The 72,089-nt window shown below is 42.1% G+C and overlaps 2 protein-coding genes across 2 annotated transcripts in view; both read right to left on the reverse strand.

The window, feature by feature from the left end:
• Positions 1-14,892: 14,892 nt before the first annotated feature.
• LOC117546865 (zinc finger protein 664-like) lies at positions 14,893-45,171 on the reverse strand. Its single transcript, XM_034217223.1, has 4 exons — positions 45,149-45,171; positions 43,231-43,357; positions 15,728-16,316; positions 14,893-15,559 (listed from the first exon to the last, which is right to left on the reverse strand). The coding sequence occupies exons 1-4, from the start codon at positions 45,169-45,171 to the stop codon at positions 15,087-15,089; spliced, it is 1,212 nt and encodes a 403-aa protein (XP_034073114.1). The 3' UTR covers positions 14,893-15,086.
• Positions 45,172-71,462: 26,291 nt separating this feature from the next.
• LOC117546862 (zinc finger protein 583-like) overlaps positions 71,463-72,089 on the reverse strand; it is a gene marked incomplete at its 5' end in the record, with an annotated part of 871 nt that continues 244 nt past the window's right edge. The window contains one exon of the mRNA XM_034217220.1: positions 71,463-72,089. This exon is cut by the window's right edge and continues 244 nt beyond it. Within this exon, the coding sequence (XP_034073111.1) occupies positions 71,656-72,089 (434 nt within the window).

Consider the following 72,089-nt stretch of genomic DNA (forward strand, 5'->3'; position numbering starts at 1 on the left):
GCGGTCGCGGTACTTTATGTTACGTTAAAATGCTAACTTTTGGTGAATTTAGGAGAAATCTACAGACGCAAATAGACAAACTATAGTAAAATAAACACTTAAATGTGTATTTTGTACGTTTTCCTTCCAAAAGCCTGAAAGAAAACATCTTATGGAATCAAAATAGCACAAAATCTAAAAATTGACCAGTACTTGAAAAACGATGTTTTTGCCTGCCGTGTCTCGCCTTAAAAGCTCCACTACAAATTCTCAGGGCCTGAGCTTGTAGGACATCCAGCTTTTTAAGGTTTGATTCTGCTGCTGCCATGAACGCTATACACCCATAATCAAATACAGGTCTCATGAGTGCCCAATATATATTCAGTAGTGATGACCTACTCGCTCCCCACTCCTGCCCCGCCAAACACCGAAGTACATTGTTGACCTTTTTACATTTATTTTTAACTTTTCCCATATGATTGCTCCATGTTAGCTTTCCGTCAAACCAAACACCAAGAAATCTTATTGTATTAACCTGTTCAAGAGGTTGCTCATACAATTTTAACGATATAGGAGCAATGTTATGCCGTTTAGTAAAACAAATGACCTGCGTCTTAGCTACTGACAGTTTGAATCCCCATTTATTTGTCCATTTCTCCACTTCAACTATTGCAGCTTGTAATTTCTTTCCAACATGTGCTACATTGCGGCCTTTTGCCCACAAAGCCCCATCATCTGCATACAAAGATTTTCCCACACTTGGATTAACTTGATTAAAAATGTCATGTATCATTATATTGAACAGCAACGGACTACACACACTACCTTGCGGAGTACCATTTTCCACAGCATAAACACTTGAATATTCTGCACCTACTCTTACTTGTATTTTTCTGTCCAGTAAAAAAATCATAACCCATTTATATGCCTTACTACCAATTCCCAATGATTTGAACTTGATTAGTAGTCCTTCCTTCCAGAGCATGTCATAAGCCTTTTCAATATGAAAGAAGACTGCAATCACTACTTCCTTGTTGGTCTGTGCTTTCCTGATGTCTGATTCTAAGCACAATATAGAATCCATTGTATTCGACCCCTCTGGAACCCACTTTGATATGGGGACAACAGAGCTTTACTTTCTAAGATATATGTTAACCTTTCTGTAACCATTCTCTCCATGATTTTGCATAAATGAGATGTCAGGGCAATAGGCCTGTAGCTAGATGGATCTGAAGGGTCTTTCCCTGGCTTCAGGATGGGCACTATTATCGCTTGTTTCCACACTGAAGGAAGTTGGCCAGAATCCCACACCCTATTAAACCACCTTAACACAATGACTAGAGAGTTATCTGTCATGTGTTCCAGTATTTTGTAACAAACACCATCTTTCCCAGGAGTGGTTTGACGAGCACTAATAATTGCTCTTCTCAACTCAAACATACTAAAATGCAGGTCCAACTGATCCCCTAACACTTCTACTCAATCCAATATTCTCGTGTTTTCCATTAGTGTATTATTTCTGCACTGCCTGGCTTCCTCTGTAAGGTTATCTGAACTATGAACTTTCCTAAATGTTTGAGCTAGAAGTTCCGCCTTTCCTACATTTGTGACAGCCATTTTGTCCCCTCTGCTCAAAACTTGCAACTCATAATTCCTTTGAATTCCCCCCATTCTCCTAATCATGCCCCAAACATCTGCAAGCTGTACTTCTCTTCCAATACTATTGCAATATTGCCGCCAAAAAGTGCGTTTTTGCATTCTTATTGTTCTCCTTACTATAGCCTGGGCCCTTTTATCCTGATTCAAAGCTTCCTGAGAATGGAGTTGTTTGAGTTGCCTGAATGCTTTATTCCTGTCTTTAATGGATTTGCTACATTCACCATTCCACCAGGGTACACTCTTGGTGCGCCTAACTCCTGCACTTTCCGGGAATTGTTTCTTTAGCTGAATGAATGATAACCTTAACCAGCTCATCATTTCATTTATTTATATCATCATAATTTTCCTCTTGAAGTGTTTCACATCTATTCATACTTACAACTTGTAAGGCATCCCAATTAGCCTTTCCCAATTTCCATCTAGGAATTTTCTTTTCCTTTTCAAACCTTATGTTGGTCCCAACTTTAGTCATTACCGGATAATGATCGCTGCCCACTGTAGTATGCTTTACCACATTCCATGTACTTATACCTGCTATTGCTCTAGATACAAATGTCAGATAGAGTACTGTTTCTATATTCTTCGTGCAATTATATCGTGTTCCTTCTCCAGTGTTAATGCACACTAGCCCGTGGTCATCTATAAATTCCTCAACTACTGCACCATTTGCATCTGTGCTACTGCTTCCCCATAGCGAGCTATGTGAATTAAAATCCCCACACCATATTACTTTGTCTTGCAGTGAACCCCCAGCATCCTCCAATATACTTTGATCTAATTTCCCACATGGATTCTAATAATTTACTATATCTATAGGTCCTCTATCATTCCATACCCTTATAACTATTGCTTCATGATCTGTACTTAAATGCATAACTTTGTAACTTATCCCACTCTGTATGAATGTTGCAACTCCTCCCCCTCTGCCAGAGTCCCTATCTCGTCTAACTGCAGTATATCCCTTCACAATAAAATCCAGTTGTGGTTTCAGCCATGTTTCCTGAATACAAAGAACATTAGGTTTCTCTCCAGGTTGTCAATATATTTGTTGAACTCTTGTCCATTTGCAATTAAACTTCTAGCATTCCACTGCAGTACAATTACCACCATCAGGATGATCCAGTCCATGTCTGAGGTTGTTGGACGTCATCATTTAGGGTATCTTTCACGTTTCCCCAGTGCATCCCTTTCACATCAAGGTACTTTTCAGCTGATTTGACAATTATTTTGATTATTTCATTCCGGCTTGTAGTCTGCGCTGAACAGTTGATAATCTCTGCCATAAACAGTACAAACTCTCTTTTACTCACTATCAGAGTGTCCTCCTTCAACTTAACACAGTTGTGGACTTTTCCTGTTTCTTTGCTTTTATTGTTGTTTCCCATTTTAACCTGCGTTCCTCCAGAAACTGTCTTCGCTGCCTCTGCATAGCTAACTCCCTGCGTCACCCTGACTCGCTGCACCTCTTCTGCTTTCTTGCTAACCTCACATCCACGGTACGCTGAACTATGCTCCCCTCCGCAATTGCAATATTTCAGCTTTGCCCCTTCTTCACATTTTCCGTATTCATGATCTCCACCACATCTACCACACCTTAGTTTTCCCTTGCACACTGCCGCCACATGTCCAAATCTCTGACATTTAAAACATCTTAGCGGTGGTGGAACATACGGTCTCACATCATAACACATATATCCAATAAGTATCTTTTCCGGAAGCCTTTTTTCATCAAAGGTGATCAGAACCGAAAGACTATCTCTTTAATCCCATTGCGGTTTGCTTTCATGCGTTTGACATCACTTATGTTTGTATTTGTTATATTCCCTTTCACATCATCAGCTGATATTCTGACGGGGATTCCTGTCACAACTCCCCTAACTAGCTTTCGACCACTGAACAGTGAACATTCCACTTTCTTACCCTCCACGGCACTCATCTTTATTGCTCTCCCCTGTTGCTCTCTATCCCTACATTTGATCAACATTGATCCATTCCTCAATACTTTAGCACTCATTACCTCCCCGATGTCTTTACCGATGGATTTAGTTAAGTGTATAGGGTTCCACATGCCGAACGAAGCTCCCTCTTGCACAAGTTTCACAACCACCATGAACTCCTGTTGCCTATTTCTGACTACTCTTTCTCTCCATTCACCCTCACTATTGCTCTCATCCGAATGAGTATTTCCTCCCTTTTTACGTTTCTTTCTCCTCACTATATCCCATTTTCCATTTTCACAACTCCCGCCTGCTACGTCCATGTCTCCTAACTCGCTTCCTGCCTCGTCACTTCCCTCTGCCATCTCTCGTCCAGTCACAGTCCAGTGTTGCCACCGCTGACCCTTTGCAATCTCGAGCTGGATAAACCAGCCTGTCCTCCTACAAAAAACGACCATATAGGTCGATTGTTCAGCAGCTAAATACGACCCAGAGTCACGTTTTAAAGTGTAGCACCTCTAGTGGTCGTGTAAGAAACAACATGCTCCTGTCGATTGCAAACGCTCCGGAGGGTTGTTTATTCACAAATAACCCTCTCTGGAAAATCCTAAATTGTGGAATAGTTTGGCCATTAAAATGCTTTTTTATTAGATTTCTAGCGAGAATTGTATGTACTTTTATAATCTACATCCAGTGGAAGTGTAGGATCTACAGTTTGATAGATATACGAAGATGATTTGAGGTCTCGCCAGGAGAACGTGTATATGGGGCAGCTTCCATGTAAAGTTAGCGTGGGTAAAAACAGTATTACCGGTTTCGAAGTTTTCATAATAAAACCGGAAGTATTCCCCACACTGTCAAATGATTACACAGTGATATCTCCATTACTCATCCACTAAAAAACATCAGTTTATCCTTGTTAATTACACAATATTGATTGGTTTAAATTGTGTACAATGCTTTTGTGTTTTTAACCTTCGATTTGGAGAAACAAATAGTTTTTTAGGAGTTTAGACACTCCAGAGTTTCCGAAGACACTGCACTACCCAGAATCCCCAGCTATCGTTTGGGACTACAATATCCGCCTTGCTTTACAAACCCCATGAGTAGCCCTCAAGCTCTGTGATTGGATGTTGGAGTGGCAGTGCGACAAGGTTACGCCGAGTGTCAAACAGCTCTTAGAAATGGAATGGAACCACGGCAGACTTTCCAAAACTGGACTTGGACATTAAAGTATTTCATGAGGCCTTCTAAAATGTTTTTAAATATAATTAGGGTTGTAGTTGAAGAGTTTGTAAATGATTGCGTTGGGCAATCACACAACGGCACGTCCATTAATTCCACAACCACACACATGGATTAACATCGATTTAATACATCAATCAGTGGCGAGCCGTCAGGGCTCTGTGAGGGCCTAAGACATTCTAAAAAATAACATTTGAAAACATTAAAAAAAAAAAAACATTTTTTTTAAATATTATTTTTTAGATTTTTTTGTTGTTACATTTTTCATTAGTTTTACCAAAATAACTTGATTTAATTGTATTTAAAATAATATTTCCAAAGAAATAAATCCTTAAAATCTGCCTGTTCAGTTTCTGTTGGAATGTGAAGGGTTAAATGCCGTCTCTGCGAGTTATGTGAAGACGGGAGGGCTTGTTGGTCCCTCTCTACATTCCCGCTATAGTAACTCAACGAGAGAGTAATGTCAAATGACAGTACAATTGACCAATCATAACTTCCCTCTAAATGGGCGGGCTTTATTTCCGCGGACTTTATGACAAGTTCCGCCCGCTGTGAGGTCTATGCAAGTGGTGCAGTGACGTGTCCTAAAACCCGGAAGTAAGCTGCGCTCGGATTCCCTCGACAGAAAGCAGTGAGATTTCTCCAGAGGATTTTGGAAAATAGCTTGAAATAAGGTCTGTGGAAAACGAACCTGTTAGATAAATGCACGTTTTGTTCAGCCAGATAATATCCACATGTCTACCCTACTTTTATTATTTTCGAATCATAAATATAATCGATAGATTTACGGTCGATAGATTTATGATTAGCATAAGTTCGTTAATGATGGCTCACTTCAGTGATAGTGATGACATCGTTGCGAAATTATTAACTGAGTCATTTTCAAGATTGAGTTACAATGATAAACTGGAGTGGTAAAGGATCAGCTGCATGACCCGCCATCAAGTGCTTCATCCAAAAGGACAGGAGGATGGACTTTGTGTTTCAGTGATTTATCATCAAAGGTAGGCCTAAGTCATTTTCAATGTGGGCCGCCGTGCCGACTTCATTCATTTGTAATTGTTACTTGGCTGTGGGTGCCCTGTCATGATAGGTATTTATATAAATTGTGTTGTTTTGTGTGGTAGAGGGTCGCTGTCATTGATGCGTTTTGCACCCTGGGCCGCTGTTTTGATATTCCGCTGAAGTATACGCTGTGACGTAATATCTCTTCTTTTTTTTCGAGGGAAGGGGGGGTCAGAGGGCCTAGGTATGAAAGTCACGGCTCACCACTGACATTAATGTAGCCTTTGTTTCTGCTAAAAGAGGTGTCGACCAGCTGGGGCAACAAGAATATCGGCGAAATCGAGTGTGACTATTAAAAAATAAATAATTATTATATTAATATAACGATATATCGTGTCATGGCGATAACCGCGATACGCGCATGCGCGATATTCACACCGCAGGGACGTGCGTTTAAAAAAAAAAAAAATGCTGACGCACTTTAGCACAGAATTCAAAATAAAGATACCCTTATTACTTATCGAAACTGCACATACAATATATCCGATTAAAGCTGAGACTCCACAGATTATTTAAGTATAGTATCATCACTAAGCGATCCGATCTCGCGACAGGGGAAGCAAACACAGACATCACAACACACCTTTACGGAGCTTTTACGGGAGATCGTCTCACCGCAGCTGTCAATCTGATCAAAAGACGTGTTCAATGGCATTAAAACGAGAACAAACGCGGCTGAATCGGTTGATCCATAGGTTAATAATGTATCTGTGGCTTTGAAGCAATTGTTTATAATCCATAATTCCATTTTTATGTAAAAATCGGAGCACAAATGTTAGCTGCTAATGGTAGCCACCAGAGTGTATGAAGCTTCCGGTTTTGGATATGCGTCACTCTCACTCCTTATTTGTTGGTGTGTGTTGAACTTCCCCTCGATTCCATTGGCTCTAGCGGTTATAAAGAGATTTCATTCGTCAAAATCGACTAGAGATATGGAAAATCCACCCAAATGGCCCCAGAAGTGTTTATGTTTTGCTAAACCTCTCTTAAAAAGGTCAAATGTCACTTGTTTTGCATCAATCTTGATACAGGGTACTTATTATATGTTGTACTTTGGATTCCTAAAGCTTGTAGTCTACCTTACCATCATCCAAGGTTAGTTTTCACTATAAGTAAAAAAGAATTTTTGGACGGACACTATAATTTACAGTTTTTTACTATGCTCAATCTGAATTTTCTTTAAAATAAAAAACATCTATATTGATTCTGACTTTTCTACATCCAACTCACAGGTTTATCATTACTTTGAGAATAAAGATTATTAATTTAAACCTTTTAGAAGGGAAGATATGGTCATTTGTTCTGGGAATGTCATTTTCGAGCCTGAGACCTGAAAAACAGGCTCAGGGCTTAAGTAGGTGAATTAACTCAAACACGTCATGTTACAATTATTTTGCTGCTTGCTACAAAAGGAAAACTTGCGCGGCTCTCATGTCAGGGGTACTTGAGTGAGTGACATGCAGGCTCTGCATGCACAGCAAACCACCAATCACAATCATTCTTGATCAGATCACAGCAGGCCCCGCCCCGCTAGTTTGCAGACCATCAAAACACCGGTAAAAAATTAGCGAGGCACAGGAGGACAATACCTTCATCCAGTTAAATATAGTTAAAAAAAACGCAATATATACCGCAGGGGGAAAAAAAAAAAATCGCAATTTTATTTTTCGTGCACTCCCATGAATATTGACAATAACAACCGACCGTCGGGCTAGCATTTGCCGGGGAGCGTTCTCATGGCGTTTATTACAGCCTGTCCTCCTACAAAAAACGACCAAATAGGTTGATTGTTTAAGCAGCTTAGATTACGACCCATAGCCACGTTTTAAAGTTTAACACCTCTAGTGGTCGTGTAAGAAACAACATGCTCACGTTTATTCACAAATAACCCTCTCTGGAAAATCCTAAATTGTGGAATAGTTTGGCCATTAAAATGCTTTTTGATTAGATTTCTAGCGAGAAGTGTATATTGTGCTTTTAGAATCCACGTCCAGCCGATGTGTAGGATCTATAGTTTGATAGATATTACAAAGATGATTTGAGGTGTTACAATGAAGGCTCGATAATCAGCTCACGGAATATAGGTGTAAGCAGGGGTCAAGTGATATTTTTTATAGGTGGTGTGTGGACCTCACATAGGGGGGTCCGGGGGCAAGCTCCCCCGGGAAGATTTATTTTTAAATATTGAAGTTAAATGCATCAATCTGGTGCACTTTGAGAGCAACATGAAGAGATCTATGGATACCTCTCAATATCCATTTGAAACAGAACTGTAAAAATATTAACTTTTTCTTTATGGATATTTTACAAATCACCCTTTTAAACTTTATTCTTGTTTTACTGTCATATACAGTTGCAAGAAAACGTATGTGAACCCTTTGGATTCTCCACACATAGCGTTGTGTGTTCCTTCCAAAAAACTCAACTTTGGTTTCATCTGTCCACAGAATATGTTGCCAGTCGTGCTGTGGAACACCCAGGTGCTCTTTTGCAAACTTCAAACGTGCAGCAATGTTTTTTCTGGACAGCAGTGGCTTCCTCCGTAGTTTCCTCCCATGGACTCCATTCTTGTTCAGTGTTTCACGTATCAACAGAGATGTTAGCATATGCCAGAGATTTATTTAAGTCTCTAGCTGACACTCTAGGATTCTTCTTCACCTCATTGAGCATTCTGCGCTGTGCTCTTGCAGTCATCTTTACAGGACGGCCAATCCTAGGGAGAATAGCAACAGTGATGAACGTTCTCCATTTATAGACAATGTGTCTTACCGTGGACTGGTGAACATCAAGGCTTTTAGAGATACGTTTGTAACCCTTTCCAGCTTTATGCAAGTCAACAATTCTTAATCGTAGGTCTTCTGAGAGCTCTTTTGTGCGAGGCATGGTTCACATCTGGCAATGCTTCTTAAGAATAGCAAATTCAAAACTGGTGTGTATTTTTTATAGGGCAGGGCAGCTTTAACCAACACCTCCAATCTCGTCTCATTGATTGGACTCCAGGTTGGCTGACTCCTGACTCCAATTAGCTCTTGAAGAAGTATTTATCCTAGGGCATGGGTCGGCACCAGGCGGCCCGCGGGCCATTGTTGGCCCGCCAGCAATAATATTTGGCCCGTAATTTTGAGAATCAAAAATAAAAAAAGAATTCTTTTTTTTTTTTTTTTTTTTACAACATAGGACCAGAGAGTCGCACATCAGGGTTTCCGTTAGCCGGTAATTACCGGTTTTTATCTGGTAAAATTAATTAAAAACCGGTAAATTCAAAACCTGCTGGTCAAAATTAGGGATGCTCCGATCGATCGGCCGCCGGTCATTATCAGCCGATATTCACTCTTAATAGTTTGATCGGTAATCTCTATAAAGGCCGATCAGGAGAGCTGGATCTGATCGATATGGACATAAACACGAGTGAAGTATAACCGGACCCGAGAGAGAGATCAGATCAGCTGCTGCATAATCACCTGAAGCCCCGCCCACTGTTTAGCACGCTGCATGAGAAACTGACGGGCTGTCAGGAGAGAGAGGGAGGGAGAGAGGAAAAGAGAGGGTCCGTTTCTCCCGTGTTATTATCCAAAGTTAATGTAAACTTTTGAATAATGTACTTCATCTACTACAAGTAGTTTAAATGTAATAATTATGTTGTTTGTGGAATCATTTATTGAAAAATGAATCTGATTCGGCGGTTAATCTGTAACGATTATAAACTGAAGCAATATAAAAATTACTCCCATTAATTGAGTTTTAAACATCAGCATATCCTGTCATAGTCCGGTGATTACCTGCTAACGGAAACTTTGCTACACAATTCTTATTATTATTGAAACATGACCGGTAAGTTTCAAATTGGTCCGGTAAAATAAATTCTGTCCCGACATATCCGCTTACATTCATAATGTCAGCGGAGGGAGGGGAAGCGGCGCTGTGGAAGAGCAGAGTGGCGAGGGAGAGCTGTCATCTTCCCTTTACGAGCTTCAAACATGTATTTATCGTGTGATTTTGGAAATAAAAGTTCCATATTCTGAAAGCCAAGACTTTGTTTATTTAAAATCAAACAAAACACCTGAATCCCGAAAAACTAGTTTTTTTACGCAAATCCACGTTTATTTTGAAATGAGCCGTTGCGACTTCCGACTGATTTCGATAGAGCGGGTCACATATGGCAAATGTGTGGTTGGGGGGAACCAGGTCAATTAAAGTACTTATTTAACTATACATTGAGTTTGAGTAAAATACTTGGTTACTGATTAATTTAGGTTATAATATATTAAATTGCAAAGCAAAACATGCTGTAATTGATTTATTTTGTCCTTTGATATTTTTTTAAGGTTTTCAACCTGAAAGAATCCTAATGTGTCCTTGAAAAGTTTAAATGAAGAAAAGGAAAAAGGATTATCTGTTGCCCCTCAAGCCTCTCAAATGTGGGCAAACACTCAAATAAATGCCAAAAACCCAGAGAACTTGACAATACTTATCAGAATATGTTAAATAACACTGCTACCTAGTTAATAACTATACTTTACTCAGTGGAGGCTCGTCCATTGAGGAAAGGGAGGACCATCCTCCCTAAAATTTCAGAGAAAAATAAACTTTGAAGAGAACAATAACTACACCTCAATTTAAAAGATAAGTCTGTTAAAATACATTTAATAGCCCTGGCTTTGGGACTGAAATGGGGCTAGAGAGGACGAGCCTCCCTTTGGGCGGGTCTAGCCAGAGGCTCTGGATTGGGCGCCTATTGAACCAATCAATCTGACTGCGCATCAGAGTGTTGATGGGGACGGTTATCAGCGATATCAGCATTTTTTCTGAACCGGGGAACAGGGGCTCTTACCAAAATCAATTCCTTGAATTAGGCTTTGATTATGCCATCTTGTGGCTCAGCAAACAATTGGCCCAAGGCCAAACTTACTTGCCTACCCCTGTCCTAGGGGTTCACGTTTTTCCACCCTGCACTGTGAATGTTTACATGGTGTGTTCAATAAAAACATGAAAACATATAATTGTTTGTGTGATATTAGTTTAGGCAGACTGTGTGTGTCTATTGTTGTGACTTAGATGAAGATCAGAACACATTTTAAGACCAACTTATGCAGAAATCCAGGTAATTCCAAAGGGTTCACATACTTGCAACTTGCAAATGTATATGCTGTAAAATGTATTATCTCTTCGATTTACACACGGCATCTATTGCACGTCTGTCCGTCCTGGGAGAGGGATCCCTCCTCTGTTGCTCTCCCTGAGGTTTCTCCCATGCTCCCTTTAAACTGTGGGTTTTCTCTGGAAATGTTTCCTTGTACGATGTGAGGGTCTAAGGACAGAGGGTGTCGTTTTTCTCAAACTGATATTCTGAACAATCTGTGCTGTTGTATTTGCTGTAAAGTGTCTCTACTGTAGGCTATTTTTATTATATTTACAGCACTTTGGCTCGACCAAAAATAGTTTATAAATGTGCTATATAATTAAAACTTGATTTGATTTCATAAACAATCTTTGAGTACAGACACCTTCCTGCAGAGAGCACACAACCCAACAGCGAGTTGTTGGTCTAGCATCACTTTACAAAACGTTTGCATTAAGACACTAAGACTAGCTGGTCCCTTGTAAAGGTGAGTGCGCCTTAAATGAGCAGTGGGTGATCAGCAGGCGAAAGGCAGGACACGGGAACTTGGTCCTGAGGAGGGTTACGACCCCCTCCACTCCACTAGAGGTCTCTGTCTTTGTGTTCTGCTTGCTGGCTCTTGTTTGTGTTTCAGGTGATCAACCTGATGAGCCACACCTGGGCCGTCTACATAGAAGGCCAACACCAACCCATACTGCCCTCTCACTCTTCTGTTGGACACGGCCGCGTCTTTGTTTCTGCACATTTTCACACACCCATACACGCAACCATTACTGATAACTGACTTCCACATTTATTAGGTTTCTTTGAAGACCTTTGGTTTTTGTGGTATTGTAAATAAATATGCTTTTTGTTACACTTAACTTGTCTAGTCTCCCATCTTTGTTGCAGCCTATGAGCCAGGCTGTAACACATGGGGTCTTGTCCGGGGAGTTTTGACATTGTTTCTAGTTCTGTAGTGCAGCCATCTTTGTCGGCTTGTAAATGGATTGAAGGGCTGAGACTGATTACAGGAATCAGATCAGCTGTAACTTGGTAGATAGGTGCACCTCGTTGTGTGCATGCTGGTTGGTTGGGAGACAAGAACAAGTGTGGCGAGTAGATGTTTGTTTTTGTTGGATAATGTAAGCAGTTGTAATGAAATGCATGTGGGTGGTGTTTTTGTTTTTCGTCGCTAAGCTCGTTATAGTGGTGATTTTTGTAGCCGATTTTTGGTGGTCCTGTGAGTGTCTCTCACTTCTGTCCCTGTAGGCTTCAGAACGGATTAGCTCAGGAGCACGTCCAAAGCTGCGGGTGGAGTTGCCAATTGCTGGTTGCTTTACCGGGCTTGTGGGTTTCAGTGCATACATACCCACCATAAGTAGCACCTGAAGACTATGGGGGAGTTTAGGTAGTTTCTGTTTTGTTTGGTAGATAGAGGGACATGACTGCTGTTATCTGTGTATGTGCTATTTGAGATTGGCTGCAAATGTGTTAAGTGAGTTTACAATGTTTACATGAGTGTTTGTTATCTGTCTCGCCGTGGTTAAATAATGTTGGTGTTCTCCTGTTAGTAGTTTGATCCTGGTAAACCGTTTGGCTTTATTAGTTCTAAAACGAGTCTGGGTTTTGGTGATATCTTAGTGCAGGATGCTACAGTGGCTTATGTGGAAGTAAGTAGAGGCAGGAGGGAAGTGCAAAATGGTAATTTGTTGGAAGTGTCTGCAAGTGGTTAGTTAGACCTGTAAGCTTCGGGAACATAAGCTTTGCGTAGTTTGGTTGCCTCTTTGTGCTGTGCTTCTGAGGAAGGCTTGGTTGGCTAGTGAGCCGTTTGTTTCAGAGGAACCTTTGGTTTGACGCTTATGTTGATTCTAGTTTGTGATAGCTGGAATCTTGTTGAAGGCAAAGCTTTAGCAAGCTTTGTCTAGCTGCAGGTAATTTGTCGGGCACTGGTGAATATTTATCTGTTTTTGGACCTCCTGTTAATGCTCTTCTATGCATGGCCCATCATCCATCACTCTTCTCTTCAGTGTGTGTTCTCTCTGTTCTCCATCTTTCCTTTAAACTCTTAAAAAGCTTCCTTAGGCACTGATGTTGCGGGGTTGCATCTCTTAAAAGTCTTTTTCAGGCACTAGAGTTGCTGGGTTGGAAAATGGAGACTGGGTGAACAACGGTATGAAATTCAATCCGGTCAGTATGGAACATGTATATGTCATTTTGAACTTTGCATTTAAATATTATTCTGTGTTGGTTGCTACGTTTGGACGGTGTTCCTAGGGGGAACCCCTTTTTTAAGGGGGGGGGGGGGGGGTGTTACGACCCCCTCCACTCCACTAGAGGTCTCTGTCTTTGTGTTCTGCTGGCTGGCTCTTGTTTGTGTTTCAGATGATCAACCCGATGAGCCACACCTGGGCCGTCTACATAAACGTTTCTGAGGATGAAGACTACCTTGAGGTCAACGATGTAGATTCTGATGAGGAAACTGATATTCGCCCAGATGAGACATTCATGTCCAAAAATTGTGAAATTCAGTGGTCCTCATCCCCTAATGGACGCCAGGCAACACTATCAGCAGCAAACATAATGAAGGCAGTGCCAGGGCCCACCAGGATGGCAGTCTCTCGTGTCACAGACAACAAGTCTGCTTTTGAGCTGGTAATTTCAAACACAGTGCTGAAGATCGTTCTGGATATGACCAATCTGGAAGGGAGACGTGTGTATGGGGAAGAGTGGAAGGAGCTGGACAAAATGCATTTACATGTGTATTTGGGTCTCCTCATCCTGGCTGGGGTCTACAAATCCAAGGATGAATCGACAGACAGCCTGTGGGACGCAGACACAGGCAGGAATATATTTCGAGCCACAATGTCTCTGGGGACTTTCCACATTTTCTCAAGAGTGATCCGATTTGATAATCGTGACACAAGAGCTGGCAGACATGAGAGAGACAAGCTGGCAGCTATAAGGACAGTGTGGGACAAGTGGGTAGAGCGGCTTCCACTTTTCTACAACCCAGGACCTAATGTCACAGTGGATGAAAGGCTGGTGGCATTCAGAGGTCGTTGCCCGTTCAAGCAATACATGCCTTCGAAACCGGCAAAATATGGCTTGAAAATATGGGCAGTATGTGATGCAAACTCCAGCTATGTACTAAACATGCAGGTTTACACTGGAAAGCCAGTTGGAGGAGCCCCAAAGAGGAATCAGGGCATGAGGGTTGTGCTCGACATGGCACAGGGTCTCAGGGGTCACAACATAACATGTCACCATTTCTTCACGTCCTACAACCTGGGTCAGGGGCTCCTGAAGAGAAAGCTAACAATGGTTGGAACTGTACGAAAGAACAGAACGGAACTCCTTGCCGAAATGCTGGTGATAAAGAACAGGGTCCCTCAATCTTCCAAGTTTATGTTCACAGACACCACAACCCTACACACACATACTCTTAATTGCTGTTACAATAAAATACTTATGACTCATTTGGCTTGATTCTAAGTGACCGGGTCAAGTTGACCCTGAACAGAAGAGGTGTCTCGTCTCTATTTATTAACATCAACCAATTGTAAAACAAGTTGGAATATTTTAAAATGTATTTAAAACATGTTATGTTATGCAAAACTAATGTATTTTGTATCAAGGTTTTTCCAATTTAAAAAAGGAAATAGAAAAATGTATTTGAATGTATATGTTTTGAGAAAAACGAGTGACTTATTCTAATGGAATCATGATCTGTGAGGGGTGAATAACACAATTGTACTAAATATTGATTTCATTGATAGTAATAAAAGGTACAAACTATGTAAACCATTTTTGGATAATTAAACATGCACTGGTTCAAATTGACCCACGAATATCATTGCTGTTACAAAAAACGAATATAAAAGGAGAGTTAAACAAGAAATAGTCGAGTCAAGGGGTCGAAGAAATGATTATTTGTGATTAGTAGCGAATCGGTTGCAGGTGGGTGAAAACAGGCTTAGGGAGTAACGTATTACATGTAACGGCATCAGGATACAAAATAGACAAATGTATTCCCTTACCAACACACTTGGTATTTTTAAACGATTACCTCATTTAAATATTTTGTGACAAACTTTGCAGATCTATTTTTCCTCTCCTGTGTGGACTCTCATGTGTGACTTTAAATGTCCACTCCGTGAAAAAGCTTTCTCACAGATTGTACAGGTGAATGGTTTCTCTCCTGTGTGGACTCTCATGTGTGTCTTTAAATATCCACTCTGTGGAAAAGCTTTCTCACAGATTGTACAGGTGAATGGTTTCTCTCCTGTGTGGATTCTCATGTGTGTCTTTAAATGTCCACTATGTGAAAAAGCTTTCTTACAGACTGTACATGTGAATGGTTTATCTCCTGTGTGGACTCTCATGTGTATCTTTAAATATCCACTCTGTGGAAAAGCTTTCTCACAGACTGTACAGGTGAATGGTTTATCTCCTGTGTGGACTCTCATGTGTATCTTTAAATATACGCTATGTGAAAAAGCTTTCTTACAGACTGTACAGCTGAATGGATTCTCTCCTGTGTGGACTCTCATGTGTCTCTTTAAATGTCCACTCAGTGAAAAAGCTTTCTTACAGACTGAGCAGCTGTGTGGTATCTCTCCTGTGTGGATTATCATGTGTTCCTTTAAATTTCCACTCTGTGAAAAAGCTTTCTTACAGACTGAGCAGGTGAATGGTTTCTCTCCTGTGTGGACTCTCATGTGTATCTTTAAACTTCCACTATGTGAAAAAGCTTTCTTACAGACTGTACAGCTGAATGGTTTCTCTCCTGTGTGGACTCTCATGTGTATCTTTAAATATCCACTCTGTGGAAAAGCTTTCTTACAGACTGAGCAGCTGAATGGTTTCTTTTCAGCACTACATTGTGGGTCACTGACAGATTCATGTCTATTTTTCAGTGAGTTTGAGCCTGAGGCAGGTTCTCTGGTCTCTTTCCAATCAGCACTGTCTTCGGTGTCAGGTTCAGAAGAGTCTCCAGTGTGGTCCTCAGTCTTTGGATGCAAACTGCTCTCTGGATCTGAGTTCCTGGCTGGTTCTGGTCCTCGACAGTCTTCTCCATCAGCTTCTGTTTCCATGTGTTCAGTTTGTCTTTGATGAGGCTGAGAGGACTGAGGTTTCTCTTCATCATCTTCACTCTTCACAGGGTCAGGAGTGAAAGTGGACTTGGTGATATCAGCCTCCTCCAGCTCCTGAAGCTGCTCTCCCTCCTGTTCCTGCTTAATGTGTGGGGTGGGCTCTGGGTCCTCCTGGTCCAGACTGGTGCTCCTCTCCTGCTGGTCAGGGAGAAGCTCTTCTTTAACCACCACCAGCTGCTGGACGTCTGCAGGAAACAGGAAACACAATCAGAAGAAACGGTTAAGTGTTAGCATTTAAAAATCTCATCGCCATTACAATGGGAGACATTTTGCAGCCCTAATTAATGCCTTTGTTTTTATATGTTCACATTATCTTTCTTAGTCCCACCTATTGTGTATTTCTGTTGGCTCAAGTCACCTCATGTAGCCCAGCCCCTTTCCACTTCCAGTTAAAAATGTTAAAGGGTTTTTTCTTCTGGCGTAGCACTAGCCGCAATGTAAACAAGGAATTGTATTTGGGATCGTTCACAGATACACTACGCCTACAGTATAGAATGAAAATACTCTGTTACAAATTAAAATCCTGCATTCAAACCTTATTTAAGTAAAAGTATGCAAATATTAACAGAACATTTGACGGTGTTGGGGAATATTTTCCAAGGCCCATAACTTTGACCCAGTTTATCAGTTCAAACTGTCCTGACTGAGCACACGCACCTCGTAACCTTGGCTGCTGTGCTCTCAGTGTTCTGTCTCCCTGTTCCTGCCTGTTGGCGTCAGCTGATAGAGGTGTTATGATTCTATGTTCCTGCCTGTTGACGTCAGCTGATAGAGGTGTTATGATTTTATGTTGTTATGCAGCATGTTGATGATGCTCTCGGAACTAGCTAAATACATGGGTCTGGGGTAGAGTTCTTCAGAATTGACGTGGCAACTCTCCAGTGCAGTCAGATCGTGGCTGCTGTGACTTGTGATGTGAATTCTCCGGCCGAAGCTCCAAATAAACCATCAGTGTTTGACATCAAAGCTCCTGCTCTTCACGTGTCTCTTTCCTGAGTCGGTGACTCCCACTGCATTGCTACACAGAAGTTTCCCTTACAAATTGGCGTCGTAGGCAGGATACCAAAAAATCTTCAGAACTGGTAAGTGTAATTTCAAATCTACATTTGGACATTGCCTTGCCAGAATCTGTGATTGACGGTATCCTGAAATTACCTGTGAAACTGAGCGGCTGTGTTTCGTTTTTGGTTAATGAACATTTGGGGATAATAAACCCAGGGGATCAGTGTCTGGGGACTCAGTCCTGGCTGATTTCCTCTGTGTGTGATGCTCGGGACGGATTAACCATTGTTGTTATACAATTAACCATTGTTGTTCTCTACCGTCCACCAGGCGCCTTGGGGGACTTCTTGGAGGAATTAGATAATCTCCTCTCACACATCCCTGAAACTGGCCATCCCGCTGTACTTCTCGGAGACTTCAACCTCCAGACAGGGAAGATAGACAAACTAACATCTCTGTTAACCGCCTTTGCTTTCTCACTGTCTCCATCCCCACCAACTCATAAAGCTGGCAATGTCCTTGATCTCATATTCTCAAGGAACTGCACTACTTCTAACCTCTCTGTAAACCCGCTCCACACATCCGATCACTTCTTCATTTCATTCTCTCTACCCCTTTCCAAACATAACAGACTAGTCTCTTCTCATCCTGCACCTGTCCGCCGTAACCTTCGTTCCCTCTCCCCCTCTACCTTTGCCTCATCGGTGCTCTCAGCCCTCCCTTCCTCTGACTCGTTCCAAATCCTGCCTCCAAACTCTGCTGCAGAAACTCTCCTCTCTACTCTCTCATCCTCTCTGGACTCTCTCTGTCCTCTCACATCTCGGCAGGCTCGTCATTCCCCTCCTGCTCCCTGGCTAAATGACGCACTGCGTACTAATAGAACCGTCCGTAGGGCAGCAGAGCGGAAACGGTGGAAATCCAAAAACCAAGACGACCTCCTAACCTATCAGGCTCTACTCTCCTCTTTCTCTGCTTTGATCTCTCAGGCAAAAAGCACTTTATTTCAAGATAAGATCCAAACTTCCTATTCCAATCCCAAAAAACTATTATCCATCTTCTCCTCCCTCCTGGACCCCCCCAAAGCCCCTCCCCCCTCCTCACTTCTGTCAAGCGACTTTGTTAACCACTTTGAAAAAAAGGTTGATGATATTCGCTCTTCTTTTTCTGACTCACCTTTACTCACCGCTGGGTCACCAGACCCTCCTTCCACCAACACACTAACCTCCTTTTCCCCTCTCTCTCCAAGTGAGGTTCTTACCCTCATTACCTCTGCCCGCCCTACCACCTTTCCTCTGGACCCTATCCCTTCAAACCTCCTTCAGACTGTCGCTCCTGATATTCTACTGTTTCTCTCCCATTTCATCAACACTTCTCTAACTTCTGGTCACTTTCCAAACAGTCTCAAGGAGGCAAGAGTAAACCCTCTCCTAAAGAAACCCACTCTCAACCCGTCTGATGTTATAAACTACAGGCCTGTCTCTCTCCTCCCGTTCCTGTCTAAAACACTTGAACGCGCTGTCTTTAAACAACTCTCCTTATCTCCATCAGAACAACCTTCTGGATCCGCACCAGTCTGGTTTCAAGGCAGGTCACTCCACAGAAACTGCCCTCCTTGCTGTCACTGAGGAACTGCACACTGCTAAAGCAGCCAAGGCCATGAATGGCCATGAATGGCCAAGGCCATCCTCTGTCATCATGCTTTTGGACCTGTCTGCTGCATTCAACAAGGTGAATAATCAAATCCTCCTTCGCACTCTCCAAGAACTTGGAGTTTCAGGCTCTGCACTTTCCCTCATCACCTCATACCTCAAAGACCGCACCTACAGGGTTACTTGGAGAGGGTCGGATCCCGACCCTTGTCAATTAACTACAGGGGTCCCTCAGGGCTCTGTTCTTGGTCCCCTCCTCTTCTCCTTGTACACAAACTCGCTCGGATCTGTCATTAGCCCGCATGGTTTTTCATACCACTGCTACGATGACGACACCCAATTGATTATGTCCTTTCCCCGCTCAGAGACCCAGGTCGTCGCACGCATCTCTGCTTGTCTAGCTGACATCTCTCAGTGGATGTCTGCTCATCACCTCAAGCTCAACCTTGACAAGACTGAACTGCTTTTCCTTCCAGGAAAATATTGTCCCACTCTTGACCTAACAATCAACATCGGCACCTCTATGGTTTCCCCGACTCAGACTGCAAGGAATCTGGGTGTGATCCTAGATAACAACCTGTCCTTCACTGCAAACATAGCTGCTACAACCCGCTGCTGCAGATACACGCTTTACAACATCAGGAAGATACGTCCCCAGCTGACCCAGAAAGCGACGCAGGTTCTGGTCCAGGCTCTCGTCATCTCACGCCTAGACTACTGCAACTCCCTCCTGGCTGGTCTACCTGCATGTGCCATCCGACCTTTGCAGCTCATCCAGAATGCAGCGGCTCGTCTGCTCTTCAACCATCCTAAATTCTCCCACACCACGCCGCTATTCCGCTCCCTCCACTGGCTTCCGGTAACTGCTAGAATCCACTTCAAGATTCGTACCATGCTGCGAATGGATCTGGCCCTTCCTACATCCAGGACATGGTTAAACCGTACACCCCAGCACGTGCACTCCACTCTGCATCAACCAAACGGCTCGCTGCACCCTCGCTGCGAAGGGGACCCAAGTTCCCATAAGCAAAAACACGTGGGTTTGCTATCCTGGCTCCAAAATGGTGGAATGAGCTCCCCATTGAAATCAGGACAGCAGAAAGCTTAAACACCTTCCGGCGCAGACTGAAAACTCATCTCTTTCGACTCCACTTCGAGCGATATAACTATTAACAAAGCACTTATATACTAATAAAGGACTGGCTTACCTAAAGCCAGTTGAGTAGAATTTGAAATGTTTTTGCTCTATGAAACCTGATGTACTTATATGATTCTGTTTTCTTCAAGTTTGTATTTTGTTGGTCGAACACACTTATTGTAAGTCGTTTTGGATAAAAGCGTCAGCTAAATGCAATGTAATGTAATGTAATGGAAGTGCCATACAAGCATACACAGCTCATGTTTAGAGAGACCTTAAAGAAAGGCATCAGTGAAGTGGAGCTTCTGTGTGAAAGCAATGTAAAAGATTTGTATTGGACAAATCGCAGAATTCTGGGGGTTTCAGCAGCCAACACAGCAGTTGAAAATAAGCAGCCGGAGATATTACTGCTATCGCCTCTGTAAAACACGGCTCCAGCTGCAGCCGCGGGTGTGTGTGTAAAACCTCCCCGTGTTTGTGGGGCTAGAGAAGTGCAACTGAGAGGGAGAAAGTCACAGCCTTTTGTCTATAGCTTTAACTCACACCACCGCCGTCTCTATTAAAAACGAGATGGTCTAAAAGCACTCGTTGTTTGTGACCGCTTTCTCATGGTAAGACAAGCCAGCGCGAGGTGCGTGCATCACCCGATGTGCCACAAACAACTTTTAAAATACAGTTAAAAATACACATTGAGGAGCTGGTGGCGGTCCGGGGTGCATACATACAATTATAGGCTAATTGATCACGGGTGGGTAGTGGCAAGCAAGTGTAGAACAAAACATCGTTGTGATGAACTCGATAGCAAGTGTATAGGCTGGTCGTGTCGGACTACAGTCAACTGGGCTGTTGTTGGAGAGAAAGGGTAGAGGGAAAAGTCTGTGAGCTCCTGATCGGGGGGGCACAGCGCCACTAGAAAAGAGTAGTGGTGTCGCGAGAGGATAAGCTAGTTATTGCTCTTGGACGGCTTTCAGGCACCGATCTAGGACTTGTATACAAAAGTGGACGCGCAAGTCAAGGTGCCCCACTGGAGATAATTCCCCACCCCCTCTGAAACCTCTTAATTCTGACTAAATTGAGCTGGATGAGCTTTGCTGTCACGCTGGTGTTTATTACGAGTTCATGTTTGTTTGTCTGATTGTTTGTATGGAGGGTCTATATTTGTTTGTCTTCCCGCCGTCTTGTGTATGTTTTGTAACAACTAATAATGAATCAGTCCATAGACAGGGTAAAATGAACTAAACTTTAGTTATCTCACCAAAAGTAAATTACTTGAGAAAAATAAATAATATAAAGATGTAAAGAAAAATTCTGGTAGTATAAATGTGCTGCAAAATGAAAATAAATAGCAAGAGTGTTTTTATGTCCTGCATCTGAGTGTGCAGAGGAAAATGTAAACAAGAAGCCCACTGTTCAGGGTGAGTGCTAGGTGTAAGAAGAAAATAAGATTATATTGCTTTAAGAATCCATTCTTAAATGGTATTGCTGGTATGTTAAGATATGTTTGTGACCTTGTATAAACCCTATGCCCCGTCCTATACCCTGAGACCCTCAGAGGCATCACTGCTGGTTGTAAAGACCTGCCTGAGGAGATCAGGGTTGCAAAATCTGTTTTTTTAGGTCAATGTTGTATTATTTGTTTCATTTATTCTTAATCTATGTATTGTATGGTAATAATGAATAAAAACGTAATGTATTGAACACATTCCGAAACAAAGCAGATAAGACAGAACTAGACTCAGACATAATACTAATTGTTGTTGAAACCTTTTGCGCTGTTGCTGTAAAATGGAAACTTTGTTGATTATCTATTCCAACTGGCCACTGGAATCAGGTAATTAATATAAGTTGAAGTTCAATTACAGTTTTAAAAATAGTTTAACATTCTTTATTAAACTGCTTCAAATTATTTCTCGTATCAACCAATTGGTCTTCATAGACATTACTCAAATTAAAATAGTTGCTACTGACAAGTTTTCTGAAACCGAGCTTATGAACAACAGAGTAAAGGTTGCTGGTTAAGCCAGGATCAATATATTTGTTGAAGTTTTTATTGTGTGCAAAATAAATGTGTTAAATTAATTGAGCAATTCTTTAAAAAGTATAATGTTGCAATCTCTTTAAAATAAGTCATCACAGTTAAAAAATAGATGTTTTCCAAGGGCCTCTCTTTCACAGGCCCACACTTTGAATCATAACACTTCCAAGTCCTACAGAGATCAGTATCACTTTTGTGTTGCAAGCCAAATCCAGGGGTTCTACTCGAGCCCAATTTTAAATACCATAAAGAAAAGTATTGAACCCAGCTCGAGCTAAATGTCAAATGTATTTAATTAATGTGCAAGTGTTTTGATTTAGTTAAAATGTTCCAGTCTAGCTTCCTTCGAGTTTAGTGAAAGCAACATTGGTTCTCATAACATTTTCACTGCTGTCCCAAATGTTTTAAACCACACACACACACACACACACACACACACACACACACACACACACACACACACACACACACACACACACACACACACACACACACACACACACACACACACACACACACACACACACACACACACACACACACACACACACACACACACACACACACACACACACACACACACACACACACACACACACACACACACACACACATACACACACCACACACACACACCACACACACACACACACACACACACACACACACACACACACACACACACACACACTTTGGATAAGTATTCACCTTATCCAAATTGTTGCCTTATTAATTATTAAATTAAGAGTGGTACATAACATAGAATAAATAAAATAACTTTGACTTGATAATTTTGTTCACAACATTAGATCTGTCCTCTAATCTCTACTAGAATAAGATACGTGTGCATGTTTGGGTGTTTTAACACTCCTGTAATGTACCTAATATTGTTATCCTTTTCATTACAGAGCTGGGAAAATTGTGTATTGCTTAGATTCTGATCCGTGCAAGTCCAATTTTGACTGACTTTAGTTCTAATGTTAATGTTAATTTGATTTCAAAGTAATTATTTAGATTAACTCAACATTTCACATGATGATGGAGACTGGCTCTCATGAGGACCCCCCCCCCCCCGGGAAAGGAAGAGCAAGAGTTACCTCTGCTCAGAGGATAAACACATCAGAGTTACCAGCCAGCCTCAGAAACCGCAAGTTAACAGCACCTCAGATTAGAGCCCACATAAATGATCACAGAGCTCAAGTAGCAGACAATCTCAACATCCACTGTTCAGAGGAGACTGCGTGAATCAGGCCTTCAAGGTCCAATTGCTGCAAAGATCCACTACTGAGGATGAACAACAAGAAGAAGAGAATTGTTTGTGCCAAGAAACACAAGGATTGGACATTAGACAGTGGAAATCTGTACTTTGGTCTGATGGGTCCAAATGAGAGATTTTTGGTTCCAGCCTCCGTGTCTTTGTGAGACGCAGAGAAGATGAGCGGATGGTTTCTGAATGAGTGGTTCCCACCGTGAAGCATGGAGGAGGGGGTGAGATGGTGGTGGTGGGGGGGGGGGGTGCTTTACTGGTGTCACTGTTGGTGATTTATTCAGAATTCAAAGGCACCCTTAACCAGCATGGCTACCACAGCATTCTGCAGTAGCCAGCAAAATATAAATCATATTCTGGATTTGATAACACTTTTTTGTTAACTAGATAATTCCAGTTAAAGGTGGGGTAGGTAAGTTTGAGAAACCGGCTTGAGATATACTTTTTGTTATATTCCATGGAATGCTCTTAACATCCCGATAGCAATGAATATCTTAAGTGCTTTGACAAAACATCCATAAAAACACGTCATCTGTGGAAGCCGTAGTACTGTAAAAAGCACGACCAATCATCTGAGCCGGCTAAAGTAACTGGATGGCCGACCTGCCTGTCAGCCTTCCATCTGTGCACAAACTTATCTCGTGCCCTCATTGGTCATGTGCGCGTTCGTGTGTGTTGGAAGAGGGGCTCTGTAAGGAAGTGGCAGATTTTTACGGTTGTGTATTTTCAAAAATTCTAGCGCACTCGAGCTGGTTTCTCCAAAATTACCTACCCCACCTTTAATGTGTTATTTTATAGTTTTGATGTCTTCAGTATAAATCTAGAAAGTAGAACCAATTTAAATAAAAACTTCGAAAGAGAAGATGTGTCCAAACTTTTGACTGCATCTAATACTAGTGTATATCTCTCTCAAAATATATATATATTCTGTGTATATATATATATATATATACAGAATATGTTATAAATACATGTTAGCAATAATTGATTGATGAGATTTTACATTAATTTATATTAATGTTTTAATTACTTAATGACCTTTGAACTAGTTCCCCTATTCTTTATCAAGTAACATTTTAGATTAGATTTAGATTTCATTTATTATTGAACATATTTATTAGGGATGCTCCGATCGCCAATTTTGGGGCCGATCGCCAATCGCCGGAATCAGCATCGGCTGATACCGATCGCCGATCAGATCGAGTGGGCGGGGCCTATGGGGATCTTCCATTTAAAGTGATATTTAAAACTCAGTTAATGGGGCTCATTCACTGGAGCTTCCACAAACAACAACCAACATAATTATTACATTCAAATTAAGTACATTATTCAATTTACATTACCTGTGGATAATAACACGGGAGAAATTAGCGGAAGCGCTCTCCCTCTCTCCCCCTCTCTCTCTCTCCCTCTCTCCTGAGAGCCTGATCAATCGGTAGAAAGTGAGTATCGTCCGATATCGATCGGTGGCCGATCGATCGGAGCATCCCTAATATTTATTCATTGATTACTTAGTTTAGCTAGTTTAGCTTGTTCCAGAGGTAGATAAAATAGCACGTGTGTTTGGTCTAACTTGAAACGTGTGTTTTGCTCCGCTCACTGGTCCATTACAGCAACGTGCACTTGTTGTTACATTACATTTAGCTGACGCTTTTATCCAAAGCGACTTACAATAAGTGCGTTCGACCAACAAAATACAAACTTGAAGAAAACAGAACATCAGGTTTCATAGAGCAAAAACATTTCAAGTGCTACTCAACAGGCTTTAGGTAAGCCAGTCCTTTATTAGTATATAAGTGCTTTGTTAATAGTTCTATCGCTCAAAGTGGAGTCGAAAGAGATGAGTTTTCAGTCTGCGCTGAAAGGTGTGTAAGCTATCTGCTGTCCTGATGTCAATGGGGAGCTCATTCAACCATTTTGGAGCCAGGATAGCAATCCCCCGTGTTTTTGCTGATGGGAACTTGGGTCCCCTTCGCAGCGAGGGTGCAGTGAGCCGTTTGGTTGATGCAGAGCGGAGTGCACGTGCTGGGGTGTACGGTTTAACCATGTCCTGGATGTAGGAAGGGCCAGATCCATTAGCAGCATGGTACGCAAGTACCATTGTCTTGAAGTGGATTCTAGCAGTTACCGGAAGCCAGTGAGGGGAGCGGAGGAGCGGCGTGGTGTGGTTAGGAAGGTTGAAGACCAGACGAGCCGCTGCATTCTGGATGAGCTGCAGAGGTCGGATGGCACATGCAGGTAGACCAGCCAGGAGGGAGTTGCAGTAGTCTAGGCGTGAGATGACCAGAGCCTGGACCAGAACCTGCGTCGCTTTCTGGGTCAGCTGGGGACGTATCCTCCTGATGTTGTAAAGCGTGTATCTGCAGCAGCGGGTTGTAGCAGCTATGTTTGCAGTGAAGGACAGGTTGTTATCTAGGGTCACACCCAGATTCCTTGCAGTCTGAGTCGGGGAAACAATAGAGGTGCCGATGTTGATTGTTAGGTCAAGAGTGGGACAATCTTTTCCCGGAAGGAAAAGCAGTTCAGTCTTGTCAAGGTTGAGCTTGAGGTGATGAGCAGACATCCACTGAGAGATGTCAGCTAGACAAGCAGAGATGCGTGCGACGACCTGGGTCTCTGAGCGGGGAAAGGACAGGATTAATTGGGTGTCGTAAGCGTAGCAGTGGTATGAAAAACCATGCGGGCTAATGACAGATCCGAGCGAGTTTGTGTACAAGGAAAAGAGGAGGGGACCAAGAACAGAGCCCTGAGGGACCCCTGTAGTTAATTGACAAGGGTCGGACTCAGACCCTCTCCAAGTCACCCTGTAGGTACGGTCTTTGAGGTATGAGGTGAGGAGGGAAAGTGCAGAGCCTGAAACTCCAAGTTCTTGGAGAGTGCGAAGGAGGATCTGATGATTCACCGTGTCGAATGCAGCAGACAGGTCCAAAAGGATGATGACAGAGGAGAGGGAAGCTGCTTTAGCAGTGTGCAGTTCCTCAGTGACAGCAAGGAGGGCAGTTTCTGTGGAGTGACCTGCTTTGAAACCAGACTGGTGCGGATCCAGAAGGTTGTTCTGATGGAGATAACAGGAGAGTTGTTTAAAGACAGCGCGTTCAAGTGTTTTAGACCGGAATGGGAGGAGAGAGACAGGCCTGTAGTTTATAACATCAGACGGGTTGAGAGTGGGTTTCTTTAGGAGAGGGTTTACTCTTGCCTCCTTGAGACTGTTTGGAAAGTGACCAGAAGTTAGAAGTGTTGATGAAATGGGTGAGAAACGGTAGAATATCAGGAGCGATAGTCTGAAGGAGGTTTGAGGGGATAGGGTCCAGAGGACAGGTGGTAGGGCGGGCAGAGGTAATGAGGGTAAGAACCTCACTTGGAGAGAGGGGGGAAAAGGAGGTTAGTGTGTGGGTGAAAGGAGGGTCTGGTGACCCAGCGGTGAGTAAAAGTGAGTCAGAAAAAGAAGAGCGAATATCATCAACCTTTTTTTCAAAGTGGTTAACAAAGTCACTTGACAGAAGGGAGGAGGGGGAAGGGGCTTTGGGAGGGTCCAAGAGGGTCGAGAAGATGGAAAATAGTTTTTTGGGATTGGAATAGGAAGATTGGATCTTTAGAACCAAAGAGGATAAATGTCTGAAATGTCCTGATTTTAAATTGTCTGATATTAATCTTAGTGTCTGTAATAAATCTAAATATCTTGGACACTTTATTACAGAACAAATTACAGATGATGAAGATATGTATAGGCAATGCCGCATGATGTATGCACAAGCAAACATTCTCTTACGTAAGTTTGGTGCATGTACAGATGGAGTGAAGATGTCTGTTCAGAGCATATTGCACACCGCTCTATACGGCACATTTGTGGTCAAACTACAGAAAAGCAAGTTTACGGAAACTTCAAGTAGCTTATAATGATGCCATGAGAATATTGCTGAAGAGACCTCGATGGTCTAGTGCAAGTGAAATGTTTGTGGCTGCAGGAGTCAATACTCTACAAGCTGTTTTAAGAAATCTTATGTATAAATGTATTTGCCGGCTTAATGACTGTAATAATGAAATCCTCTTGGCCTTATCGAACATAAGGTTTAGTACTACACGCTACCAATCACAGTTGTGGAGACATTGGTATAGTTGTTTCTTTGTAGGACACTGATTTAAATTATTCTTAAACTATGAATTATTTTTATGCTGTGTATGTAATTTATTATATGTAATGTCTTGTCTTTTATCTGGACCCTGAGTCTGTAATAAAGTTTTAATAATAATAATAATTATCCTGAAAGAAAGTGCTTTTTGCCTGAGAGATCGAAGCAGAGAAAGAGGAGAGGAGAGCCTGATAGGTTAGGAGGTCGTCATGGTGTTTGGATTTCCACCTTTTCCGCTCTGCTGCCCGAAAGACAGTTCTATTAGCACACAGTGCGTCATTTAGCCAAGGAGCAGGAGGGGACTGACGAGCCTGCCGAGATGTGAGAGGACAGAGAGAGTCCAGAGAGGATGAGAGAGTAGCGAGGAGAGTTTCTGCAGCAGAGTTTGGAGGTAGGAGTTGGAACGAGTCAGAGGAAGGGAGGGCTGAGAGCACTGATGAGGCAAAGGTAGAGGGGGAGAGGGAACGAAGGTTACGGCGGACAGGTGCAGGATGAGAAGATATTAGTTTGTTATGTTTGGAAAGGGGTAGAGAGAATGAAATGAAGAAGTGATCGGATGTGTGGAGCGGGTTTACAGAGAGGTTAGAAGTAGTGCAGTTCCTTGAGAATATGAGATCAAGGACATTGCCAGCTTTATGAGTTGGTGGGGATGGAAACAGTGAGAAAGCAAAGGCGGTTAACAGAGATGTTAGTTCGTCTATCTTCCATGTCTGGAGGTTGAAGTCTCCGAGAAGTACAGCGGGAGGGTCAGTTTCAGGGATGTGTGAGAGGAGATTATATAATTCCTCCAAGAAGTCCCCCAAGGCGCCTGGTGGACGGTAGAGAACAACAATGGTTAATTGTATAGGATGGGTTACTGTGACGGCATGGAATTCAAAGGTGGAAGGAGTGAAGTTAGGTAGCTTGAAGAGGGAAAAGCTCCATTTGGGAGAGAGCAGGAGACCAGTGCCACCTCCTCTGCCAGTGGGTCTGGGTGTATGGGAGAAGGAATATGCTGTGGAGAGAGCTGCTGGGGTGGATGTGTTGGATGGAGTAATCCAGGTCTCAGTGAGAGCAAGGAAATCCAGAGACTGCAGGGAAGCGTAGCCAGAGATGAAGTCAGCCTTAGGAACAGCTGACTGGCAGTTCCACAGGCCGCCTGAAACTATATGTTGGATCTCAGTGGAGCATGTGGGATAGACGAGAGCAGGCCGGTTATATCGATTACAAGATACACGGGGCCAGTGATAATTGCGAGAAGACACATGAACCAGGGCTCTCGACTAACTTTTTTCCCCATCCTCCCGGAACCGTCCCGAAATACAATCCAAGCCGTCCCGAAATTAATGTGGACCGTCCCGAATTTAAAATGTTAGTTTTTCTACATTATCATTAGTTAAAATCATTCAAAGTGACCTTTAACATAAATAAAACATCATACAAATCATTAGATGATAATTCATCAACCTTTTTATTTGAGTAAATCACATAAACAAAGGCCAAATATATTTAAACAAACACATAAACGAGAAAATTACTCTAATATTGAATCCAATCAAGTCCCATCCAATTAACAACAAAATCCAACTCTCTGTCCTGAAGACAGAACCCAGAGTAACCACTAACCAGGATGACAGTCTGTAACACAGTCAGGAGACCTTTACCAACGGCCCCGCCCCCTCGCACACAGACGGGAGAGAGAGATCTCGTCTGGATTGGAAAGCTCGAAAATACATCATAGACGCATGTTGTAGTCTTATTGCATATTAGAAACGGAGTTGGTGAAAATAAAACTGCGATATAATGTGTATGTAGCAATAATACATATGACATATATTTTAAATGTCTCCAGTACCGATAAAAAGTCCGATAACGTCGGAGCTTAACGTTACCACTGTCTTTAACAATTCCGGCCCGGGGTCCGTTTAATACTGGGTCTCGGTACCCATCCCTACATGGGGAGAGGCAGCATATTGCTAAGGACTAAATACGATGGAGGGTTCTCTTCTCAGCCTTATTACCCATAGGGGATGAAGAGGAGTAAGCAAATAAAGAGGCCGGCGCTCCAGGGTCTGGTTCTGCTGTGCGTTTTTGTGATGTAACGGTAAAACATTTCAGAATTCCTCCACGGGATGCCATTGTACATCACTCAACCCGCGAAATACACACACTCAGTACATAGCTAGACCCCCACATTTGCGGGCCAGGAATTCGCGGGCACAGCCAGCGGCACAGCTGTAGCCACGTACGTGTGTGTGTGTGTGTGTGTGTGTGTGTGTGTGTATGTTGCGGGTTGCTAAATGTTTTGTGCGTGTGTGTTTATGTTGACAATGAGGTTTAATAACTGTGCTACACAAAACGTGCAGTCGGTTTCATTTTCATCGCCGTTTGTAGTAGAGTTAGCGGGGTATTTTTATTTTAACTCTCGTCCCAAATTCGTCCCAAAATTATTTTGTATCCTCCCTGACACTATTTTTTTCGGCCCCGGGACGACGGGACGTCCTTAAGCTCGAGCCCTGACATGAACAGGAATGGAGAAAATACACATCATTATAGCATGAGGGGCTAAACAACCAAATAAAATAAAACACCAGCGATACTTATCTCAATCAAAGTAGGATTTGCCTCCTCTTTGCCACCCTCGTGACTCCAGCAGGACTCTATTGTCTTTGTCAGTCTTCGTCTGTCTGACGCTGACGCTCCAGGAAAGTGCTACCTTTTAGGCCTTCGGGCACATGCACCAGTAAATCCTGCTCAAAGTCTTAAATTCTCTGATATTCCTGGTAAGCTTCAAAGTTGGCCATTGTTCTTCACATTCTTGAGCTTACCCCTAACTCAAAAGCTACTTATAGTAAACACAGTATGATACAAATGTAGTCTTGTAACCTCAGCTACATTATGTTGCTAAAGCAGTTCAAGTAATGGAAACGATAGCTACAGCTAGCCACTAGCTAACTTGCTACTCCGGCGGTCAACGCTTGTGTAACTACACGACCATGGTAACGAGAGCAATACTGAGTGGTAGTTAAAAGTCCAGTAAACGAATATTCAGCAGATATAAATGTTACTTATAGTCGTTTAAAGATAACAACCTAACTCCACTGTCTTCTGTCTGGTTAGCCTGTGAATGATTCAGCCCCTCATGCAGTCCATCGGTTTGTTTTGTTCCCGACTTCTAACTGCTGGTGTTGGTATCATGCGCCAATGAGCAACTCTCATAGGAATGAATGAGGACCCGCCTCCCACGCTGTATCCAGTTCTTATTATACATCCATGGTCTAGTGGCTTGATGGAAAAACAAGGAAGGAAGCCACGACAGGGCTCATTCATGCTTCCACAAACAACAACCAACATAATTATTACATTCAAATTAAGTACATTATTCAAGTTTACATTAACTGTGGATAATAACATGGGAGAAATTCTCTCTCTCTCCCCCTCTCTCGATAGCCTGTCAGTATCTCATGCAGCTCACTGATCCAGTAATGAGTGACCCGACAGTGAAGAATAACCATATGTATAACTAGTTTAGCTTGTTCCAGAGGTAGATCAAATAGCTAAGTGTGTTAGGTCTAACTCTTATGGCGCGTTTCCACTGCAGGCCTCGCTCGGCCTCGCTCGGTTTGGTTAGGCCTATATTTTTCATTTTGAAACGTGTATTACAATGAAATTCAATTCAATTCAAAACCTTTATTTATCCAGGTAAAATCCCATTGAGATCAATGATCTCTTTTTCAAGGGAGACCTGCAGCAGTAGGTTCCACAAGAAGACATACAAACTAGGGCTGTCAAACGATTACAAATTTTAATCAGATTAATCACAGCTTAAAAATGAATTAATCATGATTAATCACCATTCGAACTATGTCCAAAATATGCCATTTATTTATGCATATTGTTGTGGGAATGGAAAGATAAATGAAAGAAGGCAGATATATCCATTTAACATACAGTATCTATGTTTATTATAACATTTTTCTGCGTGTCAAAATGAAAGACAACCCACACACCTATCAATCATCAAACCGTGGGGTCTTAATTCATTACGTGTTGATTTCTATCAACGGGGGAGTACTTCAGGAAAGTCGACGGGGGGAGCGGCTAGTGGAGTACTTCGTGACCACAGAGTGTGAACGTTGTGATCAGCTGTTTTAGCGCAGTTCTCCAGTGAAGGGGGAGGAGTCTCCCTCCGTAGCCGGTTGGCGTAGTTTTGGCACAATTCCGTTGTACAGACCGACGTTAACAGCAGCCCTGTCTGTGCACACGGAGACCGACTCTGTCGTCTGGTGATCTAACCGCCTTCTGGAAAAGCTTCACAAGTACGTCGGTACGCAAATGCGCTTTGTGACACAAGTGACGGTACGCATTTCAGAGAGATTACGCACATAACCTGCGTACCAGTTATGTGCACCCCTGTACTACAGCAAAAGCATTCTCCGTCGGGACTTCCTGCAACAACACCACGCCGTTATCAAAGATGTTCTATTGAGAAGACGATCACTACGTGACAAAAGTTTTCAAAACCGTGGCTACTGAAATCAATCTTACTAACTGCTGTCTGTGCAATCTACTCCGTGCGAGTTGGCAGACTTTATTTTGCTTCCTTTAACATCATTGTTCAAGGTGGGGCTAAGCCATTTCTTGGTATGGGTGTAGGTGTAGCCTACCCCAGCCATACCCTGGCGCTGCCACTGGTGGCACGTATGGGGCGGGCCATTCTGCACATGCGTTAAATGCGTTCAATATTTTAACGCAATTAATTCAAAAAATTAATTACCGCCGTTAACGCGATAATTTTGACAGCACTAATAAAAACATAAACAACAGAACAACAAAAAGAACATCATACAGCAAAATGTACAGGGATTACAATTTACATATTTAACCACATGTACAGGTACCAACAGCATCTGATTTTGTAGCATCCAACCGAGCTTTAAAAACATTTAGTGGTACTAGCGTGGTAATTTTCCATTCTTTTTGCAGACTGTTCCATGTTAGTGGAGCTGCACATCTAAAAGCTGTCTTCCCTAAGACAGTCCTAGCACTTGGCACATTTAATAAAACCACAGCATGCGATCTCAGGCAATAAGTACTTTCAATTCGCAGAGAGATCAGGGAGCAGATATAAGATGGTAGTTTATCCAACATGGCTTTGTAAATGAAAATGTACCAGTGACTGAGCCTCCGTACAGTAAGTGATGGCATAACCGCCTTGGTATACAGGGTACAGTGATGCGTAAGTGCTTTACAATTTGTCAAAAATCTCAGTGCACTGTGATACGCAGCATCTAACTTGCTCAGGTAATTGGCAGGTGCATTCATATATAACAAATCACCATAATCCAGCACAGGTAAAAATGTCACAGTGACTAGCCTTTTCCTGGCCTCAAGCGAGAAACAGGACTTATTTCTGTAAAAGAAACCTAGCCTAACCCTCAGCTTTTTAAGCAGGTTATTGACATGAAGTTTAAAAGTGAGACAGTCATCAAGCCAGATACCCAAATATTTGTGACAGGTAACCACTTCAAGTTGTATTTCTTGCGTAGTTACAATATCCAAAGCAGTCTCTAGTGTATTTTTAGCTTTAGCTTTCGAAAAGTGCATTACCTTGGTTTTATCCACATTTAAAAGAAGCTTAAGCTCAGAGAGCTGAGCCTGAATAATGTTAAAAACAGCCTGTAATTTAACAACAGCCTCGTTAATCGAGGGACCTGCACAGTACATAACGGTATCGTCCGCATAAAAATGTAAGGTTGCTCCTTCGACATTTTCACCTCAACTATTAATATAGATAGAGAATAATAGCGGACCTAAAACTGAACCTTGTGGTACACCATTAGTGATGTTTAACCACTCAGACGACAGCCCAGGGGTAGATATTAAGGGTAAAATGCCACTGGCCCTCCGGGCCGGTGGAATTGTATTATCACTGGCCCCACCATTGTATCCACTGGCCCGGAGCATTCGTCCAAAAAAAATCGACTACTAATGAAGAAAATTAACACATTTGTTGCAATAGTAATTTATGCACTAACTACATTACTACTTGTACTACAACATTTGAATAATCAGTTCTTCCTCATTTTCCTCAATTGTTCATATTTGGTTTATTAAAATAATGATATTGTGGTTATTGTTAAAAAATGCTATTATGAGTATTATTATTTGTATAATGCGCTTTCTGCCTTCCTGTCATCAGGAGTTAGAAATGTAATGGCTATAGATTAGATTAGATCCTTCATTATCCTAAACTGACTAAAGACCTTGTTTATATTGGCATCATATTGAGAGGTGCAGCCAGTGACGCTTCCTAAAACCAGGAAGTAAGCTGCTGGTTCCCTCGACAGAAAGCAATGGGATTTCTCCACAGGGTTTTGGAAAATAGCTGGAAATAAGATCTGTGGAAAACAAACCTGTTTGATAAATGCAAGTTTTGTTCAGCCGGATAATCTCCACATGTCTACCCTACTTTTATAATTTTCTAATCATAAATCTAATTGATAGATTATAAAAGGGTTTTAGGATGCGTCACTGCAGCCAACTCCATCGATCAAGCTGGCTGAAACGTTCTCTCCCTCTTCTTATCATACTCCCTGTCACTCTCCTTTAACTCCTCCGGTGACTTTCTTTTATTTGAAGATAGTTTTTTGCCCGGCGCTTGGCCGGTTACCGCTGGTATTAAAAACATTTTGGAAAATGGTTAGGTGGCACGATAGTATGTAGTGAAGGAGCGCGCACGGGAGCCTGCTCGCGCTGCGCTCCGCAGCAAACAGCTGTTTGCTTTTCACCCAACAACGACAAGTGACTCGCGAAACGCTAAGTTTAAGCGTTAACAAACGAAACAATCAAACAAAATTGCTAGTCAAAATACCAATACCACAGTGACAGGAACCATTTTTTTTTAAACAATATTTTTATATATTTTTAGTGGCCCGAGCGGGCAAGTGGAAAGTACGTTATGCTGGCCCGGGGTGTCTAAACAGTGCTTCCGGGCCAGCGGGCCATTTATAATGTCGAGCCCTGCAGCCCATCAAACTGAACACATTGGGACCTTTCAGAGAGGTAGTTTACAAACCACCCTACTGCATGGCTGGACATGCCTATACTGACCAGCCTTTGCTTCAAAATGCGATGATCGACAGTATCAAAAGCTTTGGATAGGTCAACAAATAGAGCTGCACAACTCTGCTTATTATCTAAAATACTCGTAATATCATTTACCACTTTCATTGTGGCAGTGATGGTGCTATGTTGCTTTCTGAAGCCTGACTGATGTTTAGACAGGATGTCATTGTTACATAAAAACACCTTTACCTGTTCACTCACTAAGCGTTCAAGAACCTTGGCCAGAACTGACAATTTAGAGATGGGTCTATAATTATTTAATAAGGTGGCCTCCCCTCCTTTTAGTAGTGGCAGGACATAAGCTGACTTCCATACTTTTGGGATTTTGTTCGTGCTGAGAGAGAGGTTAAAAAGAGTAGTAAGAGGTGGAGCAATAACATCTGCAGCTATCTTTAAAAATAAAGGTTCTACGTTGTCCGGACCAGCCGGCTTTTTAGGATCTAGCTTGGTTAAGACTTCACGAACAACATCAACAGTAAAAAGGAGTAAAACTGAAAGGGTTTTCCAGACCACATTGTTCTGAGTCACCGACTGTGGTGTTCACAGAAGCAGAATTAGAAACAGAATGAAACAGAGAGCCACAAGACACAAAATGCTCATTAAAACAATTTAGTATGGTGGCCCTATCTGATATAGTGCCAGATACTGTGGTAAGGCACGGAGGTAGCTCAAATCACGGTCAAATATGTTCATCTTGTTGTAGTTGTAGCCCCCTTGCCAGCGATTCTCTCTAGTTTAGCATACTCAGCCCGACTCAGCCTGGTTGTTCCTGTCTCTAGAACCACGATTTTATGGGGCCAGGCCAAGTGGGAAAAAAAACGGGCCCCGAACGGCTTGGCACGCTTAACGTGAGCTACCCGCTGCAGTGGAAACGCGCCATTAGTGTGTGGTTCGCTCCGCTCATCTGTCCGTCACAGCGGGTGGAGCTGCAGGATTTCTGCTTCACACACGTTGCATACCTCTATTTTATTGTCCTTTTCGGACATCTTAAAATACTGCCAGACTGGTGAAGCCATTTTGGCGAGCTTGTTTTGCCGCACACAGAGAAAGGTGTCATGTATTTTACGTCATCATTTTCCATCATGCGATCGGCTCTCGCGATCGGCATTTTTAGAGAGCCCGATCGATTGGTAGAGAGTGAGTATCGGCCAATATCGATCGGTGGCCGATTGATCGGAGCATCCCTAATATTTATTCATTGATTTATTTATGAATTATTCTCCCGCAATTTGAATTAATCAAAAGTATTTGTTTTTATTTGCTTTTACACATTTAAAAAGAAAAGTTGAATAAAGAAGCACATTACAACTAAAGTATTGTCACATTTAACCAACTAGTGCCCACATGCATGGGTCATATTTAAATCAGTACATTAAATGGCATATTATTCAATGTTGTAGTGCCGGGAGATAGGAGTCGGAGGCGGTGCATCGAAGGTATGTAGCTGGCTTTAATGAGCAGCAGAAACGGACATATTGTCGGGTGACAGCCCGACAATATGTCCGTTTCTGCTGCTCCGGAGGGAACACAATATCTGCTGCTCCGGAGGGAACACAATATATATATAGGTAACCACATATATGTCCATGCGGAAACAATATCCCCAACCCCCACCATGAGTGAATTATGTGTCAGTGTGTTAATAAGTGATCACTACACAGTATGTATTTTAATAAATATATTTATTTTGGTAGGTTTGCTCTTCCGTAATACATTTTAATTATTATAATAAAGTACATGTCTCTAATAATACTTACATACTTTTACTTAAATAAGAATATATATATATATATATATATATATATATATATACAGAATATATCATAAATACATGTTGGCAATAATTGATTGATGAGATTTTACATGGATTTATATTAATGTTTTAATTACTTAATGACCTTTGTACTAGTTCCCCTATTCTTTATCAAGTAACATTTTAGATTAGATTTAGATTTAATTTATTATTGAACATATTTATTAGGGATACTCCGATCGCCGGAATCAGTATCGGCCGATCACCGATCCGATCGAGTGGGCCTATGGGGATCTTCCATTTAAAGTGATGTTTAAAACTCAGTTAATTTAAAAAGAAAAGGTGAATAAAGAAGCACATTAAAACTAAAGTATTAATGTATGTCACATTTAACCAACTAGTGCCCACATGCATGGGTCATATTTAAATCAGTACATTAAATGGCATATTATTCAATGTATGTATTTTTCTAAATATATTTATTTTGGTAGGTTTGCTCTTCCGTAATACATATTAATTATTATAATAAAGTACATGTGTCTAATAATACTTACATACTTTTACTTAAATAAGATATGAATGCAGTACTTTAACTTGTAATGGAGTATTTTCACAGTGTGGTGTTCTTTTACTTCAGGATCTACTACCTGCAGCAAGTGCTGATAAAGGGTCTAAAGTGTTATTAATGTGATAATAAAGTGCTACTGAAGAGTGTAAAGTGTTAATTAAGGGTAAAGGGAACAGACCTGCTCTGTGTATCCGAAGCTGAGGCTGTAAAACAGCGTCCAGTAGCTTCTGGAGTCTCTTGTTCTCCTCTTTGGAAAGAAACAGCTCCTCCTCGAGCTCTGCTATTGTTTGTTCAAACAGAGCAAATGTCTCTTCATTAGCAGCAGTGAGTCGCTGCTTCTTCAACGACAGCAGCATTTGGACTTTACTCATGTTTCCTAGATCACCTTTTCCTGCAGACTCCGTTAAACACACCGTTTCTCTCTGCATCAAACTCTCAATCTGACTAGTGTTGCTAACGTGTTTCCAGCTAGCATGCTAAGCTAGCTCCTGTAGTCCGAGGTAAACGCTCCAGAAAAAAGAGCACACAGTCCATTCGGAGGTTTATCCAGACACAGAGATGATGGATCAGTAGAGCTGGAGCTCACACACACTTTCTCAGGAACACAGAGAGAGAGAACCGTAGTGAGGAGACGCCACGTGGATCCAGGTTCTTCTTCTTCTTCTTCTTCTACTTTTTCTTCTCTCGGTTTTTGGTGGATTGCAAACAGCTTTAAGGTGCATACCGCCACCTACTGTACAAGAGAGTGTATCACCATATCATCCTATCACCACTTGTGGAATTATACCATTGTGTTGTTTACGTTGTTTTAAATTCTTCCAATCAATCCTGTTTCACTCAAATACTTAAGAATGGCCTTCCTGGTAGCTCTTCTGTTCCCAGTGTCCCCATCAGGCTCCACTCCCTTCCTGCCTCTCTTACCCCCTCACCTTCTGTTCCCAGTGTCTCCATCAGGCTCCACTCCCTTCCTGGTAGCTCTTACCCCCTCACCTTCTGTTCCCAGTGTCTCCATCAGGCTCCACTCCCTTCCTGGTAGCTCTTACCCCCTCACCTTCTGTTCCCAGTGACTCCATCAGGCTCCACTCCCTTCCTGGTAGCTCTTACCCCCTCACCTTCTGTTCCCAGTGTCCCCATCACACTGACATTTTTTATTTGTTACAGCTACATTTTTTAGTTTATTCCAACTTGATTTTTCAAAAATATAGCTTCTGTCTAAGATATATATTTACATTCCCACAAAGTAATAAGATGATTCTGAAGACCACACAACATTTGTTACTTTGTTATAACTTAATTTTTACTTTTGGACTAACCTCATATTTATATTAGATCTAAGTCGAGTTTTTAAGTTTGTGGAAAAAAAAGAAAAAAAAATAGATACATACAAATTCATTTTGTTGCAGGCAATATGTTGTATTATAGCTTAAAATATTTTTATTTTATTACAAAGCAAACACTTTAATGTACATCAATACAATACTGTGTTTTGTTTACTCTAAACAAATTACATTTGTCTTATAAAACTTTGTTTAGCTCAGTTCACATAAAGACAGGAATATTCTCTTCAAAAGACCTTAACATTTATTGGGATGTCTTTCAAATATGCATCACCTATTCTGTTTTATAAAATACAATATTTTTTTAATTAAAAATAAATACATCAATAAATTAATACAATTAATTGAGTAAATTATGCAACCAATTTGCACTTAAGTAAATCAAGATCACTTTGGCTTTTTTTTTTACAAAACTCTCCTGTAGCCTTAACCAAATACATCACAAATATGCATATGAACATGTTAAGCTAACTTGCATATCTCTCCTTTAAAATGTAAATATGTAATGCGTTTAAACCTGGCTGCCTTTTAATAGAAGACTAGAACGTATGCATGACATCTTGTTTTTCTTTGCATTTTTAAACACTTCAACAATATTTTCTGCAGCTCTTAATTACAACTTCAGATAAACATGTATTATCCATTAAGAAGGGTTTAAGTAGCACTACCAGAATCTGTGAAGTCACATTCTTTTTTAACTTCAAATGAAACATACAGAGGCCAAAGCAATTAAGCAACGACAAATGTAGTTCAATCCCTAGCATTGCAATCAGTTCAATCATTTCAACCAGATACAAGTTCTTGTAGAGACTGAGCTGGAGGGTGTGGACAAGATGTCAGTATCGTCTGATTGAGCAGACGCTGCTTCTTCACAGACGGTAAAGATGTATTCTTGGACACCATCATCAGGTATTGGGATGACCTTGATAGTTGTCAAATCTTCAAGGTCAGCCGTGGATGTCAGGTTGACTAGTCCAATGTCTCCGTCTTGATATTGCATTCTAAAACGTCCACTTATAGAGTGCCACAGTGACACGTCCTAAAACCCGGAAGTAAGTCAGCATTTTACCACTTCCGGTTCCTTCGACAAAAAACGCAATGCAATTTCTCCATAGGATTTTGGAAAATAGCTCGAAATAAGGTCTGTGGTTTAAACACATTTAAGAGACGGATCACGTTTTGTTCAGCCGGATCATATCCACATGTCTACCCTACTTTTATAATTTTCTAATCATAAATCTATTGATCATAAATCCATCAATTAGATTTATGATCCGACTGAACAAAACGTGATCCGTCTCTTAAATGTGTTTCAACCACAGACCTTATTTCCAGCTATTTTCCAAAATCCTAAGGAGAAATTGCATTGCTTTTTTGTCGAGGGAACAGGAAGGAGTTTACTTCCGGGTTTTAGGACGCGTCACTGTGGCTCTCTATTTCACACTGGACTTTTCATTTCATCAGTAAGTCCATTGTCTCTGGAATTCCATCAGGCAGAACTAGCTTCCTGGTGTCATCGGGATTCAGAAGAATGTGTAACTTGGCTGGCGTTTTTACGGTCATGTCAGGCAACCCAAAAGGAACTAGAAAAAACAAGAACATAAACAATGGTATTAGTAATAGTGCAATGATACACTGACGACTGAATGTCAGTGTATGTCTCACAATAGTGACATGCCTGGAATGACAGAGCAAATGATTGCCACCAGTAGCTCTCAATAAACATACAGATGTGAGGATTGACTTTACATGCAACAATATGAATGAAGTGCAGTCTTGTATTTTTAATTTACTTGTACAATACATACTTTTTCTCATTTAACTTTAATATTTTAGATTACCTTACTTAACATTTGGGTACCTAGCTAGATATATTATCACTTGAGATTAGAGTAGAGTAACGCAGCGTCCACACGGCAGCGTGCGTTGCAGCTAAATTCAATCAGATCGATCTCATGCCCCGGACACACAAGCACACGGTTTGATTGGCTAGGGCTTGTACTGGCATATCATTTGATTGGCTGACGCTTCCGTCGAAGCTTGAAAAGTTGAACTTTTCTCAACTTTTGAAGCGAGCAACGGAGGCAAAGTGAAGCGACGGAAGCACAATGCAGTTCGGCAAAGCGTGACGTCAAAGTGAATGGGAAGCTGCGTTGAAGCTTCAACCTGGGTTCAAGTTATAAACTGAGCTCTATGGGGTCTTTAAACAACAACAACACACACACACACACACACACACACACACACACACACACACACACAAACTTAAATATGAAAAGGTTCAACTACGCACACACATCATCTTGGCTCGCGCAGCACGCTCACAGGCATAGATTGCGCAACCTTGGAAGTGCAGTGCAGGCATATTGTCATTCAAGAGATGCGTAGTTCTTTTGGAAAACATGTTTTGAGTTTAGCCTATTCACCTCGTTAGCATAAATAATACTCATTACATTGACACATGCATTATTTTTGATAAAAATAATGGTTGTTGGTAATGTATTAGCGACCCACACAGATGTATGATTTCACTGCGTCCGTTGGCTCCCACATAACTCGAACCCTGGCTTCAACGCACGCTGCCGTGACGGGCCGTAACCCCCAGTTTCCACCGGGTTCGCCTGCGCCGTGCTGCGCCGCGTTACGGCTGCGCCGCGTTATGTTACGGCTGCGCCGCGGCGGTTGTAAGACTCGCGGCCACTCTAGTCAATGGGTGCTATTCTACCACACGCGCCGCGTTACGGCTCAGACGCGTCCCAGAAGCGTCCCAGAAGCGTCCCAGAAGCGTCCCAGAAGCGTCCCAGAAGCGTCCCAGAAGCGGCGCGTCACGGCTGTGCCGCGGTTTTGGTCCGACCTCCTTTAGCGCAATAACCCACCGGACGCGTCCCAGAAGCGTTTCAGAAGCGTAGCATCGTGCGTGCAGACTCACAGTTTTGTTATTGATTCGGGCATCCTGGACATTTGTACTTCAACAAGAAAGTAAGTAGGCTACGTAGTTAAATGTTTTATTTTTGTGTCTGTTTAAATTGTGTTTATTGTTGTTATAAATTTCCTATTTTGTTGTCTTGTAGTCTACATACACAGTTAATAATAATTGTAATAGTCTCGTTATAAACTACATGAATCAAATATGTGTTGCTGTATTTTAGTGGTAAACAAATGCATTCATCATCATAATTATTCTATATATATATAATTTACAGTGCCTATAAACCGGAGGAGAACGCTGGCATTTATTCTCCTACTTGAAAGACTACGGGGGGATGGGGGGAGGAGAAGGAACCGGTTTTGGGTGCACCCCCTCAACCAGCAAAGAAGACAACAAGGTGATTTTCATCACCTCGTGGCTGAGCTGAGGCTGGACAGCCAAATACATCATTGATATTTTCGGATGAGTGCAGAGCAGATGGATGAACTGCTGTCCCTCCTGGGCCCTGAACTGACCAGACAATCCACAGATTACAGAGCTGCCATTGAACCCAAGCAGAGACTGGCTTTTGCACTGAGGTAAAATGCACATTTCACAGACAATAAATCACTGACCACAAATTTAATAAACGTTTTATTTTTAATAATTTCACCCCAAACAACATTTTAAACAGAAACATCAAATATAAACAATCAACACAAAAAAAGGAAATATTTACAGTAAAAAACAATGAACTCAATTGCTCAACTACAATTGTTCGTAAAAAGACTCCTGCCGTGCTGAGCTACTGCTGGAGGACAGCATGTCTGATGGCCCTGTAGGTGTTGATTGGGCGCGTGTGGGTTGGGGTACACTTGGCCGAAAGGCTACTGGCCTGGAGGTGTGAATGGAATGTTGAGTGGCGGGGGGATGGTCAATGGGCTGCCAATGTTGCTGGTGTTGGGTGTCTCTTTCCAAGTTGTGGATGGTGTTTAAAATAGAGATTTTTGCCTGATGTTTTCTGTCTTTGTCCAGTCTTTGCAACATGGGCACAAGACTGAGAGCAAAGTGGTATAACTCCTCTAATTCTGAGTCTGGCATGTGTGGTGCAGTTGGAGGTTCCTGCATTACATTACACATTACATTACATTGCATTTAGCTGACGCTTTTATCCAAAGCGACTTACAATAAGTACATTCGACCAGGAAGACACAACCTTAAAGAAAACAGAATCATATAAGTACATCAGGTTTCATAGAGCCAAACATTTCAAGTGCTACTCAACTGGCTTTAGGTAAGCCAGTCCTTTATTAGTATATAAGTGCTTTGTTAGTAGTTCTAACGATCGAAGTGGAGTCGAAAGAGATGAGTTTTCAGTTTGCGCCGGAAGATGTGCAAGCTATCTGCCATCCTGATGTCAATGGGGAGCTCATTCCACCATCTTGGAGCCAGGACAGCAAACCCACGTGTTTTCGCCGATGGGAACTTGGGTCCCCCTCGCAGCGAGGGCGCAATGAGTCGTTTGGCTGATGCAGAGCGTAGTGCACGCGCTGGGGTGTACGGTTTAACCATGTCCTGGATGTAGGAAGGGCCAGATCCATTCGCAGCATGGTAAGCAAGTACCAGTGTCTTGAAGTGGATTCTAGCAGTTACCGGAAGCTAGTGAAGGGAGCGGAGGAGCGGAGTGGTGTGGGAGAATTTAGGAAGGTTGAAAACCAGACGAGCCGCTGCATTCTGGATGAGCTGCAGAGGTCGGGTGGCACATGCAGGTAGACCAGCCAGGAAGGAGTTGCAGTAGTCTAGGCATGAGATGACGAGAGCCTGGACCAGAACCTGAGTCGCTTTCTGAGTCAGCTGGGGACGTATCTTCCTGATGTTGTAAAGCGTGTATCTGCAGCAGCGGGTTGTAGCAGCGATGTTTGCAGTGAAGGACAGGTTGTTATCTAGGGTCACACCCAGATTCCTTGCAGTCTGAGTCGGGGAAACAACTGAGGTGCCGATGTTGATTGTCAGGTCAAGAGTTGGACAATCTTTTCCCGGGAGGAAGAGCAGCTCAGTCTTGTCCTGCAGTAGAGACATCAGCTGCTCTCCAAGGTCTGTGCTCTGTGGCCTCCTCCTTGTGTCCTGTGTGGAACGCTGGGCCGCTGCTGGTGCGGAAATGGGAACCCTGGGGCTACGGGACCTAGAGGGCCTTTGCCTCTCTGCAGAGGTTGTGGGTACCAGAGGTGGTGGGGCTGTAGGTGGTGGGGCTGGAGATCCAGATGCTGTCCTGGCATGTTCCTCTGTTTCCAATGACAGGGGTGTAGATGCTCTCTCCATGTCTTCTACAGGGGAAGGATTGCTCAAGCTGCTTTTTGAACTATATGAAAAGAAACAACATGAAAACAATTAAAACCTTTTTTCTTGGGATTAATGTATGCAATAGGAACATATTTATGTAATTTAAAATAAAGTATTTCATACCCTTTGCAATACATCATCACAAATTACAAAATTATATAAATTAAAATATGTGCTTACATACCTCTTTTGCTGTACATAGGGCAAAAGGAAGGATATTATGTCTGTATACTTCCAGCCCTTTTGCGTGCCATCTGCAGGTCCACTTGGGAGACATTTCTTCCTGTTTTTAACAAAAGCATCCCGGAGTGACTTCCATCGTGCCTTGCAAATGTCGACTGAAACAAAGAATAGATTCAGATTAATAACATGATTTCACATATTTTTCTTTGCTTTTTTTTACCCTTCAGATACTTGGCTTCCGGGGACTCATTGGTCAGCCTAGCATTCAGCTATCGCCTAGGATGCGCTACTGTGACAAACTCTGTCCATTTGGTGTGTGTTGGCCTGGGTAGGAACCTATCCATCATATTTTTCTCAATGGCAGCCATTGAGAAAAAGATGATGGAGAGGTTCCTACCCAGGCCAACAGAAGAAACATGGAAGGAGGTTGCACAAGGCTTTTGGGAAAAATTTAATTTCCCAAATTGCCTGGGAGCAATAGACGGAAAACACATCGTCATCCAAGCACCACCACGGTCTGGGAGTCAGTACTTCAACTACAAGAAGACATTTTCCATAGTGCTTTTGGCACTTGTTGATGCTGACTACAGGTTCCGAGTGATTCAGATGGGGGACTTCGGAAGAACAAGTGATGGTGAGGTGTATGCCGGATCGGATTTGGGGAAAGGAATGGAAGCTGGAACCAGAGTTCACGTTAGAATATTTTTTCGCCGGTCAACATGTCCGTTAAAGTTTAAATCTTCCGGACAAAATGAGAAAAGTGCCGGTCAAAAGGTCTTCTTTGTTATTTATTGTGCTTTAAAACAAATTGATATGATTCGATATTAAACAATTTAGCCTAATTATAGTAGATTAACTACATTATTCAAAAGTGTACAGTAACTTACAATAACACGGGAATAATAAACGGAGCGCTCTCCCCCTTCCCTGACAGCCCTTCAGTATCATGCAGCTCGCGGATCCAGTAATGAGTGACCCGACAGTAAAACTAAACATATCTATAACTAGTTATGGTAGTTTGAGAGGTCATTAAAATAGCCACGTGTGATATTCTAACCTGAAGTGTGTGTTTTGTTCCGCTCACCGCTGCATGTGATTATGTAGAGCTGCTTGTCGACTCGTCAGCAGCAGCTGATCTCTCTCCCGTCAGATTAGACTTCACTCGCGTTTATGTCCATATCGATCAGATCCAGCTAGTTCTAGCTAATGATAGGACTACCTGCTTATTAAAAGACACCTAAACAATAAGCGTCGCTATGCAACCGGGTGAGGCCGCAAAGTATAGCGCAGCATTATGCATTTGTTTACATGCCCACCGGAACCCCGAGGCATTACCAACAGATCAACGCACAATCAACCCATACAGGACATCTCTTTCTCCACATTAAGTTTTAGACATTAGAATTGACTATTCTTCTCTGTCACATACGTGGCGCAAGTTGCGCAACTGATGTGGTATTGCGCGGAGAGATTTAGATTTACCGGTCTTCAGCATATTTTACCGGTCGTAGTCCGGTAATTACCGGCTAACGGGAACTCTGGCTGGAACACTTCATGTTCCAACCAGTACCTATCTACCTGGTGCTGCTCACCTGGGTGAGATGCCATTCGTCATGGTGGGTGACGCAGCTTTCCCATTCAAGCCATACCTCATGAGACCATACCCCGGAAAGAACCTCACTCATCAAAAGAGGATTTTAAACTACAGACTTTCTAGAGCAAGGATGGTGGTGGAAAATGCCTTCGGCATTCTGGCCTCCAGGTGCCGAATCTTCCATCGCCGTATCAACCTGCACCCGGAAAATGTGGACAAGCTTGTGGTGGCTGCATGCATCCTTCACAACTTCCTGCTGGCCCCTAGTGAAAACCAGAGGTTGCTATATGAGGAAGAGGAGCAGGGGAGACACATGGCACCAGTGAGAAACATGGGAGGAAACAGGGCCTCAAGAGAGGCCTGTAATGTGAGGGAGGCTTTCTGCACCTTCTTCAACTCTCCTGACTTGTGTCTTGGCAGGATAGAATAGTGTGATTACTGGAACACACAACAGTTATTACACTGACAAATTGATGAACAAAAAGGTTATTGTACTGTATGTTTTGTATGTAATACAATTTATAATAAATTGTTTTGTCTGACAAATGACTGCCAAATTATTCTTGTCTGTCCTCACAATTTATCTGACTATAAATGCAAGGTTTTCCACCATAGCATACTGTATTTAAACATTATTGACAGTACTTTGGGTAGTTGTTATAACACATGATTAAAAACAAATTATAATACAAAAATATAATATCATTATAAAGGGTTAAACACAACTGTATTGATCCCTGGGCGAAATTCACAAGATAAAGTATAGTTAAAAAACCAATATTTATAAAAATATAAATACAAAATAATAATAATATTATAATCTTGATATAGGAAATAAGATCTTACTTTATTGTGAAATGCAAGTTTACTGAACAGTTTTTTAACGACTTTCACAAGATGTTAAACTACTGAATGGCTCTGTACTGTACCTACAAGTATTAATTAACTTTAAAACATTAATATGTAGTTGTTACCTTCCACTCCACAAACTGCAGCGACTAAAAACCAGGCCTTGTCCTTTCTGATGTTGTCCTTGTAGTAAGCATTGGTTACATCATATAAAATAGTGTGTTTTTCTACTTCCATGATGAAAACCTCGTCGTCCATTGTGCGTATCGTAGTGGAGGTGTTGTGATGAAGGAGGGGGGTCTGCTAAATTAGTATATGTGGGGGATGGGCCTGGCCCGGATGCTCACCTTTCCACTTCCTGCGAGGGGGGGCTGCCTGCCTGCCTGAAGGGATGTGTGTAATGTGGTGATTATTATTCACCCGTGGATCTATGGGTTGGGATATTGTTGCGCACGGACATTATAGTTAACCGGAATTCCTGTTGATGTGAAATCGGAAAACTTTTTTTTTTTTTAAATAATACTTTATTCCGAGTGTGCTTGCTTTTCTCTTTGAAGGTCATCACATAACGGCATTATAATACACGGTTCAGCTGCATTAAATATTACATATCTGCCGTAGATATTTATTTATAGAGCCCTGATGAGAAGACTTCTAGACAAACAGGAAGAACTGCCGCCAAAACTGAATACGTGACGTGGATCATAAATATATCAACAATTAAACAACATCTTCCATTTATTTTCACACAATACGTCTCCTTGCAGTATCAACACAAATTCGGCTGACTTTTATATTGGATCCAATCGGTATATTGGTATATTTACACCATAACGGTGCACAGCTGATAGAAAGGGACACCTGGTGGTTAAAGCACGTTATTGAAATGTTTTATTTTTATTATTAGATATTAATAGGAGACACAGACACACTAATAAGGCTTTATTTAAACATTAAAGAATACTTTAGGTTAAGGTCTTATTTTGAATAAGAAAAAAGCTTTGGGGGTATAAATATTAAGCCTGACAAAGTACTAATATATTGCTTTCCTGCAATGTTAACTACTGTATGTTTAAGCACTTATTTTAACTGATATTATACATATGTATTATACTCTTATAAGATGTATGTATATAGTATAATAAATGTGCAGAATACAACAGTTTAATGGTGGAGGTACACACATATTGATAGATGTTGATAGATAGTTGTTGCTCTCCCTGAGGTTTCTCCCATTTTTCCCTTTAAACTGTGGGTTTTCTTCGGAAGTTTTTCCTTGTACGATGTGAGGGTCTAAGGACAGAGGGTGTCGTATTGTCATACTGATATTTTGTACAAACTGTAAAGTCCACTGAGACAAATGTAACATTTGTGATATTGGGCTATATAAATAAACATTGATTGATTGATTGATTGATTGATTGATTGATAGATGTCTTGTAATGCACTGTTGAGGAACCTGCGACCCAAGTTTTTCATCTCCGACCTTGTCAGGTATTGAACAATCAATAAATAAAGAACACAGAATTATTACATATAAAACACAGAATTTGTGTGATTATACTAAATGATTTACAAATAAACACCACTGCATATTTACAACTGTTACACATGCTGATGTAACGCAAATGTTTCCAACTTGGGATCAATAAAGTATATCTTATCTTAAGATGATCGATGGCTACTGCCAGATTTGCTAAATGTGCCTCTGAACCTTGACAAGTGCATGTTTCAGGCTTATCAATTAATGTAATGTAATGTAATGTAATGTTCAATTAAATTCAAAACCTTTATTTATCCAGGTAAAATCCCATTGAGATCAATGATCTCTTTTTCAAGGGAGACCTGCAGCAGTAGGTTCCACAAGAAGACATAAAAATCCAATCTCGTCTCATTGATTGGACTCCAGGTTGGCTGACTCCTGACTCCAATTAGCTCTTGAAGAAGTCTTTAGCCTAGGGGTTCACATGTTTTCCACCCTGCACTGTGAATGTTTACATGGTGTGTTCAATAAAAACATGAAAACATATAATTGTTTGTGTGGTATTAGTTTAAGCAGACTGTGTTTGTCTATTGTTGTGACTTAGATGAAGATCAGAAGACATTTTATGACCAATTTATGCAGAAATCCAGGTAATTCCAAAGGGTTCACATACTTTTTCTTACAACTGTGGTATTTCATAGCTGTTTTTCATTTATTCTCTTATTACTATAATGATCATATAAATGTGTGCCTCGGCGCGCCCCCCACTTTGAGAACCACTGGTTTAGGGGCTGTTGATATAATTATTTTTCAGATTATGAATGAACAGTATGAAGTTCATCAACATTGAAATATAGGTTATTATCAAAATAATATTTAACTGTTATCAAAACGTAGTGCAACTGTAGAAGCTTGCTCTGTTGTCTCACTGAAATAATAACTTTTACCACGTTTTTTACAGACAATATTGAGAGATAAATAGTAGCAGTTCTCACTATGTGTTAAATATATTTGCCTTCAATACATTGAATTAGAAAGCTGACAAAGTCATATTGCTTGTTAACTTCTAAATGTAACTTTTTGCATGGAAAAATCCCTCAACTTTACTGATGTGTAGGTGATCTAGTATTTAGTATTGTTTAATGGAATGTATATCAGTGTATTCAAGACAATACTTCATTCATTTAAACCAATATCTTTCTTGATTCTTTGTACAGTATGAAAAATAGTATTTGTACCTGTGCTGAAGTTCACTGCTGTGAGGAGTCCAGTTCTGTCTCTCACTCTCTGGTCCAGCCTGTCTGCATCACCTGGACACCTTAAACAAACAGATATATTATGTAAAGTACCATGAGTAATATTATCCAAGTTTTGTCTACACAGGCTAGGAAAGCTACAGAGATACCAGACGAGACACCAGAAGAGATTCCTGTTCGGCCAGGTGAATGGGTGAGGGTGAAAGTTCACAAAAGACAGTGGACCGATCCCGGTGGTCGGAACCGTGATAAGTTGTAACGAACTTCACACGCGCTCCGGTTTAAAGGTAAAGAAAAAGGAGCAAATTGACACCACCTCACACATTGTCACCCTTCACTGGCAACTTCCAGAACATTATTGGAAGTTAGGACTGATTTTGCAGAGCTGGAACAAAACAATAAATAGAAATAAGATAAAGATAGAAACAGCTCAAAAGACGAATTGTCGGTAGATTTTTATAGATTGTACACTAAAGTGAAAACCTATTTTTTGTTTTACACCTGAAAAAGAGTCCAACGTTTTGTTTTTGTATACGTTATTTTTTCAAATACCAGATCATAGAACTTGTTTTCTGTCGTTTCATTCAAGAAATGAAACATTCATATCTTATAATACAGATATTTCGACCTTCTGAAAAGTGTGTTCATTTATACTCAATACTTGGTCGGGGCTCCTGTTGCCGGATATATTCATACATTCTACAGGTATGGAGGCAATATATGTAATCTTTTTCTTACTATGTTCAATCTGAATTTACTTATAAAATAAAACATCGATATTGATTCTGACTTTTCTACATCCAACTCACAGGTTTATCATTGCTGTGAGAAAAAAGATGATTAAGTTACCCCTTTTAGAAGTGAAGTTATAATCATTTGTTCTGGGAATGTCATTTACGAGCCTGAGACCTGAAAAACAGGCTCAGGGCTTAACAGGTTAAACCAATCATCTCTCAGAGGGGCGTGGCCAGCAGCAGCTCATTAGCATTTAAAGCTACAGACACAGAATCAGCTTTTTTTAAAAGAGCTGAAAGAGAGGGGATTATTGGATGCTGCAATGATCTGTTTGGTGTTTCAGCCAATCAGAGACAGCTTCTGTATGTATCTGAGACCTGTGATATATTGTTGAACAATAGAATAATGGGGGACCTTTGATGTATATAAACAAATGTAAGTTTTACACTTAGACACGGCATCTATTGCATGTCTGTCCGTCCTGGGAGAGGGATCCGTCCTCTATTGCTCTCCCTGTGGTTTCTCCCATTTTTCCCTTTAAAACTGTGGGTCTTGTACGATGTGAGGGTCTAAGGACAGAGGGTGTCGTATTGTCATACTGATATTTTGTACAAACTGTGAAGTCCACTGAGACAAATGTAACATTTGTGATATTGGGCTATATAAATAAACATTGATTGATTGATTGATTGATTGATTGATTGATTGATTGATTGATTGAAGTACAAATAAAGGGATACAATATAAGACCATGGTAGACAGGTGTACAGTCATTGTAAAATGAATAAACTGTAATGTAAATACATATAACTGTATAATGCAAATGCAAACCTCTCTGAAGAACCAGCACCTTACCGTGGTAGAGAGGTTTGTGTGCCCTGATGAACCTGGGGGCTGTGTTTTCTGGAACCTTATGTTCCTGGTAGGGTCTCCCATGGCAAATTGGTCTCAGACAAGGGGCCAGACTAAGACCTCATGAAAGAAAAAACAAGAAGTGAGGATACCTGGCCCGGAGGAAGCCCGGGGTCCCCTTCTGAAGCTAGGCCCAGAAGGAGGACTCGTCGGCGAGCGTCTGGTGGCCGGGCTTGCCACGGAGCCCGGCCGGGCCCAGCCCGAAAAGGCAACGTGGGCAACACCTCCGCTTCTCCGTCCCGCGGGCCCACCACCTACGGGAAACAGCGATGGGGTCGGGTGCGCTGCCAGAAGGGTGGCAGTGAAAGCGGAGGGTCTCGACGGACTAGACCCGGGCGACAGAAGCTGGCTTAGGGGATGTGGAACGTCACCTCTCTGGGGGGGAAGTAGCCGGAGCTTGTAAGCGAGGTGGAGCGTTACCAGTTGGATCTGGTTGGGCTCACCTCTACGCACAGCGTCGGCTCTGGAACCTTACTTCTGGATAGGGGTTGGACTCTATTCTTCTCCAGAGTTGCTCAAGGTGTGAGGTGCCGGGCGGGTGTGGGGATACTCACAAGTCCCCGGTTGGGTGCTTCGTTGTTGGAGTTTACCCCAGTGGACGAGAGGGTCGCCTCCCTACGCCTGCGGGTTATGGGGGGGGAAAACTCTGACTGTTGTGTGTGCTTATGCACCCAACAGCAGTTCAGAGTATACAGCCTTCTTGGAGACCCTGGAAAGAGTCCTGTATGGGGCTCCTGAAGGGGACTCTTTAATCTTGGTGAGAGACTTCAACGCACATGTGGGCAATGATGGAGACACTTGGAGGGGCATGATTGGGAGGAACGGCCCCCCTGATCTGAACCGGAGAGGTGGTTTGTTACTGGACTTCTGTGCTAGTCATGGATTGGCCATAACAAACATCATGTTCGAACATAAGGATGCTCATAAGTGTACCTGGTACCAGAGCACCCTAGGCAGAAGATCCATGATCGATTTCGTTATCGTATCATCGGACCTGAGGCCGTATGTTTTGGACACTCGGGTAAAGAGAGGGGCGGAGTTGTCAACTGATCACCATCTGGTGGTGAGTTGGGTCGAGTGGTGGGGGAAGCCTCTGGATAGACCTGGTAAGCCCAAACGTGTAGTTCGGGTGAACTGGGAACGTCTGGAGGAGGCCCAAGTTCAGGAGGCCTTCAACTCACACCTCCGGCGGAGCTTTTCGGGCATTCCTGTGGAGGTTGGGGACATTGAACCAGAGTGGTCGGTGTTCAAAGCCTCTATTGCCGAAGCAGCGGCGGGGAGCTGTGGTCTCAAGGTCCTAGGTGCCTCAAGGGGTGGTAACCCTCGAACCTCCCGGTGGACACCAGTGGTCAGGGAAGCCGTCCGACTGAAGAAGGAGGCCTTCAGGGATTTGTTATCCCGGGGGACTCCCGAGGCAGTTGCAAGGAACCGACAGGCCCGAAGGGCAGCATCCTCATCTGTGGCCGAAGCAAAGCAGCGGGTGTGGGAGAAGTTCGGAGAAGACATGGAGAAGGACTTTCGGGCGGCACCAAAGTTGTTCTGGAAAACTGTCCGGCACCTCAGGAGGGGGAAGCAGGGAACCATCCAAGCTGTGTACAGTAAGGATGGGACGTTGTTGACCTCAACTAATGGAGTGTTAGGGTGTTGGAAGGAACACTTTGAGAAACTCCTGAACCCGACAACTCCGCCCTCTATGTTAGAGGCAGAGCTGGAGTATGACGGGGGATCAACACCAATCTCCCGGGGGGAGGTCACTGAGGTCGTCAAACAACTCCACAGTGGCAAAGCCCCGGGGGTGGATGAGATCTGCCCAGAAATGCTGAAGGCTCTGGGTGTTGAGGGACTGTCATAGTTGACACGTCTCATCAACATTGCGTGGAAGTCGGAAACAGTACCGAAGGAGTGGCAGACCGGGGTGGTGGTTCCTCTTTTAAAAAAGGGGGATCAGAGGGTGTGTGCCAATTACAGAGGCATCATACTACTCAGCTTTCCCGGGAAAGTTTACTCTAAGGTACTCGAAAGGAGGGTCAGGCCGATTGTCGAACCTCAGATTGAGGAGGAACAATGCGGATTCCGTCCTGGTCGTGGAACGACGGATCAGCTTTTTACTCTCGCAAGGATCCTGGAGGGGGCCTGGGAGTACGCTTATCCGGTCTACATGTGTTTTGTAGACTTGGAGAAGGCGTATGACCGAGTTCCCAGGGAGTTACTGTGGGAGGTGCTGCGGGAGTATGGGGTGAGGGGGTCTCTACTCAGGGCCATCCAATCTCTGTACTGCCAAAGCGAGAGCTGTGTCCGGGTCCTCGGCAGTAAGTCGGACCAATTTCCGGTGAGGGTTGGCCTCCGCCAGGGCTGCGCTTTGTCACCAATCCTGTTTGTAATATACATGGATCGGATTTCGAGGCGTAGTCATGGGGGAGGGGGTCTGCAGTTCGGTGAAGTAAGGATTGCACCACTGCTTTTTGCAGATGATGTGGTTCTGATGGCTTCATCGGTCGGCGACCTTCAGCACTCACTGGATCGGTTCGCATCCAGTGGAGTGTGAAGCGGGTGGGATGAGGATCAGCACCTCCAAATCTGAGGCCATGGTTCTCAGCAGGAAACCGATGGACTGTCAACTCCAAGTAGGGAATGAGTCCTTACCCCAAGTGAAGGAGTTCAAGTATCTCGGGGTCTTGTTCTCGAGTGAGGGAACAATGCAGCGTGAGATTGGCCGGAGAATCGGAGCAGCGGGAGCGGTACTGCAATCGCTTTACCGCACCGTTGTGACGAAAAGGGAGCTGAGCCAAAAGGCAAAGCTCTCTGTCTACCGGGCAATTTTGGTTCCTACCCTCACCTCTGGTAATGAAGGATGGGTCTTGACCGAAAGAACGAGATCGCGGATACAAGCGGCCGAGATGGGTTTTCTCCGCAGGGTGGCTGGTGTCTCCCTTAGGGATAAGGTGAGAAGTCATCCGGGAAGGACTCGGAGTTGAACCACTCCTCCTTCGCGTCGAAAGGAGCCAGTTGAGGTGGTTCGGGCACCTAGTTAGGATGCCACCTGGGCGCCTCCCTAGAGAGGTGTTCCAGGCACGTCCAACTGGGAAGAGACCAAGGGGTAGACCTATGACCAGGTGGAGGGATGATATCTCTTCGCTGGCCTGGGAGCGCCTTGGGATCCCCCAGTCAGAGCTGGTTGATGTGGCCAGGGAAAGGAAAGTTTGGGGCTCTCTTCAATTCAATTCAAAACCTTTATTTATCCAGGTAAAATCCCATTGAGATCAATGATCTCTTTTTCAAGGGAGACCTGCAGTTCTCTGCTGGAACTGCTACCCCCGCGACCCGACCACGGATAAGCGGGAGAAGATGGATGGATGGATGTATAATGCAAATATATATATACATTGTGATGGATAAACAGCTTGCAAACACGTAGGGACATATTTGATGTATGCAGGTGTAAATGCTGCGATGAACCAGGTAAGCCCTCTAGTGGCAGCATGGACATTCTTCCCATTGGGATAAAACACTCGTGGGCAGTATATCGAGGAGAAGGGACCGCCTTGGCTTTTTACCGTCACTTGCCAGTCTAAATGAGTACACAAACAGCATATGAGTGTGTATGCATGCATTGGACAATAGATGGCGCTCTTCTCACTAGTGTGTACTTATACTGCATGGGGGCAATATGGGGTCCCATTTTCCACATATTACACAGTAACACATGTATTCACTTGCTGTGTACTTATACTTAGGGGGGGGGGGGTGTCCATCAACCCAATATGGGGTATCACTTTCCACATATTACACAGTAACATGAGTATTCACTTACTGTGTACTTTTAGTTATGGGGGGGGGGTGTCCGTCAACCCAATATGGGGTCCCACTTACCAAATATTATATATTCCTAATTTTTTATTGAGGGTCTTCTAAATAGGGCCCAGATCAGGAATCTGAAATATGGGAACCCTAACCCACCCAGAAATGTTTATTCAATTAAATGTCAAACTTTATCACAAAATCCTCTCATAAGCTAAGGGTCTGACAGGCTTGTGGTGGGGGAGGGGTAGAAAATGAAAAAAATTGAAAAAAGGTGCGTGGTGCTCTGAGACTTTGAGAGTGTGTTGCTTAACGTCTGTGGAACCCGCTTGCAAAATCTGGGGAACCCGCGACCTTCAACAAGGTCAAAACTGAGGTCAGAGGTCACATTTTCATGCCGTACGGTGCCCTTTATGGCACAAAGGAAAGTCCGACCGCTTTGAGGTTGCTCTCATTAGAACCGGCTCGAAAAGTACATGCAGATTGATGCCTCTGCTGCTCCTAATGTCAAAGGTTACGGTTTGAAATGTAACAAAGCTCCAAAGGTCAAAGGTCACGTTTTCATGCCGTACGGTGCCCTTTATGGCACAAAGGAAGGTCAGACCGCTTTGAGCTTGATGTCATTTTAACCGTCTCGGAGAGCAGATGCAGATGGATACCTCTGGTGCAACTAAATGTCAAAGGTTATGGCTTAAAATTTAACAAAACCTTCCGTTAAGGCCTTTTGAGAAGCTGCAGTGCTGCATGAGTGTTTAAAGTACTTTGAAAAGGGCTAAAGAGATAATTTTTTCACAGGGGGCCTCTAAATATGACCCAGATCAGGAATCTGAAATATGGGAACCCTAACCCATCCAGAACGTTTTTTTCAATAAAATGTCAAACTTTCTCACAAAATGCTGTCTGGAGCTAAGAATCTGACAACCTTGTTGTGAGGGAGGGGGAGAAAATGAAAAAAATGTGGTTGGCGCTCTGAAACTTTGAGAGTGGGTTGTTGCACTTGTGTGGAACCCGCTTGCAAAATTTGGGAACCCTGCGATCTTGGACAAGGTCAAAACTGAGGTCAGAGGTCACGTTTTCATGCCGTACGGTGCCCTTTACGGCACAAAGGAAGGTCCGACCGCTTTGAGTTCGCTCTCATTAGAACCGGCTCGGAGAGAAGATGCAGATTTATGCCTCTGGTGCAACTAAATGTCAAACATTAAGGCTTAAAATTTAACAAAACCTTCCGTTAAGGCCTTTTGAGAAGCTGCAGTGCTGCATGACTGTTTAAAGCACTTTGAAAAGGGGGCGTCTAAATAGGGCCCATATCAAGAATCTGCAGTATGGAAGCTCTCACCCACCCAGAATGTTTTTCAATAAAATCTCAAATTCCTCACATATTGCTGTCTGGAGCTTAGAATCTTGTGGTGGGGGAGGGGAATACAATGAAATGGCTCTTAGTACTGTACACGGAACAAAGGAAGGTCCGACAGCTTTGATCTTGGTCTCTTTGGAATCGCGTGGAAGAGTACATGCAGATGAATTCCAATGCTGCTCCTAATGTCAAAGGTTACAGCTTAAAATAGGACAAAGCCTTTCGTTATATACTGAGGAGTCTATATAATAGACTTATTCTCGTGTTTCTGTAAGTGGCCCTGTGTTGCAGTGAGATAAGCATTGGTCTTTGCTACGGGAGAGCCGGGTACGATAAGCTGTTTTAATGAAAATGCGAAAATTACGTGTATTATTAGTTGAATTGAGAGGGAGAAAGGATCTTTACTTTTAGGTTAATTATTATAGGTTTATTTATTATGGAATTATTAAATATAAAACAATTGTGTTGAATTAAGAGAGGGATAATGGGTTACATTATAATTTATTTCAGGGTGAACAGTGAATGTGTGAAATGCTAATAAGACACCAGAGCCTGTTTTGGATATTGTTACTATGCAAGGACAAGTACTTGAAGTGGTTGCCTGTTACAAATACCTAGGTATCTGGCTTGATGATTGTCTTACTTTTAAACTTCATGTCAATAACCTGCTGAAAAAGCTGAGGGTTAGACGAGGTTTCTTTTTCAGAAACAAGTCCTGTTTCTCTTTTGAAGCCAGGAAAAGGCTAGTCACTGTGACCTTTTTACCTGTGCTGGACTATGGTGATTTGATCTATATGAATGCACCTGCCCATTGCCTGGAAAAGTTAGATGCCGCCTATCACAGTGCCCTGAGATTTGTTACTAACTGTAAAGCACTTACTCATCACTGTACCCTGTATGCCAAGGCAGGTCTGCCTTCATTAACTCTACGGAGGCTCAGTCATTGGTACATGTTCATTTACAAAGCCATGTTGGGTGAACTACCTTTTTATATCTGCTCTCTGATCTCTCGACGAATTGAAAGTACATATTGCCTGAGATCTCATGATGTTGTTTTATTAAATGTGCCAAGTGCTAGGACTGTCTTAGGGAAGAAAGCTTTTAGTTGTGCAGCTCCACTAAATTGGAACAGTCTGCAAACATGTTTAAAACTGAGCACTTTGTTTCCCCTGCATCATTTTAAAACTCAGCTGGGTGACATGCTGTTTGATACTCATGGTACCTGTCTCTGTAAATAGAGTTTGTAAACTGTACCCTGTACATTATGTTGTTTGTCATCCTTATTGTTGTTCTGTTGTTTTTATGTTACATGTGTAACTAATGTCCTGCAGGTCACCCTTGAAAAAGAGATCTTTTGATCTCAAGGGGCTTTCACCTGGTTAAATAAAGGCTACAAACAAACAAACAATTATGCTAACCGCTAGTTGCTAAGCTAATGGGAGCTATTTCAATGTATATTTCCATTGAAAATGCTAACCGCTAGCAGCAAAGCTAGCATCTCACAACCCAGTCTCACGGCATTTCGTGTTCACCAACACGATTTTTAATCTATTGATTCGTGTTCACCAACACGATTTGCCCCTTTTTTTTCGTGTTGCACAGCACGATTTTAAAAGCAATGTATTTCTACTGCCTGCAGCACGTCTTTTTCTCCGGTCGGGTCGTGGGAGACCGGAAGCTGTGTGGTTCATAAAAACATGTTCTTACTCAATATCAAGCCACAATTATTACTTTTATTTTAAATGGTATAATTTCGGACTTTTGTTGCCGTCTGTGAGGAAAATAAATGGGGCTCAGAGCCTCAGAATACGGAAATCTGTATTTTTAAATATTTTTTTCCTTCTAATCGTTATTCTTTTCAAAATAACACACTGTTATTTACTCACCAATAACACACAATTATCCTTGCTTTTATTTATTGGTTTAATTCCATAATCTCTGGCTTTTTTGGCGTCCGTCAGGAACTGAATTTCAAAATAAAAATAACCGGAAACAGACGTAGGCCTATAAGGGACATTTCGAGCATCATTGCGATTGTCAACATTTCTGAGTTTAGGATGGCCGAAGACACTACACTACCCATAATCCCCAGCTATCGTTTAGGACTACAGTCCCCATAATGTTACGCAGAGCGTCAAACAGCTGTGTGAAATGGAACGAAACCACGCCAGACTATCCAAAACTGGAATTGAACGCCCCCCCAGAACTACACATGCTGGCTATTGTGTTTCGCAAAATGTTCTATGGGACGTCTCTACTGAATGTTTTCGTTTTTCCCACAATTAGAAGTTGCCAGTATTAAACACATTGGTGTTATCAAATGTAAAACATATAATTAATTAATGGGTTAAAATCGCTTGTGTCCATAATGCGCAGCATTAATACCCACATGACAGCTCATTGTTACTTTGTAATTCTACTCCACTACAATTCAGAGGTTAACCTGGTATTTTTACTCCACTGCATTTATTTGAGTTACTTTGCAGATTCTGATTAATTATGTGAAATATAAACAACCCTTAAATCAGACTTTAGTTACACCAGAGTAAAATTCAGGTAAGGTGATTGTCAAGTGCCAACAATCAGGAGAGATATTTGATAGTTGGTGCTTGAGAAGACTAAACATGTATCTGCAATTGACATGAATGGAAACGAGTAATAAAGTATATTCATTACTCGTTATTCTCTACTAATAGTTAATTAAAGACTGTATATTATGGCTATTTTGCACATCCCTTTCAAGATTTTCAAAGGTTTATTGACATATCATATACACAACAATGGTGTAGTTATGCAATGAATGAAACACTTGGGTCACAGGTTCCTCAACAGTGCATTACAAGACATCTATCAATATGTGTGTACCTCCACCATTAAACTGTCATATTCTGCACATTTCTTATTCTATCTACATAAGAGTATAATTAATATGTATAATATCAGTTAAAATAAGTGCTTCAACATAGTTAACATTGCAGGAAAGCAATATATTAGACATTAAGTACTTTGTCAGGCTTAATATTTATCTGTAGATAGATACCCCCAACGTTTTTTTCTTATTTAAAAGAAGACCTTAATCTGTTATTTAATGTTTTAAATAAAGGTTAATTCGTTTTTCTGTTTTGCACCTCCTCCTATTAATATCTTTGTACATTCTGCACTAAACTGTTTTATTGTAGAGATCACTTATAGTATCTTCATGATTTTTTATATTCTATATTTATACTTTCCCCCTATGAAAGTATGTACTCTTAATTAGGGCCGGGACTCGATTAAAAAAATTAATCTAATTAATTAGAGGCTTTGTAATTAATTAATCGAAATTAATCGCATTTTTAATCACATATAAATATTTGACCTGAGAACAGTGAGAAGCAATTTTTTTCACATGGATTTTAGTATACCATTAGGCGCATTCACACCGCAGTACTTTTCCCACAAAGGTTCATGAGAACTCTTTGAACCTGGGGGAGGATTAGGCAAATGAAGCCGCTGACGTCACTTCTTCTTCTTCTGCTTTGGGTTTTACTGGCAGGGCCGCAAACCACTTCACGGCGTATACTGCCAGCCGAAGTCCCCCGGCCGGAAGTCCCCGGAGTTGGGGACTGGCTTCAGTAGAAGCTGCTGGGAGTCCCAGCAGCTTCTACTGAAGCCTTCCGAGTAAATCGCCAGAACGCCGACACCTCCTCATCTCCACCGCTTTATTTTGTGTTGCCATAAGTTAGTCTCTCTGCGTTTCTGCGCTGGGCTAATGCTAATAATGCTAATGCGAGGATATGGCGACAATGGCGGCTTCACAAAACTTTTTGGGAGTTTTACGGGGCGTGGTTTGCAATCCGCCCAGCCAATCAGACATATAGCTCTCTTCTCACAAGAGAGCCGTACGAAAGTCCCTGCTCTCTAGCAGGGACTTTCGTGGGGGTAAAAAGGTTCTCATGAACTAATTTTAGTACCGGCTCTTTATGGTGTGAACGCGATAAAAGAGCCTAACGTCCACGCTAGCTTCCACGCTAGCTGCTATATGTTTTGCATTGAGGTGATACTTGAGGCTTGATGTGCTGCGGTGATATGCGAATTGCTTTTTGCATAATTTGCACACAACCGTGCTCTTATCGACGCTTCCATCCGTCCGTTTTTTAAAACAACATTTCCCACTGTTGTTCACTGTGGTTTGTTGTTGTCTGAAGTCATGAACGTTAGTTGGTGCTCCAGTATAATCGGTATGCCTGAAACTCATCCAGTGAGAAACGTTCCGCGGTGCAAAAATAAGTGCGATTAAAATGCGTTAATTTTTTTAACGCGTTAATTTTTGTGTAATTAATTAATCTTAATTAACGCGTTAAAGTCCCGGCCCTACTCTTAATATATTTTTAATCAAATAAAACACAATAATTCAATAACGTGCTTTAACCACTAGGAGGTACACACAGCCATAATAACTTTGTATTATTAGTTATGGACACTTGTGTTTTCGTACAACATCTGAAGATGTGTAGTTTTATGCATGCTTTCACATAATTTTACAGCATATTGCTATACTATTTCAGACTCAGTATTTACATTCTTACATTCAAAGAGAATCAGTAATATCTTTAAAAACTACAGTCCTTTTATATCAGCTGTGCACCGGTATGGTATAAATATAACCTATCTGTGAATTAGATGAAATGTAAAAGTCAGCCGAATTAGTGTTGATACTGCAAGGAGACGTATTGTGTGAAGATAAATTGAAGATGTTGAATATATTTATGATCCACGTCAATTATTCAGTTTCGGCGGCATTTTCTCAGCTTTTCCAAAGGTCTTCTCATCAGGGCTCTATAAATAAAGAACTACGGCAGATCTGTAATATACAATGCAGCCGAACCGTGTATTACAATGCCGTTATGTGATGACTTTCAAAGAGAAAAGCAAGAGCGCTCTGAATTAAGTAATATTTTATTCTTTTTAAATGTTTTCCGGAATTCATATCATATAAACACCAAATCCCAGCATGCATTGCGGCTAAAACATCCAATAAGCGAGCTAAAAACCATAGCTGAGGATCTTGGGTAATCGCTCGAAATGCCTACGTCTGTTTCCGGTTATTTTTATTTTGAAATTCAGTTCCTGACGGACGCCAAAAAAGCAAGAGATTATGGAATTAAACCAATAAATAAAAGCAAGGATAATTGTGTGTTATTGGTGAGTAAATAACAGTGTGTTATTTTTAAAAGAATAACAAATTAGAAGGAAAAAAATATTTTAAAAATACAGATTTCAGTATCCTGAGGCTCTGAGCCCCATTTATTTTCCTCACAGACGGCAACAAAAGTCCGAAATTATACGATTTCAAATAAAAGCAATAACTGGCTTGATATTGAGTAAGAACATGTTTTTATGAACCACACAGCTTCCGGTCTTCCTCGACCCGACCGGAGAAAAAGACGTGCTGCAGGCAGTAGAAATACATTGCTTTTAAAATCGTGCTGTGCAACACGAAAAAAAGGGGCAAATCGTGTTGGTGAACACGAATGAATAGATTAAAAATCGTGTTGGTGAACACGAAATGCCGTGAGACTGGGTTGCATCACAGGCATTGATCCGTTTTTGAGACTTTGCACACGCTTTTCTCAAACCTTTTCACACGCTACTCGCTTCGTATTGATCTGTAGATGTTATTTAATGCATCGTGTGTTCATTTTGATGGTAGAAAAGCCAGGGAAATGTCCCGGAGATATACTGAGAAATCTCTATAACAGCATTTTCCTGCGATGAAAACAGCGCATCACAGCCGTTCTCGCACGCTTCTCACACGCTAGAAGTCTGGGAGTACTTCCATTGGCTTCGTCTTAGTCTGCAGATTTGATTCGGTGTGTAGTTTGTTCATTTTGATGGTGTAAAAAGGCTTGTTTGAGACAAGCGAGACCTGCGCAGTTGCGATCAACGTCTTGCTAGTGCGTTGCATGATGGTTAGTCATTTTGTCCGACTTGCTCTGGAGGCTCGCCTACATGAGACGTTGAAATCTCGCGGGACAAAGACGCCCGCAGCCTTGAGAGCGAGGCGTGGCGAGGCGGCGCAGTTCCTCTCCACGGGCTGCGGAAGCGAAATGCTTGATGGGAAACGACTCGCTGGTATCTCGAGCTGAGCGCTCATTGGTGGTTTTTACCCCGTGCTGTTGATGAAACTCTCCAATTGGCTCAACAAAAGTTTGTTGTTGTTTTGTGTCAGTTTTACGTCGCCACATCCATTCCAATTTTTCATCATTGTTCCACAATGTTTATCATCATGACATTAATATCTATATATTTTATACTATACTTGCACTGCTTACCATTTTCATACTTTATATATCTTAGCACATTCATACACACTGTTCATACTGCTCACAGGCTTCTATCTAGTGTATTCACACCCCTCACTGTTTATTCATCATTCAATTCATTCTATATTTTATTCTGTAGATTGTACATTACTTTTCACTTCACTGCTTGTTGCACCTGGTTAGAAGCTAAACTGCATTTCGTTGTCTCAGTACCTGTAATATGTGCAATAACAATAAAGTTGAATCTAATCTTGAGCAGGAACAAATGTATTTACTTAGTACATATCTGACATTAACGATTAAACACATGTGTGCATTCTTTATAAATGCAAACCGAGTCAAACTGACTCCGGAGGTGGCGGTATGCACCTTAAAGTTGTTTGCAATCCGCCAAAAAACCGAGAGAAGAAGAAGAAGAAGACGAAGCCGACTCCGAGCTGTCCGACTCTGAGCTGTCCGACTCTGAGCTGTCCGACTTCAGGCGAGCTTTTTGAGACCTCCCCCGGCTGCGATCGGCTATTCTCGTCTACTTTCGAGGCGAGCCGCAACGCGTCTCAAACAAGCCTAAAAACTACTGTCTGCACGAAATCGGAAACCGGAAATCGGTTTTTGAGAGGACTTAGAAAAAAAAACGACTGTCTCACTTCATGGAGGAATGTATCCGCTCCATGTGCACTCTGGCCCCGGTACATTTGTTGCCTGGAGACCCCCCAGTGTGGTTCTTAAAGGGAGGGAATGCTCATGACACGCATTTTTAAATAATTATCATTCGATAAAACAGACCAGTCTCTGCCAGTCTTTTTTATTTTTTTTTAATCCGATGACGTTATCAGTGATTTTAAACGGATTAATTACCGAAATAACATCAACCCTGTGGGCGGCGCCATTTTACCGGAAGTGACGTAAACTATGCGTTTGGTGTCGAGGACAAATTGATGTTCATGTTGTTTACTCTAGTTACTCTCTAAATTCTATAGAAATATGCCTCATTGTATCGCGAAACATTGCCACAATTCGGATAGGAACAATCCACGGAATGCTCGGTTCCATCTATTGCCAAAAGGTAAGCGTAGGAAGTACGTTCGGAGGCAGTGGCTAGCGAAATATGCTCGGCCCGAACCGAAAGATCCACAGGCGCATGTATGCAGCGAACATTTCAAGTTTCCGGATGACTACTCTGAGAGTATGATAAAACATTAAATGGGATTTATTAAACAACCATTACTTAATGGAGATGCAGTGCCATCGGTCTTTCTGGTGTCATCACCGACCAGGACACCAGTTCGGCCAGTTGAGAAATCGCCCTCTGCAAGTGTGAAGCGACGGAGGACCAGAAGTAGTGCTAGGAGTAAGAATAAGGTATGTTATGGCGCATTTCCATTGCAGCGGGTAGCCCAGTTTAAACGTCCTTTAGCGTCCAGGCCAGGCCAGTTTTTGGTGGCCTTTCCATATAGCGTAGTACCGGCTAGCGGGTACTTTTCCCCAGTTTTTCCGGCCCCATAAAATCGTGGTTCTAGGGCCAGGGACAACGAGGCAGAGTATGCTAAACTAGAGAGGGAATCGCTAGCAAGGGTGGTACTACATGCATACATATCTAGTAATCAAAATCATTGTATCTACTAAGTAGGCCTACATTGGTGTATTGTTTGCCTTTTTAGAAAACGTTATTTTATATTATTTGGGCAGTACATGATATACACAATTGTATTGTTTGCCTGTATTTGGCCTTTTAATTAATAAAATATTTGAATTTGAAGTTTTGTAGATAGGGATCTTTTGGAATTATCTAGTCTTTGTAATTGTCCGGCGACATTTATCAGAGTGTCCAGACTGCTTTAATTCTCTAGCTTAAATCAGTAAATGTTCTAAAATGTTTGCTGGGGCCCTGACAATACTCAAATACTCCGCCATGTGTTCGTGTGTTTACAAAGTGAACGCATGGATGACGTCACGACCATCACGTGACTACTGAAAATGGCCAAAATGGCAGCTGCCTGACGGAATATACAGGTTTTGATAAAAAAGAGCTATAAAATCATTATTTACCGGGGAATATCGCTGATTTCTTCAGGGTATGGTTTAAACATAATGTTTCACTAAATACTGAAGTTTGGATTAATTATCTAATGAATGGAGCATTCCTTTAAAAAACTTTAAGTTTTTGAACTGGTCTCTGGAGGAATGTAAGGGGAGTTGTCAGGGGACTCTACCCGCCTTAGGAGACACTATTTTCGGATACTTTTTTTCCATTTTCACCCCTTTTCTCTGGTTCTCCAAAACGTTTACTTTGACTTTTTCTGACTCTGGAGGAATGTAAGGGGAGTTGTCAGGGGACTCTACCCGCCTTATGGGACACTATTTTCGGATACTTTTTTTCCATCTTCACCCCTTTTTCTATGGATCTCAAAAAAAGTTAACTCAGACTTTATTATATTATTTATTTATATATGACTTATTCTTTAAATATGGTGGGGATAGTGGCATTAACTAGTACCGAGTACTGGGAGGGAACCAGGTTACAGCACCTGACTTTGAAACGTCGGGAAAAGTGAAAACGGTGCATTTCTCCATCTGAATGTGGTGCACTTTTGCTAAATGTCTCGACAAATTGCTCGTGTTACCACCCGTCACACCGAGAAGTTTAACCACACCTCGGAGCGCGTTCTCTCTGCCATCTCCTCCCTGTGTGTGTGTGTGTGTGTGTGTGTTGCTGCATGTAGCAGCTGCGTGTGTGTGTAAACTGCCCATCGCCCTCGCAAGCAGGGGGAGAGAGAGATCTCTCGTCTCGATTTTCACATGCTAGGAGTCTGGGAGTACTTCCATTGGCTTCGTCTTGGTCTGCAGATGTGATTCGATGTGTAGTTTGTTCATTTTGATGGTGAACAAGACTGGGAAACGTTTCGTTACTCTACTATATAATAGACTTATCCTCTATGAGCTGTAAGCGACAGGGTGTCGCAGTGGGATAAGATTCGCCCCTTCATGCAGGAGGTCGGGGTTCTAGAAGTCTGGGAGTACTTCCATTCGCTTCGTCTTGATCTGTAGATGTCATTTGAGGCATCGTTTGTCCATTTTGATGGTGAAAAACACAGGAAAATGTGCCGTTCGGAATGTTTATAATAGTCTATACAGCTATAAGCTTCAAGCGACCCGTATTCGAAACCAGCCTCGGCAGTGTGAATGAATTATGTTGAATTAAGAGATGGAGGATGGATCTGTAGTATATTCTATTATAATAATGAAATTATTTATTTATTTTGCTCATTGAAATGTATTGGCTCCATTGGCTTCGTCTTGGTCTGCAGATGTGATTCGTGTAGTTTGTTCATTTTGATGGTGAAAAAGACTGGGAAACATTTCGTTACTCTACTATATAGTAGACTTATCCTCTATGGACTTTAAGCGACAGGGTGTCGCAGTGTGATAAGATTCGCCCCTTCATGCGGGAGGTCGGGGTTCGAGAACAGCCTCGGCGGTGTGAACTTATTATGTTGAGTTCAGATAGGGACAAATATATTGGGACTATAGAGATATATATATAGAGACTTTAGGTTTTTTATTTTTATTGGTGGACACTGTCTGTCCACCAATCAATATGAGAGCCCACTTACCACATATTTCCACTTGGGTTATTAGTATAAGTACAACAATAGCAATATGTGGTAGGTGGGCTGCCATATTGATTGGTGGACACTGTCTTCCCACCAATCAATATGAGAGCCCACTTAACACATATTTCCACTTGGGTTATTAGTATAAGTACAACAATAGCAATATGTGGTAGGTGGGCTGCCATATTGAATGGTGGACACTGTCTGCCCACCAATCAATATGAAAGCCCACTTAACACATATTTCCACTTGGGTTATTAGCATAAGTACAACAATAGCAATATGTGGTAGGTGGGCTGCCATATTGATTGGTGGACACTGTCTGAATCACCAAACTGCGGCACTGTTGGAGCTCCACCACCGTGTGCATAATCGCGTCCTTATGGCCTTTCACGCTCATCTGGTGCTGGACAACATGCCGGTTCCATCCCTTTATCACACTCTTCAGATACTTGTCACCCATTACCAGATCTTTCTGGCCGAGGCACGAGGTTTTAGGTGGGGTCTCTTTACGTAAACCAGGAACTGCCTGACGTTCTTCAGATAATGCAGGCTGGTGGTCCTTGCCATCCCGCAATCAACAAGATAACACGCCCATCTAAAATACAAAGAAACAAGCACAAAGATAATCATCAAGCCTCCTGTTATGTTATTTTTTCTATTGACCTCTGTGTGTGTGTGTGTGTGTGTGTGTGTGTGTGTGTGTGTGTGTGTGTGTGTGTGTGACAACAATTACTACACACTATGAGTCTGGAAGTACTTCCATTCGCTTCGTCTTCATCTGTAGATGTGATTTGATGTGTCGTTTGTACATTTTGATGGTGGAAAACACAGGTAAATGTGCCGTTCAGAATGTTTATAATAGACTTTACAGCTATAAGCTTTAGGCGTCTCCCTTGCTACAGGAGACCTGGGTTCGAAACTCCTGTCAGACTATCCATATTATATAGCAGAACAAATACATTTATACAAAAACATTTAAGAAACATTATAAGAACAATCATTGGGAACATTTAAGAACATTATACACATTCATTTAATCATATTAATCATATTAATCATATATCACACAATGGTGTGATGTGAAAAGCCATTGCTACGTTTTCAAACTTGTAAACACGCTAGGAGTCTGAAAGTGGTTTCATTGGCTTCGTATTGATTTGTAGATGTGATTTGATGTGTTTTTTTGTCAATTTTGATCGCCAAAACGATAGAGAAATGTATTTTTACTTTATAGTCAGAAGTCTCCTGTATCTCACATATAATACTTTTGTTCAATAAGCTTCAGCGCCACTTGTGGGGCAATGGAATGGGAGTCGCTCCTTGGTGTGGTAGAGCGGGGTTCAACTCTGTTCCTTGAATTCATTTTTATATGTGGACACTAACTGTCCACAAGTCAATATGGGGGCCCATTACTGGATATTTAATAGTTATAAAAACTATTATTTTGGAATTATTAATAATATTGAGAAGTGGGCTTCCATATTGAGATGTGGGACATCGCCCCAATCCCCATAGGTAGATCTGCAAGTGGGCTTCCATATTGAGATGCGGGACATCGCCACAATCCCCATAGGTATATCTGCAAGTGGCCGGGGTTGAGCACCACGGAGAGCACCTCCCCTGAGTTGTGGGATCTACAAGTGGGCTTCCATATTGAGATGTGGGACATCGCCCCAATCCCCATAGGTATATCTGCAAGTCGGCTTCCATATTGAGATGTGGGAGCCCTGAAGTGGGCTCTCATATTGACTTGTGGGACCCCCCCGGGCAAGTGGGCATCCATATTGAGATGTGGGAGCTGTTGACGGACACCCCCCCCCCCCCCTCCATAAGTACATCAATACATATACGCGACAAAAGGGACCCCGTATTGGGTTGAAGGACACCCCCCCCCCCCCCCCTTAAGTATAAGTACACAGCAAGTGAATACATGTGTTACTGTGTAATATGTGGAAAGTGGGACCCCATATTGGGTTGACGGACCCCCCCCCCCCATAAGTACAAGTACACAGTAAGTGAATACTCGCGTTACTGTGTAATACGTGGAAAGTGGGCTCCCGTACGGTGTCTGGAAGCTGCCTAACGGGTCAACCTTCGCCTAAAATCGGGGGGGGTCGTCGCCGGGGCGGGGGTCGGCGATCACCGGAGGCGCGGTGACCCACCCGAGACCCCCCGGGGGTCCGGGCGTCCCCCGGCAGCGTAATACGCTGTCGGCGGGCTCCGGGCAACGGAGCAGTCCTGCTAGCATTGGTTAGTAAGCAGTACAGTATATGCTATGGAAGGAATAACATGTTTAACATAGTCAGAACATCTGTGTATTTATTTGCCCACCCTTCTGCTCGACATCCGACCCTCACTTAGATTTTTCCTCTGCAGTTTCTTCTCTGGTTTGAGGACTCGTCTCAGTGAGGTTTCATTTAAAATAAATCCAATTATTGCAGACAAACATGTTGCCTGAAGCTGCCGGGTGGATCAGACTGTGATATGAACCAGTTTCAGTTTGTTTGTGCAGATTAAAACGAGAGAAAGCCGGGGACACAAACACACATAAACAATAATGAGCACAAAGATCTTTTAATAACAGCTGAAAAACAAACTGGAAATAAAACATGATAACAAAGACAAATGTCCCCACCAGGCACGTGCAGCAGCACCTCCCACCTTACAGTCCCTTCAGACAGACAGGTAGCAGCACCTCCCACCTTACAGTCACTTCAGACAGACAGGTAGCAGCACCTCCCACTTCACAGTCCCTTCAGACAGACAGGTAGCAGCACCTCCCACCTTACTGTCACTTCAGACAGACAGGTAGCAGCACCTCCCACCTTACAGTCCCTTCAGACAGACCGGTAGAAGCACCTCCCACCTTACGGTCCCTTCAGACAGACAGGTAGCAGCACCTCCCACTTTACTGTCCCATCAGACAGACAGGTAGCAGCACCTCCCACTTTACTGTCCCTTCAGACAGACAGGTAGAAGCACCTCCCACTTTACTGTCACTTCAGACAGACAGGTAGCAGCACCTCCCACCTTACAGTCCCTTCAGACAGACAGGTAGCAGCACCGTGTTTTCTTGGCTTATTTGAAGCTGAGTGGTGATGAACAAATGACTAAGCTGCCAGGGCCTCGAGTTTACAGCTAATTAGCCGAAAGACAAAAACAAACATAGCCTAGTTAACTAAGGTAGGCTACTAGCTAATTTATAAATTAGCTCAAGGTTTAGCTAAGGTAATTTATCATGGGCATACAGGCTAATGTACTTTACTTAAGGGTAGACACTAAAGGTGAATACAGTAAAATGTGTATCTAATAACGTCATCACAATTACCATATTGATATGCAAATTAGGCGTTAGCTAGTACACTATAAAGTACTTTCTAATTTCTTATCTTAATTAAAATGGGCTAATTTGCATGCAGTTACCAAGGCATTGCAGGTTAAAAGGATCAAACTAAAAACAAGCAAAAAATCATATTACCTCACAACTTCCCCAGATAGTTACTTACATCAAGTCAGTATTTTCCCCTGAAATGTTTAAATGCAGATTATCTTTAAATCTATAGATAAATTCAGACATGGTAATAAAACGAACACCATTTATATGTATTTTTTGGATGTTTTCTTTCCATTAGATCAGGGGTGGGGAACCTTTTTCCTCTCGAGGGCCATTTCCATTTTTTCAACATTCTCCAAGGGCCGTACAAATTATTGACCTCTGCTTAAAAAGACTAAAATCACAGCCCATTCATTTGGCCTTTCTTTCATGCTGTGCAAAGAAAAAACAACCTCTAAATCCAGATATCTCACCATGACTCACGCATGCATGCACGGTGTGGCATGACCACCACAACAGAAAGATATGGACACAAGATGTGTGAACATGTATTTAGTTTCCTATTCATGTGAACATGATTTAAGTGTGGGGGGGGGGGGGACCTAACCTCCTCTAGGGGATTTGTTTTTAAATGTTGAAGTTAAAGGCATCAATCTGGTGCACTTTGAGAGCAACATGAGGAGATCTATGGATACATCTCTCAACACCCATATGAAACAGAACTCCAAACAGATTGTTTTCTTTATGGATATTTTACGAATCACTCCCTTATTTTTCTTACAACTAATGATAATATAAAGATGTGCCTTTAACTCACTGGTTGGAGAAAAAGCTTCTTATATTCGTTAGCATAGCTAGCTAACCAGATGCTGATAACAACAAAGTTATTGACTGTATGATCAGTATGACAGATGAACATATCGCCACTGAGCTTACAACTAAAGACACAGCCACGCACAAACTGCGGCATGTGTACGGCTCCTTATCTGTGTACGTGCTCTCTGTCACGTGAAGAGCAGCTGATTTGAAAAGAGAAAGTGGAGAGACGGCTGAGTGACAGCAGTGCAGAATCGCTGTATAGTTTAAATCTCCTAACAATGTTGTCCATTTTAGACAAAGGCCTATTATATTTACAGCCCTTAATAACATTAATTTTCTGGGCTCAATATGTGTCTTGGCCATTTTCGTTGTGATCGCTAAACTCACCTTGTTTATAATATTATTACAAGCAAACGAGGGCTTTTGTTTTTAAATCACTTCCGCGAATTTCCAACAAAACCAAAAGGGGCTCTCAGACGCTCTTCCGCTAACTTGTGTAATAAAGAAAAACAAATGGATCGTAGATACACGGATTAGGGCGACACCATCTGGTCACAACTTTAAATATTTGACCAAGTTTATGTGCAAATGAAGAATTATCACTGGTTCAGAACCTTTTTCCTGAAGTGAGACTCTTTTCTTTTCTGACTTTATGGGTATTTCACTTTATATTAAATACATAACAATAAGAGTGCAGAACATCTAATACACTTCACTATGAATCCAGAACAATACAACTGCAGGAGTATGGATACAGCGAGATGTGTGCATTCATTTTGAGCCGATTTGGGCAGAATCCAGCAGAGTTGATTGTGCTGTTCATCCTATGTAATCTATATGTAAAGACAAAAGTCTAAATATTTAAGATAAAGCTGTGAAACAATCTCAATAATTGGCAGCAAAAATGTAAGGTTTTTTTAATGCATAAAAGGATACATGTTGAGATAGGAAGTTCTAATATCTTATGAGAAGAGCTTGAATATTACAAAATAAAAAATACAAACTATTTTGGCTCCTTCCTATCTGGGTCTTTCTTGGCTTTGCTATCTTCTAGCTCTATTCAGGTTTTTGGAGTTGTTTTCTAGCTCTATCCCTGATCATTTTCAGAACCTGAAGCCTCTATGCGGACTATCTTCTGGTTCTCCTCTGGATCCATCCACTATCTCTTGTCTCTGTCCAGTGAATTACACTTGTGTTACTGGAGCAGGTAAAGCATACAACAGATACTTTCAGCATTATCGGAACACGAAGTGGAAGCTTGGATGAAACACAGCGGACTTCTAAACAATGAACACCCGCAACTTGGAAGAAATAAAGTTGGGTTTTATGCGTTCTAATATTGCAATGCAAACCCATGATGTAATGACAGTAATTCAGAATAATTGAGTCATTGAATGCTCATTTCAGTCGATGTAATAAAACAAAACACAAACATATTGGACATGGCCTCAAGACTGTAACATCTTCACATTCTGTTGAAATAGTCAATGACTAGCCTTATCTCACACATTGCTGTTTTGAATCATTAATATGTGGATGACAGTTGAACTGCATGATGTAACATTTATGTCATCTGCTGGAAAGAAGACATATCGCTCTGTTGGCGTTGTTTAGACAACAAAAACAGAGTGAAGCTCTCATTTCATCAACATTCTTTGAGTACAGACACCGTCCTGCAGAGAGCACACAGCCCAACAGCACGTTGTTGGTCTAGCATCACTTTACAAAACGTTTGCATTAAGACACTAAGACTAGCTGGTCCCTTGTAAAGGTGAGTCCACCTTAAATGAGCAGTGGGTGATCAGCAGGTGAAAGGCAGGACACGGGAACTTGGTCCTGAGGAGATGTAACGATTATTAAACAAGAAATAGTCGAGTCAAGGGGTCGAAGAAATGAACATTTGTGATTATTAGCGAATCGGTTGCAGGTGGGTGAAAACAGTCTTAGCGAGTAACGTATTACATGTAACGGCATTAGGATACAAAATAGACAAATGTATTCCCTTACCAACACACTTTTAAATATTTTGTCATAAACTTTCCGGATCTATTTTTCCTCTCCTGTGTGGATTACCATGTGTTCCTTTAAACGTCCGCTATGTGAAAAAGCTTTCTTACAGACTGAGCAGGTGAATGGTTTCTCTCCTGTGTGGATTTTCATGTGTTCCTTTAAACTTCCACCATATGAAAAAGCTTTCTTACAGACTGTACAGGTGAATGGTTTATTTCCTGTGTGGACTCTCATGTGTATCTTTAAATATCCACTCTGTGGAAAAGCTTTCTTACAGACTGTACAGGTGAATGGTTTCTCTCCTGTGTGGATTCTCATGTGTGTCTTTAAATATCCACTCTGTGGAAAAGCTTTCTTACAGACTGAGCAGGTGAATGGTTTCTCTCCTGTGTGGATTCTCATATGTGTCTTTAAATATCCACTCTGTGAAAAAGCTTTCTTACAGACTGTACAGCTGAATGGTTTCTCTC

The sequence above is a fragment of the Gymnodraco acuticeps genome, unplaced genomic scaffold, assembly GCF_902827175.1.
Source record: "Gymnodraco acuticeps unplaced genomic scaffold, fGymAcu1.1, whole genome shotgun sequence".
In the NCBI taxonomy this organism is placed as follows: domain Eukaryota; kingdom Metazoa; phylum Chordata; class Actinopteri; order Perciformes; family Bathydraconidae; genus Gymnodraco; species Gymnodraco acuticeps.

Coding starts and splice junctions, on each gene's coding strand:
- LOC117546865 (XM_034217223.1), bottom strand. CDS start 45,171: ATGACGAATGGCATCTCACCCAG. Junction 16,317..43,230: donor CCCACAACCTCTGCAGAGAG/GCAAAGGCCCTC, acceptor GCAGACGTCCAG/CAGCTGGTGGTGGTTAAAGA. Junction 15,560..15,727: donor CTGTAAGAAAGCTTTTTCAC/ATAGTGGAAGTT, acceptor AAGCTTTTTCAC/TGAGTGGACATTTAAAGAGA.